This window comes from Humulus lupulus, chromosome 8 (assembly GCF_963169125.1).
Source record: "Humulus lupulus chromosome 8, drHumLupu1.1, whole genome shotgun sequence".
Classification (NCBI taxonomy): domain Eukaryota; kingdom Viridiplantae; phylum Streptophyta; class Magnoliopsida; order Rosales; family Cannabaceae; genus Humulus; species Humulus lupulus.
In genome coordinates, this window is record NC_084800.1 from 24,739,214 (window position 1) to 24,804,610 (window position 65,397).

Sequence of the window (65,397 nt, forward strand, 5' to 3'; positions counted from 1 at the left end):
TACGACAACCTTCAAGAGAATTATAAACGACAACAGACAGTTTTTTATGAACGGAAGTAAATAACACAAGGTTTTTATAGTGGTTCAGCCCCGATGATCGGTAATAGCCTAATCCACTTAGAGATTTTATTACTATATTCACACTCAAGATCAGATGAACCTTGTCAACTGAGTTTCTTCAGTGTGAGATACTCCAGAATACAAAAATGGGTTTTTCTCAAGAACAACACACTTTCTCTCTCTAGAATACAGATTCACTCTCAATTTTGCCCAAAGTCCTTTTACGATCCTCCCAAGTCCCTATTTATAGACCTGGGTTCTCAACTGATATCCCCTTTTGATAGGGATATTCTATTATTTACCTAATATTTATATTACAAAATAAACGTTCAAAATATAACTGATCCCTAATTTCGAGTGAGGATTGAGTGATTCCCGGATGCTTGGACCAATTCTCACTGAAGTAGTTTCGGGCAGTTTGACGTAGCTTCTCATGCATGTTGACTATTCTTCAAGCTTTCAAGCTTTACGTAGGTCAAAGGTGGCATACGCATGGCTATCCTTGGACCAAAGGCCAACTACACTCGAGGTATACTTCTCCATTGTGTCCGATCGGACACAATGGTTGTCTTCTTTGGCTTAAGGTGGTTCAAACCATCTTATTTGACTCCTTCAATCAAGGTCCAATATGACCTTACACTTTGCACCTCGGACCAAGATGGTCCGAGCCATTTTCTTCCTAGCTTATCCTCGGACCAACATGGTCCAAGCGCTCCTGCAGGCGTCTTGCGCGATCGGGGGAGGTCATGTGCGATCGGGGGAGGCCTTGTGCGATCGGGGGAGGCCTTGTGCGATCGGGCATAATGCCCCTTGGACCTAAATGGTCCAAGCTTCCTTTGTTTAACCAAGGTCCGATCGGACCTTGGTCCTCTCTTTTCGGACCTAGGTGGTCCGAGCCACCACCTCTCCTTGGATCAAAATAGTCCAAGGTACCCACAAGACCACGTTCGATCGGGCACACACCCTTCTCCTTGGGCCAACTAGGTTTGAACCCCTTCGCTCAACCAAATGCTCGATCGGGCATTAGGCTTCTCTCCTCGGACCAAGGTGGTCTGAGCCACCATCTACTTATCCTTGACCTGAATGGTCGAAGGTACCTCCTATGTGTATGTTCGATCGACCACTATGTGGCTTTCCCCTTTTGAGTAAAACTTGAGCCTTATTCTTTTTGAACTCATTCGAGCCAAGCTTAACAAGAGGTCCCCTAAGCTTAGGTCCGATCGGACCTACTGTTTTTATATCTTGAACCAAAATTCATACCTCCCCTTCACTTTCTTGGACTTGGCACCAATTTAATTATATGGGTCTTTAAACTGAGGTCTAAGCCAAGCAACCCCCAGTCTAAATACTCTCTTCGATCGGGCGTATTTGGCTTGACTATCTGTCTCATTCCTTAACTGATGTATTGGGCCATCACCAAGCCAGATCACCCTACTAACTCATGCCACGTGTCCATTTCACCGCCACGTCATTCTTTTCAAATTTTTGGGATAACATTTGCCCCCCAAGTTTATTATATGATTTATTCACGTAATAAACTTTTTCTCCGGCTGACGTCATTATAAAAAATAATAACTGTTCATCTTCATGCAGCAGACCCACGATCACTGCAAAAATCCACCCATGATCGTGGAGGAAAGATAATCCCAGAATACCAGAGGTTCAAAAGTAAATGAAAAAGCCACTTTTTTCCCTTTAAATATCCCTACTCTACACTCTCTTCTTCACATATACAAAATCACTCTAAAAACCCTCCATATTCTCTCTTGGCCGAAATTCCCCACCTTGCCGACTTCACAAGCTTCAAAGGGAGTCCTTCATCTTCAAGCACCCTCCAAGCAAACTCAAAGTTCTCCAACCTTGGGTAAGCCTCCTTTCTCCATGCCTCTTAGATTGTTACATTTTTTTTTTTTTTGAAATTCTAAAAAAAATCATGGCCGAAATGCTTGAGTGCCTTGAATGCTCTTGAATATGTTTTGCCCAATGTGTTTGCTTATTGTTTTGATGAGGTTTGTGGCATGGGTGACCCGAATTTTCCCTCAATTTCATAGGAATTTCAAGACATTTTTGCTATTTTGACATGAACATGAACATGGGTTTTGATATTGTAATGGGTTTTTAAGAACATGAAGAAAACCTTTCATTTTCATGTTTTGATCTTGTTTTTTGTTTGTGTAAATGATGGAATGTGTTTTGAGGCTAGGGATTTTTAGGGCTGTCTATTTGGTTAGGATTCGGGGTAGGCAAAGTATGCCATTTAGGGACCATTTTTTACCTAGTTTTGCCCAGAAATTCTGGGCATAAGCGTGTGTGTGGTCCGATCGAACCACACTTTGTCTTCATCGTGAGCCCATGCTCGATCGGGGACGCTGGAGTGTGTTCGAGCTCGAGGTGTTCGTCCCTTCTGAACGAGGCAAGATAACCACCTCCGATCGGGCTCTGAAATACTTCAGATAAGTGTGTGGTCCGATCGGACCACACGCTCTTCCCCTTGCTTTTTAGTGCCCAGATTTTTAATAGTTAAATCCGAACTTCCCTAGACACCAATGCCCAGTCGAACCTAACTTGTTGCTGCTGGCTAGAAGCTTTGGAGGCACGAGGCACACCAGGCGAACTCTCGGGACCAGGGTGCACACCTCTCCTCGGGCACGCTACGCCCGATCGGGCGTTCTGGAGGCTTGCGCGAGGCTCGTGCGGTGGCGAGGCAGGACGTCTCCTGGCTGGAATGTGTCCGATCGGACGTGTCACAGGCGCTTTGGGGTTAGGCTCGCATGGAGGTAAGGTCGAATGCCCTCCCAGCCAAGCTATGTACGATCGAATGCATAGAACCTCCCTCCTGAGCTCAAAATGTGGTCCGATCGGACCATACATACTTTTCTTAGGCTTTGGCCTTTTTTCCTTCCAAACATGCAACCAACCTCTGTATGTTAACTGCGTACATAAGGAACCTAGCCTTATAGGAAAATCCCAAAAATGCCTCCTTCTACAAAGTTTAATAAGTTCAATACTTTAAGTGCCTTTTAGGCACTTTTGGGCATTAAAATTATTTTTTCCACATGCGCTATATTTTTATAACTTAGACAAAATTTTCCAAGTATAAAAATAAATCTTATTTTTGATGAATTTTTTCTGTTTGGTTACTCACCTCCCCATTTTTTATTCATTTTTGTAGATGAATCGCTCTGACTTCAGGGGAGGTGACAATCATACGGACTCTGAATCATCTGCCCCGCAGACAATTGAAACTCCCTTGAATAGCGATTCCTCACCAGGCTCGTCTACCGGTTACACTCCAGAGGATCGTCTTCGCCGCTTCAAACAGATCCTCCCTCGCTCAGCCTTATATCTTCTCCACGAGGAACAGTTCCTTCGACAGACTTCTGAGTCGACGATGAGGGTGAAGCAATCTAACAGGCTCCCTCAGGAACACGATCCGCAGGTCGCCCGCAGAGCAGTACAGAAGGTGGTACAGCGCAATCAAACCCGTACTACCACAGCTTCAAGAAAGCCGTCCCTGAAACTTGCTACCGCGATTCAGGATTTGGCTGTCCAGAAGCCACGTGATGAGGGAGAAGAAGAACCCTCCTGGTTCGTTGCCGAAGCTTCCAAACTTACTCCCGCGCTATTCCAGAAACATCTTGAAGCTTTAGGCTTGAGCGGGGCAAACGTGACATGTCCGGGCTCACATCAAAGAGCCAATAGGCCCGGTGGAAGGTACTGCGCCTGGTCCAGGCACCATGTACAAGCTGGAGCAACACTCCCGCTGCACATCTATTTCCGGTCCGTAGCAGACTACTTCAACATCTCCCCATTTCAGATCACGCCGAATGGGATACAGGCACTCTCTGCGCTGTATATTCTTTATTTTCTGAATGGTTGGGACGAGCCCACCCCTCATGAGGTGCATTACCTGTTTGATCTTCGGACCAACCCTTCTCACAACAACTCAGGTTTCTTCCATTTCTATCACAGGCATAGGGGGGTTACATATCTCAATGGCATCTCCCATAAGTCAAACGCCGGGAAGTATCATAAGGAATACTTCCTCACATTGGATATTGAGGCCAACAACTTGGCCTTTACGCGCTCGGGTCCGTTTGAGCGACCATTGCCTACTGAAGGGATGTTTAGGCGGGCCAAGAAATTGGCTAACATGAGTCTTAAAGAGAAGGATGTAAAAAAGTTGGTCACGCTGGACCTTCTCCAGATGGTGAGTCTGGTGCCATGTGAGCAGGATCTGGTGGTGGAAAGTACCACCGGGGAGAACGACACGCCTGGTCAGTCTACCGAGGGCACAGAGCAAATGACTGATCGGCATTCTCCTGGGCCTTCTCCGCTTTCCCGTAGACCTGGTGACTTAGTCATTAGAGAGCCTGATCCTCAGCGTAGATCTACTATTCCCGCTCAACCTGGGAAAGGAAAAGCTATCCAGGTTGAAGGGGAACTTAGCTCATCCTCGGACGACGAGGATGAGTTCCTTGATCAGATCTTCAACGCAGGTAACACATGCTTAGTGAAAATAGGCATATTTTTTTTATAATTGGTAATTAGAGAGTATCACAATTGTAGTATACACTTGCATATGTTTCATTATGTTTATTTCTCTAACAATCTTGTTTTTTCATCCTTGGCAGATTCAGACATGTTCAGAGATTGCGTTGCTTCAAAGAGGAAAACTGGTGATGGAAGTGGCTCTACGCCTCCACAGAAGATTCAGAAGGTAGTACCGCCAAGTCAAGGGAGGCAACCTGGGGGACCAACTACACTTCCGCCATTGACCCCCTCTTCCCTTCCTCCTTCTGCGAGCCTAACTCCTACTCACCAGGGTAGTTCGAGTGAGCTTTTTCGTGCTGTTAGCGACCTGGGCAAGGGGCTTCTTGAGGATATTGGCCGTGATGCATCGACGCTTCAAAGCCTAGACTCCTACCCTCGACTTAGTGTCGAAGTTGTCTTGAAGAGAGGACTCGCTCAATTGATGAAGGTAAGCATTTTTCCTCGAGATACTTTGTTATTAGTATTTTTACTTGTATTAACTTTTTGTCTTCCATGCAGTCACTTGTCACCATTGGTCATGCTCAGCTTCGAGCCGTAGATTACAAGGAGCTGATCAAGGTGCAGGACGATCAACTGGTGGAGGCCAGGTCCAAGCTGGAGCAAGCAGAGAGAACTATAGCTGAACGGGACGAGTCTCTCAAAAAGCAGGCTCAAAACAATGCTTCCTTGACAACTCAATTGGAGAAGCAATCCCTCGATATTAAAGAGTTAGTTCGAGACAATGAGAGGTTGATTAGCGAGAACGAAGAGCTGAAGCAAGAAAAAGAGCTTGACTTGATTCGCTTTGAGGAGGCCAGTTTTGACTGCTTCTATAAGGTCTGGAAGCTGAACAAGCCTCTTAATCTTGATTGTTTCCCCAAGGAGGCCCAAGCAGAGGATCTTGCCAGATGTGAAGCAAGAGCCGCTGAAGAAGCTGCCAACCCTCCTGCACTCGCCCCAACGTGCTCTGCTATATCATTTCGAGCGAGAGGAGCATCTGATGCAGAGGAGGGAGTCGATCAACCCTCTAGAGGAGCTCGCCTGTGACTCCCTCTCGTAGTTCATCACAGTCTACTTTACTTTGTATTTTGTTGCTCGAACTAGTGAGCTATTTTGACATTTAGCACTTTACTCTTTCCTTGTTGACAATTTCAAACTTCTAAGTTTTTATTGTGCATAGCAAAGTTTTTGGATGCCTTTAATTTCACATGAGAATTTAGTTTTTTAACTTAGAAATTTTTACCATTCCATAAGTTCACACCAAATATACTTCCTCATGCTCTTATTGCTCTAACTTTTTATGAGCGTAAATGTCTTGTTACACGAATATCAGTTTTTAACTTAGAATTTGAAAAATTCTAAGTTACTTAAGCTTTGTAAAACAAGTTAGCTTAAGTCAGCCCAAAAACAAACATATTTGCTCGTGCTCTTATTGCCTGTGTTGAAATACATACCAGTATACCCTATGTGCCCCCCAAGTGATTGAGGGTGGATAAATCCTTGATCACTTACTACTTGATCGGATTTGTTCGAGTAGTTACTACTCGTGAAACACATGAAATACACGAAAATATATCAGTAGTTGACCACTACATAAATATTATCTAAACGTTGGTCCTCCATATTATGATACCGACCAGTTGAACACTGTCCAGTACATTAGTTTTTAAAAGACCTGTTTTGTTTAAATTATTATGACAGTTGAACACTGCCCAACAAAAATAATCAACACATATGCAAAGTTTGTAGCAAGGTACGACCACAATGCGTGTGGTCTCTTTTATTACTCGTAATAATAAATGACAAAACGTGTCTAACAACGAGTTCCAAACAAAATAACATTGTTCAAAATAATGTGACTGGGTAGCAAATAACCAGTTCACAAACAAAAAACTTAAATAACAAGTTAAGCACTTGATACAAAGCTACTACTCTGCAAGTAGTATTTATTGATAATATTTTCTCAAGTGCTCGCCATTCCAGTAGTTTCTGATTAGCTCCCCATTCAATCGAGCAAGCTTGTAAGTGCCGGGCGGTAAGACCTGTTCAAAAGATTTGGTGGTGCTCTGGGTACCTTAGAAAATCTTTGGCATTTGTCACACCTTTTCACATATTCCATAGAGTCTTCGTTCATAGTAGGCCAGAAAAATCCTTGCCTCAAGATCTTTTTAGATAGACTCTGCCCCCCAGCATGATCTCCACAAAACCCCTCATGCACTTCAGCTAATAAGCTCTTTGACTGGTCGGGGGTTATGCACCTGAGGAGAGGTAAGGAGTATCCTCTTCTATATAACACTCCATCCACCATGGTGTACCTAGCAGCTTGCCTCATAACTTTCCTTGCTTCATTACGACCATCTGGGAGCGTCCCATGTTCAAGGTAAGCAATGATGGGAGTCATCCAGGTGTCGACTATCGTAATCGGCATGGCCTCTTCTCTATCAATACTTGGCTCTGCCAAGTACTCTACTGGAACTATATTCAGTGTTTCGGCATCTTTCGCACTTGCAAGCTTTGCCAGAGCATCAGCATTGGAATTCTGCTCCCTTGGTACTAGCTTAATGGTATACTCCTCGAACTGGGCTAGTAAATCTTTAGTTTTGTTTAAGTATGCCACCATGCGTAGGCCCCTCGCCTGGTACTCCCCTAATACTTGATAAACTACCAATTGGGAATCACTGTTTATCTCCACCGACCGGGCACGTACATCTTTAGCCAGTCGCAAGCCTGCTAAGAGGGCCTCATACTCTGCTTCGTTATTAGAAGCATTGAATCCGAACCTCAGTGCACAATGAATTCGGTGCTTCTCTGGTGTGACCAGTATAATCCCAGCTCCTGAATGGTGCTCGTTCGACGATCCATCAACGAAAAGTTGCCAAGCAGGAACTTCTTCTTTTAACCCAGTAATACTCTCCTGTTGGTTAGGGACCTCAACGATTCCGGTACACTCAGCGATGAAATCCGCCAAGGCTTGACCCTTAATAGCAGTCCTTGGTTGGTACTTGATTTCAAACTGGCCTAGCTCGACCGCCCATTTAAGTAGCCGACCAGACGACTCTGGTTTTTGCAAAACTTGGCGAAGAGGCTGGTCAGTGAGGACCTTGATGGGGTGTGCTTGGAAATACGGCCTCAACTTTCGTGATGCAAGTACCAAGCAGTAAGCCAACTTCTCAATCATGGGGTATCGGGACTCTGCTCCTATCAAACGCTTGCTAACGTAATACACTGGGTGCTGCACTTTATCCTCCTCACGTACTAAAGCAGCGCTAACAGCGTGTTCCGTGACTGCTAGATATACAAGTAGGTCCTCTCCATCAACTGGTTTAGAAAGAACAGGAGGTTGAGCCAAATGTTCCTTTATCGCCTGGAAAGCTTGTTCACACTCTGCGGTCCACTCGAACTTCTTGCCTCCTTTAAGCAGGTTAAAAAACGGGACGCACTTGTCCGTTGATTTTGAGACGAACCTGCTTAGAGCCGCAATCCGCCCAGTCAAGCTTTGCACCTCCTTTATTCTTGTGGGAGACTTCATCTCTATGAGAGCCTTGATCTTTTCAGGGTTTGCTTCTATTCCTCGGGAGTTGACAATAAACCCAAGGAATTTCCCAGAACCCACTCCAAACGAACATTTAAGGGGGTTTAATTTCATGTTATACTTCCTCAAGATTGCAAAGCAATCCTCTAAGTCTCCCACGTGCCCCCCAGCTTCTTTCGACTTCACCAGCATATCATCTACGTATACCTCCATGCTTTTGCCGATTAAGTCACGAAACATGCCATTCACCAGGCGCTGGTAGGTAGCTCCTGCATTCTTTAACCCGAAGGGCATCACTCTATAGCAATAGAGCCCTATATCCGTTCGGAAGCTGGTATGTTCTTCATCAGGAGGATGCATGCTGATTTGGTTGTATCCCGAATATGCGTCCATGAAGGACAAGGTCTCGTGACCAGAGGTTGCATCCACCAACTGGTCTATTCTCGGTAAAGGGAAACAATCCTTCGGGCATGCTTTGTTTAGATCAGTAAAATCTACACAAGTCCTCCACTTTCCATTGGGTTTAGGCACCAAGACTGGGTTTGAAACCCAAGCTGGGTAGTATGCCTCTCTAATAAACCCGTTCTCCTTCAACCGCTCTACTTCCTCCTTAAGAGCCTTTGCTCGATCCTTGTCAAGTAACCTCCTCTTCTGCTGCACCGCTGGATACCTTTCATCTACGTTGAGCACATGGCTGATCACAGTTGGTGAGATACCCACCATATCCTTGTGAGACCAGGCGAAGACATCCTGATTCCTTCGCAAGAACTCTATCAGTTGTGCTCTCACCTCAGCTTTCAATTTCTTCCCAATCTTGACCCCTCTTGTCGGGTCATTCTCATCTATAGGGACCTCCTCTAATTCCTCGGACGGTCCCACATCACTCTCATAATCCCCAAAGCGAGGATCAATATCTCTTTCCTCGCTTTGGGCAACGCCCTATTTGGTGACTTCATCACCTGATGGGGTCTTCTGCTCTTTCGAACTGGGAGTGCTCTCCTGGTCACACCCCTTCAACACCTCTTCATCGTTTACTACAACAAGACTCTGGTCTACGTCCATCTCATCCACTTCCCCTCCTTCAACACACACAATCATGTTGTTTTCCTTGGCACCTTTCTTTGCCTTAGCTATGGAGGCATTATAACACTCTCTAGCTTCCCTTTGGTCTCCTTGGACGTAGCCTACGCCAACGCTGGTCGGGAACTTCATAGAGAGGTGCCAAATTGAAACTACCGCATGCAAGTTGGTGAGTAGTGGTCGACCAATAACCACATTGTAGGCAGACGGGCAGTCAACAATCAAAAATTCAGTCATCACGGTTTCATGCTTGGGAGCTTCCCCCGTGGTGACTGGCAACTTTATTGTTCCAGCTGGTGATAGTCCCTCTCCAGTAAACCCGTAAATGACGTGAGAGCATGGTTTCAAGTCATTGATGGATAGCTTCATTTTTTCAAAAGAGGACTTATAAATAATGTTTACGGAACTTCCCGTATCAACCAGACATCTTTTCACCTTCATGTTAGCTATCTGAACTGTCACTACGAGAGGGTCATTGTGAGGATACCTCACGTGTTTGGCATCCTCCTCAGTGAAGGTGAGGGACTCACTTTCATACCTTGGGTTCTTTGATGGTCTCTCCTCCATCGTCATAACCTCGGATGTGGACGCTGCCTCCAACTCATGACGAAGGGTGCGAGCATATCTTTCCCTCGCCTTGCTGCTATCACCCGCAAGATGTGGTCCTCCACATATTGTATCTAGTGTGAAGTCCACAGGTTCAGGTTGCAAAGGTGGGGACCGTTGTCGCTTGAACCCAGGATTATTGTTGCTTCCCTCTCCTTGGGTTTTCTCAGCCTTATATTTTTTTAGTTTCCCCGAACGGAGGAGAAACTCTATCTCATCCTTAAGGTGGTTACACTCGTTCGTGTCATGACCATAGTCTCCATGGAAACGACAGAACTTGTTCTTATCCCTCTTACTCATTTCCTTCTTGATTGGAGGGGGCCTTCGGTAAGGGACCTCCTGATGGCTGGCTAGATAGATCTCCGCTCGGGTTGCCGAAAGAGTAGTGTAGTTGGTGAATCGAGGTTCATACTTCGTAGGTTTGTCATTCGACCCAGACTTAGCTTTCTTCTCACTGCGGTGGTCAGACCCGTTATTCCCACGTTTCTTACTACCGCCTTGATCATTTCCGCTATCCTTTGGAGTATCCCCCGATCCACTTGGGTTGTTCAACCCGTTCTCTCCTTTCTCAATGGCATCGTCCAACTTCATGTACTTATCTGCACGGTCCAAGAACTGTTGTAAAGTTGAAATTGGATGGCGGTGAATGCTGTCCCACAAAGGACTTCGATAAATAATACCCGAGGAGATCGCAACCATCTTCCCTTCATCTCCAACAGCGGTAGCCCGATTGGCTTCTCTCATAAACCTCTGTATGTAGTTCTTGAGAGATTCATCTTTGCCTTGCCTAATATCCACCAAGTGGTTGGCATAAACTGGAGGGGTTCGGGCAGTGCTAAACTGCCTGCAGAACTCCTTCCTAAAGCTCTCCCAAGAGGTGATGGAGTCGGGTTTGAACTTCCAGTACCACTCTTGGGCAGTGTCTGACAAGGTGGTGGGGAAGACTCTACAGCGGTAATCGTCACTCACCCCAAGCAGCTCCATCTGATCTTCGAACTTCCCAACGTGTCTCACCGGGTCTGCCTTTTCTGTATAAACTGGCAATATCGGCGCCTTGTATTTCCTTGGTGGTTGGGCTGCTCTTATTCTAGCACAAAAAGGGCTACCATTTCTGTGGTCTACTGGATCAATAACTGGTTGTTTGGATAGACCTTGTACTGCCGCCGTCAAAGCATCAAGCTGGGCTTGGATGGCTGGGGCCACTGCTGGGGACGCACTTTCGGGACCGCTAGGTCGGGCACTCCTATCCAGCGCATCCACGTCAAGTATTTCTACTCGACTAGTAGGACGGATCGGCTCCTGCCCTTCGAACGGAGCGGTCCTCCTTCTGTCATCAATGATGTCCCTTAGGTCCTTCTGAGCAGTGTTTTTTCCCAACCGGTCGAACACCGTACTCCGAGTCTTTTCGGAGGGTCTATTAGGTGGAGCGTGCTCTTTGCCATTACGCTGGTTGGGATGTCGTGGTGGCTTCCCCGTTTGAGCTGGTTGATTATCTCCCTCTCGTCGGTTATTATTCTTCTCTTTCGACTGGTTGGTGTGGTAACTGTCACCTTCATCACGCCCATGTCCATCTTTGAAGTGTGAAGTTTCCTTGCCACGAGGGGCTTTGTTATGCCCCTGCTCAGAAGGTGTTTTCTTACTGCCAGACTTATGACTTCCTGACCTGGAAGTCTCTGATCTATGGCTCCTTGAGGGGGTCTTAGAATTCCCCCTTTGGGTAGAGGCAGTGCGTGATCGTACTCCTTCCTCCTCATGACCAGGTGGGTTACCACCACCTCTTGCTGGTCTATCAGCTTTCTTTTGACCAGCCTCTATGGTCCTTGCTTTTTGAGTGGGTATCACCCCAGGCATAGCTTGAGCATTGGCTCGGGTCAACTGCGCAGCTGCCTCCAGAGCAAGTGCAGCTTCGCGGTGTCGCCTGTCGGCCTCCTCTTGCTGTCGACGGATCTCCTCGCTCCTAGCGTCCATCTCTTGTCTCTGCTTGGCCATTTCCTCAGCAAAGGCCTCCTGCCTAGCATTGAACTGGGCCAACTCATCCTGGAACGCGCTCATGGTCTCCTGGAGCTCCTCAACTTCAGGAGCTACATCCTCAAGCACGACCCTAGGCTCATTCTCACGATCTTGAACGTTAGGATTTTCCGATCTAGCATGCTCCCTGGAGGTGCTTGCCCTCTTGGAGGCCGCAGTGGTGTTCTTAGGCGCCATATCGCTTTAGGGACTGTCTGTTTTCTCTTCAGGCTCTCAATGAAAGCACCAAAATGTTGACTGTGAATTTAGCCAACGACGTGAGAACGTCAACTACGACAACCTTCAAGAGAATTATAAACGACAACAGACAGTTTTTTATGAACGGAAGTAAATAACACAAGGTTTTTATAGTGGTTCAGCCCCGATGATCGGTAATAGCCTAATCCACTTAGAGATTTTATTACTATATTCACACTCAAGATCAGATGAACCTTGTCAACTGAGTTTCTTCAGTGTGAGATACTCCAGAATACAAAAATGGGTTTTTCTCAAGAACAACACACTTTCTCTCTCTAGAATACAGATTCACTCTCAATTTTGCCCAAAGTCCTTTTACGATCCTCCCAAGTCCCTATTTATAGACCTGGGTTCTCAACTGATATCCCCTTTTGATAGGGATATTCTATTATTTACCTAATATTTATATTACAAAATAAACGTTCAAAATATAACTGATCCCTAATTTCGAGTGAGGATTGAGTGATTCCCGGATGCTTGGACCAATTCTCACTGAAGTAGTTTCGGGCAGTTTGACGTAGCTTCTCATGCATGTTGACTATTCTTCAAGCTTTCAAGCTTTACGTAGGTCAAAGGTGGCATACGCATGGCTATCCTTGGACCAAAGGCCAACTACACTCGAGGTATACTTCTCCATTGTGTCCGATCGGACACAATGGTTGTCTTCTTTGGCTTAAGGTGGTTCAAACCATCTTATTTGACTCCTTCAATCAAGGTCCAATATGACCTTACACTTTGCACCTCGGACCAAGATGGTCCGAGCCATTTTCTTCCTAGCTTATCCTCGGACCAACATGGTCCAAGCGCTCCTGCAGGCGTCTTGCGCGATCGGGGGAGGTCATGTGCGATCGGGGGAGGCCTTGTGCGATCGGGGGAGGCCTTGTGCGATCGGGCATAATGCCCCTTGGACCTAAATGGTCCAAGCTTCCTTTGTTTAACCAAGGTCCGATCGGACCTTGGTCCTCTCTTTTCGGACCTAGGTGGTCCGAGCCACCACCTCTCCTTGGATCAAAATAGTCCAAGGTACCCACAAGACCACGTTCGATCGGGCACACACCCTTCTCCTTGGGCCAACTAGGTTTGAACCCCTTCGCTCAACCAAATGCTCGATCGGGCATTAGGCTTCTCTCCTCGGACCAAGGTGGTCTGAGCCACCATCTACTTATCCTTGACCTGAATGGTCGAAGGTACCTCCTATGTGTATGTTCGATCGACCACTATGTGGCTTTCCCCTTTTGAGTAAAACTTGAGCCTTATTCTTTTTGAACTCATTCGAGCCAAGCTTAACAAGAGGTCCCCTAAGCTTAGGTCCGATCGGACCTACTGTTTTTATATCTTGAACCAAAATTCATACCTCCCCTTCACTTTCTTGGACTTGGCACCAATTTAATTATATGGGTCTTTAAACTGAGGTCTAAGCCAAGCAACCCCCAGTCTAAATACTCTCTTCGATCGGGCGTATTTGGCTTGACTATCTGTCTCATTCCTTAACTGATGTATTGGGCCATCACCAAGCCAGATCACCCTACTAACTCATGCCACGTGTCCATTTCACCGCCACGTCATTCTTTTCAAATTTTTGGGATAACACTGGGCATGAGCGGGTAATGAGATATGATTTGATAATTATTTGAGGAAATTGGGAGTAGCGGGATTTGGAGGACGTTAATTATGATTAACGAGATAGGTGGAAAATGACAATTTTTCCCTTGGGTGGCTTTGAAGGTTTTAGATGGCCCTAGGGGCATTTTGGTCATTTAGGCCATTAGATAAACTCAGCCAAGTAGGTTGTAGAAGGAACCAAGGCAGGAAAACAGGGGGTTCTCTCTTCTCTCTCGATCATACTCTCTCTCTCTTACTTGGTTGATTTTTGAAGTTTGAGGTTGGGAAATTGGAGCTATTAAAGCTACGTTCTTGATTGAGTAAAGCTTAGAGATAATTTTGGGGTTGAGGTAAGGATTTTTAGCTTGAACTTCAAGGTTTTTACTATGTTTTTATGTTGTTTGAAAGCTTGAGAGTTTGGTTGTAGAATTGAGAATTTGATGGTGTTTTGAGTGTTTCCAGGCTTGGGTTTTATAACTAGATTGGTGGTAGTGTTGTTTTAATATTGGGATTGTTTGGTGTAAGTTTTGGCTGAGTTAGGATTGGAGGAAATGCATGGGAGTTGGGTTCGCGGGGTCAAGTCGCGACCGAGTTCATGGGCGCCGCAACTTGAGTGAACCCTAGAGCCTTCACTGGACTCTGTCTGTTTGGCAGGCGCACTGCGACCCTCTAGGGCAAGTCGCGGCCCACCCCTGACAGACAGATTGACGCTCTGTCTGGGAGGCGCGCTGCGGCCCTTGGGGGCAGGGCGCGACCCGCCTGTCTGTGTTTTGGCCAGGCATGTTTTTATTCAATTTTAAGTGCGGGTTTTCGAACCTTTAACTGTTTTAGCAGGATTCAAGGTCCCGGGGGCTAGGTTTTAGTCCATGAGTCTTTTATTGATGGGATTTCATATTTGGTTATGATTAGGTCACCGCTAAGGGCCTAAGGACAGGATTGTTCTTAAGGGGCGTTCTTAATTTATTTTACGCTCATGCAATGCCCAACGTCATTATGGCTGCTTTCTGGAATGACGACTGGCCCTACAAACCAACACGAGTCTTTCCAGCGTGCTTTGTCCTCACTCGCACGCTTCCTGGGAAAACTTCCTAAGAGGTCACCCATCTTGAGATTACTCCAGGTCAAGCACGCTTAACTTTGGAGTTCTCAAGTGATGGGCTACCGAAAAAAAGATGCATCTTGTTGGCATAGGTACTATCCATCAATCCATTTAAGCTCTCTTCAACTGTGTAGTCTCATACCTACATAGTCTTAGAATCATCACATTTGACCTTCCCCAGGCGATGTAGGATTGCACAGTTTTTTACCCGGTCTTTACCCCTGCGGATCACAAGATTCTAACTATCACAATCACCCTCCCTTAGGGGTCCGACGTCCCCGTCGGCCACACTTCCGGCTGGGTCATGGCTCTGATACCATTTGTAACGCCCAACATCACTATGGATGCTTTCTGGAATGACAACTGGCCTTACAAACCAACACGAGTCTTTCCAGCGTGCTTTGTCCTCACTCGCACGCTTCCTGGGAAAACTTCCCAGGAGGTCACCCATCTTGAGATTACTCCAGGTCAAGCACGCTTAACTTTAGAGTTCTTAAGTGATGGGCTACCGAAAAGAAGATGCATCTTGATGGCATAGGTAGTACCCATCAATCCATTTAAGCCATCTTCAATTGTGTAGTCTCATACCTACATAGTCTTAGAATCATCACATTTGACCTTCCCCAAATGATGTGGGATTGCACTGTTTTTTACTTGGTCTTTACCCCTACGGATCACGGGATTCTGACTATCATAGCTCAAGTCTAAGGTAAGAAAACAGCACCCATTATGTGATATACATGAATATTGATGAGGCATGTTGAATGCTCTATGTATGGACATTTGTTGCATTGTGAGTGCCTAGTTGCATTGCTTACTTGGGAGTAGCACTGACTTATTAGTCAGAAACGACAATAATGTTGAGCATTGGTCGTATGGAATTGACTTATAAGTCAATAAAGACAATAACATATTGAACGCTGGTCAATATGATTATATCTAATCAGCAAGAGCATTATATGCTTGTTCGACCTATTGTTCGAAGAAAACTAAAGCGCTTTACTAGTCTATGGCTAGTTACTCAGAGCCAAGGCCAAAAGGCTCAAGTGACTTGATAGTTACATGGCTTAGGGCACAGGACCCCAAGATGTCTTATTAGTCATCTATTCACGACGCAGGACCCCAGAATGACTTAATAATCATTAATCCACGGCACAGGACCCTAGAATGACTTAATAGTCGTTAATCCAGGGCGCAGGATCCCAAAATGACTTAACAGTCATCATCTGATTAGGGCTGCGAGCCCCAAAACAATTTCATGATCGTTATGATTATTTGTATACATGCAGTAATAAGTTTTCTTGCTGAGCCTTGGCCCACGGGTGCTATGTGGTGCAAGTAAAGGGAAATAGAACCTTACCCAGCCTTGAGTGGAGAGCTTAGGTGGCGACGTGTACACATGCTGACGCTTGACCACCACGACCAAGGTGTTTCTCAGGGGAACTAGGGTTTAACCCTATTTTTGCCGCTTAGGTTAGCGGATTGTAACTTTTGAATTGTAATGACCATTTTGGATTGTAAACAACTTTGTAAACATTTTTATGGGATCCCATGCAGAATTTAACATTTTAAATAAAATATATCCATTCATTTTGATCAAGATTTTAACCTTGCCCATTAATAATACTTAGATGCACGTTTTTGACCTAATGACTTGTTTAGCGAGATAAGCATTATTTAAAGTACACAGTGTGACAGTCCTAGCTAATTATGGCGTTACACTAAATTTTAAACTAATAAACAACATCAAATAATTTACTTTAAAACTAGAATGCATCATATTTTCATATGTAAAAAGTGTGTCTCTAGCGAATTCTTAATTTAACGGTTTTTTTTTAAATATATATATCATATTATTATTTTACAAAACTATAAACAATGTTTTTGACTTAATTTTTTATAATATATTTATGTCATTTTTTTTATAATATATGACATTGTTTATTTATTTAAAATTTAAATAACAATTAAAAAATACAATAAAAATAAATTAATATATTTTCTAAATAAAATTAAACAAACGTGCATCAGACATTATTTATAACTAGTATATATATATTTTTTAGACTTCTAGTATGAGCCCTTTGAATTATTTGCAGTTTAATGAATGAGTTATAAATTATAGTAATTTAATTTTAAATCTCATTAAACAATAATAATTAAGTCCATATATGTAATTTTTTTATTAATTATTAATAAAAAAATATTGTATAGTATTACAAAAGTGGGAGATTTCAAATTTATTATTTTATTTAGAACGCCTTTGATATACACAAATTTTTATTTTATTTTTCATTGTTTACTTTATAGAGAAAGAGAGAATAGGATGTTGATTTTATTTTATTACACAAGGGTGTGGGGAGGGATTGAACTCTTGACTTCCTCCTCAATAAATGTAGAGGTGTGGAACTAATTAAGCCTAAGACCACAATAGGATGCTAATTAATGGAGACAAATTATTTATATTCAAAAAAAAATTTAATGGTTAATGTTTGATGAGATTAGAGTTAATTGCCTTAAAAGAGACGGAGGATAGGATCATTTGTCTTGAGGAGAAAGAGGAGATGTACTGGAGACAAAGAAGCAGGCCCTGTGGTTGAAAAATGGTGATCGAAACTCTAAGTACTTCCACTATAAAGATTCTGCTAGAAGAAAGAAAAACACTATCTTAGGGTTGCAAGATGCCATGGGAGTTTGGCAAGATGAGGAGATTATTGTGGAAAAGGTGATATGTGACTACTTTAGAAATTTATTCTCTTCGTCGGAGGTTTCTTTTGAGGAGATGGCAAGGGTGATTTCTGGGATGGAAAAGAAGATCTCGGATAGTATGAATAGTTTTCTTGAGACGGACTTCACTGAAGAGGAGGTTATTACGGCAATAAAAAATATGAATCCGACCAAAGCTCCTGGTACTGATGGCCTTCCTGCTTTGTTTTATCAGAAATTCTGGAATGAAGTTAATAAGGATGTGGTTGGGGTGTGCCTTAGTGTCCTTAATGGAGGAGGTTCCATTGATTGCTTGAATGACACATTGATTGCACTGATTCCTAAAGTGGAGAAACCGGAACGAATTGAGCAGTTTAGGCCCATTAGTCTGTGCAATGTGATTTATAAGATAATCTCAAAGTGTATGGCGGACCGTATGAGGATTTCGATGGGGGATGCGATCTTTGAAGCTCAGAGTGCTTTTGTCCCTGGTAGAGTGATTCAGGATAATGCGATTATCGGTTTCGAGGCACTTCATTGCTTGAGGAAAAATTACTATGGAAATGGTACGAAGTTGGCTCTCAAACTGGATATGGCAAAAGCTTATGATAGAGTTGAATGGAACTTTGCGGAGGCGGTTATGCTAAAGTTGGGTTATTGCAGAAGTTGGGTTGAAAAAGTTATGCGATGTGTGAGATCTGTAACTTTTTCTATTTTACTCAATGGCAATATCAAAGGGAATATAAAGCCTTCGAGAGGTCTAAGGCAGGGGGGACCCTTTGTCACCATTCCTCTTCCTTTTTTGTGCCGAAGCCTTCTCTTTTCAAATCAGAAGTGCAGAGGAAAATGGTCTTATTAAAGGGGTCACCTTTGGGAGGGATCGTGTATCGGTTTCCCACTTGTTTTTTGCTGATGACAATCTGGTTTTCTTGGAAGCTGCTGAGAGGAACTGTTTGGAGTTTAAGAGGATTTTGGAGTCGTACTCAAAGGTATCGGGGCAAGTTATTAATTTCGATAAATCGGATGTTAGCTTTGGAAAATCTGTTGGTCTGGAGGATAAGAAAAGGATGGCTGAGTTACTTAATGTAAATCTGGTGAATATGCATGGGAAGTATCTGGGTCTTCCTTCTTTTGTTGGGAGGAATAAAAAAGAGGTTTTTGATTGTATTAGAGATCGAGTGTGGAAGAGACTAAAAGGTTGGAAAAGGCCTCTTTTTTCAAGTGGAGGGAAAGAGGTGCTGATTAAAGCTATTATTCAGGCCATTCCTACTTACGTTATGAGTTGTTTCAAGATTCCTAAGAAGATTATTGATAGTCTCCATGGAATGGCTGCTAGATTTTGGTGGGGGTCTACTGACAAAAAAAGGAAGATTCACTGGTGTAAGTGGGACGTTCTATGTTTACCTAAGGATAAGGGTGGGCTGGGGTTCAGGAATCTTCATCTTTTCAATCAAGCAATGTTAGCTAAGCAGGTGTGGCGTTTTCTGCGAAACCCTAGTTCGTTATGTGCCCGTGTTCTGAAAGCTTGTTACTTTCCTAATGGTTCGATTTTAGATGCAAATTGTGGGTCCAAGGCCTCCTGTGTTTGGCGCAGTCTGGTGTGGGGTAAATAAATTATAAACCAGGGGTCCAGATGGAGAATTGGGAATGGTAATAGTGTAAATGTGCTGAAAGACCCTTGGATCCCTAGACCCAAAACTTTTCGGATTTTTGATCAAACTTTTGTTCCTGAGGATCTTCATGTTATTTATCTTAAGCATGAGAATGGTGATTGGGATGAGGTGATGGTCAAGTGCCTGTTTAATGAAGAGGATGCCAATCTGATTCTTAGTTTGCCCTGTTCCGATACAAATCTGGAGGATAATTTAAGGTGGCATTATACAAAAGATGGCGATTACAGTGTTAAAAGTGGCTACCAAGTTGCTGTTAGTTGTTGTGATATACCTGAAAATTCAGACACTATGAAATCGAGGTCACTTTGGAAAATTATTTGGGAGTTGAGAGTAGCACAAAAAATAAAACATTTTCTATGGAAGCTTTGCCATGCTTGGCTTCCCACTAACTTTGCTCTTTTTTGCAGGAAATTAGATTGTGACAAAATCAGTTCTCGTTGTTCAGGTGGCTCATGCGTTATGGAGATGTAAGGAGAGTACCAAAATTTGGAAGGCTTCTTGCTTTTGGCAAAAAATCAAAAGCTGCAGTGAAATTGATCCTAGTCTTTTTATTATGCATATGAACTCTGTTCTGAACAAAGGAGAGTTTGAGCTATTTGTCATCATTTCTTGGCAAATCTGGATTTTGAGAAGCAGGGCTCGGCTGGGAGAGAGGGGTCTGAAACCCAGTGATGTGGTTGAGTGGTGTTCCTCTTTTTGGGTTAATTTTGGGGCTGTGAATGGGAAATCTAGGAAGTGTTCGGTGCAGAGGGAGAACATCAAGTGGAAGCCTCCTGACATGGAGTGGCTCAAGGTGAATGTGGATGCTGGAGTTCAGAAGGAAGATGGATATTGGAAACTTGCTACTGTTGCTAGGAACTGGCGTGGGCAGGTCCAGAGAGTCCGGTTGAAGTTGCTTCGAAGTCGGGTGGAGCCGATGGTGGCTGAATTGTGGGCGATTTTTGAAGGGATGAAGCTCGGTGGGGATCTGAACGGGGCGTGTTTTGGAGTGGAGTCTGATTGTTTGGGGGTTGTTGGTGCAATCTCTAAACTGTCCCCTGGGATTTTTGACTGGGATGGTGTTCTTGATTCCATCTCCTCGCTGGCCCTTGTTTCAAATCTCAGGGGGGTTTCTTTTGTCTGTCGTGAAGCTAATCGTTTGGCTCACTGTTTGGCCAAGTCGACCCAAGTGCTGGGTTCTAGTGCCGATTGGAATGAGGCTCTGCCTCTTGATGCATCTGCTGTGGCCATTGCAGAGATGCCTATTCCGTGATTGTTGTTTTTTCTGGCTTTTGTTCCTGTAGTTTTCTGGTTTGCTGTTTCTGGTTTGCCTGTATCTTTGTTTTCAAAAAAAAAAAAAAAAAATTATCTTATATAATTCAAGGGACTCTTTTGCTAAAAGTTTTTTATTTTAATTTATTTTTAATACCTATTATTCCTCGTTGAATGTCTACTCTTTACCTACCGAGTCACATTATCACATATGTCTCTATTTCTCTCTCTATTTTAATGCTACCATTATTATTTTAGGACAATTCTTTTATAGGGGCTTCACTTTAAGTCTTACCGGTAGGGCTTTCAGTCTTTCTCGACCTGTGAACAGTTTTCGGCGCGACTGTTTTTATGATCGTGTATATTGTAGCTATTTAGAGCATCTTGCAAATTTTCAAAAAATTTCGAATAGTTTACAGTACTGAAAACTAGGTTCAAACATGTTGTTTTCCACGCACATAAAAAAAAATTAGTTACACGTGCAACACATGTTTAAACCTAGTTTTTTGTACTGTAAACTATTTAGAATTTTCTGAAAATTTGAAGGATGCTCTAAATAGCTACGATATACACGACCATGAAAAAAATCGCGCCAAAAACTATTCACGAGTTGTAAACACTAAGAGCTCTACTGGTAGGGCTTAAAATGAAGGCCCTATAGGAGAATTTCCCTATTATTTTATATCCATACTTGTAAACTAATATTGTATATTACTTTTCTCCTCATTTTACATTTTGATTTCATTCTGTTGGTTCAATGAGTTAGTTATTATTTTTGTAAGGGTTTATATTTTTTTAGACTTTGTGTTTTGTCTCATTATTTGTTTGGATATTGTGTTTTAACAAATTATTTTTTTGACCATGTGTTTTGTAAATGATTCAAATAGACCCCTAAATCCAATTTCGATGAAAACAAAATTGAATATAACAACATAGTTATTAGGCAAAATAATTTTGTTTTTGTTTTAAATCGTTAATTTAGTGAATTATTTGTAATTTTAATTCTGAAAACTTTGACCAAACTCGAGTTTAGGATTATATTTGAACCACTTTATAAAACACAGGGTCTAAAAAGTCAATTGTCAAAACACAAAGTCCAAACCAGTAATTTAACAAAACAAATGGTCCAAAAAAATATAATCTATTTTTTTAATCCTTTGTGTATTTCATCTCATATTTATCCCGCGTTACTCTTTTTCTTTCATAAAAAAAATCCAACGTTACTTGGAAACATCTTTATAAAAGTGTATATTAAGTGTTTGTAAATTTTTTACAGAACTGCGTGTAAAACATCTTTTCGAAAAGTATTATAGTCTGTAACTCAATCCAAATTAATTGACGTATTATGGGTAAATTAATTGGTAATTTCTCGTACAATTCTATTAAAAAAAATAGCATTATTTGAGATGCTAAAAATGAATCTTAACATCATATTCGAAAGTAGAGTTTTTAATTATTTTTTATAACTTACTAATAATCATTATAAAGTTGGTATAAACCAAATTGAAAAGTATAATTCAACAGGACTTATTGGGCCTATTTCTTTTTTTTTTGTGGGGATATTGGGCCTATTTCTTAAACCAAGTGAAACAGAAGAAAGCCCAAGTTTGGTATGTTTACTAGTTTTCTTAGTTGAGAATATTTGGTGATCGGTATGGGCCTACTAAACTTGTGTTCTTCAAAGTGGGTAACTCGACAAGAAGTTTGGTATGTTTACTAGTTTTATTAGTTGAGAATATTTGGTGATCGGTATGGTTGTTTATTATAGCACTATTAATAGTGCATTAATTAATCAATTTTATTTTAAATTTATTATATCTTTAATGTTAAAGTGGTTGCAATATTTATTCCAATATGAAAAGATAGACCAAAGACTTTTTTTTTTCAGAGATAGTTTCTTTATTAAAAAAAAAGGCTTTTAGCATTCAAGTTTTTTAAATGTAGAGTAGGCTCGAGTAACATGTGTATATGAGAGTATTTGATAGGAAAAATTACATAAAATATTAATTTTCGCTAAAAAATTATGTTTTTACGGTTTTTTTTTTATAAATTTTATGATTTTTTTATTTTTTTTCTTATTTTCATGTTGTTTTTAGGTTTTTTTTTTTGTGTTTTCATGTTTTTTTTAAGTTTTTTTTGTTAATGTTTAATTAGTCAAATGAGTTATTTTCAATTTGCTTTTTAGTTGTTTTTTTTAAAAAATCTATTTTCGTAATTATGAAACTTTAAAAATTTTGAGTGCGTAATTTAAAAAATATATATAATAACCATAAAAAAGTTATAAAAAAAATGTGTATTTAAGAAAAAACGACCATTTTATATACATATTTCACCCTTATTTTTTTAAATAATAATAAATATACTAAATTTTATAGCTATGATATAAAATCACTCTCAATTTTATTTATTTATTTATTCGTTAGAGAATGATTTCGGTGTTATAGCTATGTTATACCATTCGGCACAGTCGATGAAATAAAATTTAGAACATTTCACTTTTGATTTTTAATAATTAATAAAATAATAATAATAATATACGTTCAACCAAATGCATTTTTATATAGCTGTTGGCTGAAACATTTAATTACTTACTGAAATACACATATAAAAAAATAATTACCAAAATATATATAAAATAGAATTTTTTTTAATTTAAATAAATTCATGCTGAATTTCATAAACTATTTTTGCTTATTGTTCTCGTAGCGGGTTGCAGTCTCACTTTAAATTTCCCAAGTGAACCTAACCTATCAACTTAGAAAAAGTCAAGAATATTAGAATATAAGTAGTCAATCGAAAACGAGAATATCGGTGACTCATTTAATTCTAGTAAAGAAATTTTAGAGGCCTGAATTATCTAAAACTAGAAAACATAACCGCGCTTCGCGCAGTCTTTTGTAATTATTAACAAATATACATATTTTAAAATATTTTTAAGAAAATGCTACGACATGGATTCTTTTTCACTCTATTCGTACAACATGTTCTTTATATGGACACATGAGGACGTATTGAATACAATTTTTTTTTCATAATAGTGTCCATTGTATATCAAATCTCTTGCAAGATTTTGAAAAATTCTGAATAATTAAATTACCAAAAACAAAGTTCAAAAAATTTGTTGTACGTGTGCATTTATTTATTTTTTATTATTATTATCATTATTATACACTTTGTATGATTTTTTTTTATAAAAAATCTAAATTATGTATATGGAAATTTATGTTTTGTGTAAGATTTATTTTAGGCGATTACCCCTTTGAACCTTTTATTTTTAAAAATTAACTTTTAGAACTCGTGTTTTGTTAAAAGGTTAAATATAGGATTGGATAGATCGATTATTTGAACATTGTACTTTGGCCGATTATCCGTTTTGACCCTTTATTTTTATAAATTAACATTTGGACCATATATTTATTCAAAAAGTTAAAAATTCTTTATAAAAATTAAATTATATATAATTTATGTTTTTTTGTAAGGGTTCACATCATTTTGAACATTGTATTTTAGCCGATTACTCGTTGAGGTCTTTATTTTTAAAAATTATTTTGTGGACCTCAAGTTTTGTCAAGATGTTAAAAATAGGAATAGATAGATTGGTTATCTGAACACTGTAGTTTGGCCGATTACTTATTTTGACTCTTTATTTTTAAAAATTAACCTTTGGACTATGTATTTATTCAAAGTGTTAAAAATTCTTTAAAGAAAGTAAGTAAATTATATAAATATATATAATTTATGTTTTACTTAAGGGTTCACACCATTTTGAACTTTGTGTTTTAGCCGATTACCCGTTTGGATAATCTTTTATATACCGCTTCAAAAATGTTATTTTATTAGTATATTATGTAGTATATATTTGTAGTTTTTTTTTATTATTTTATTTTTTTGTTAGTTCATTAGGTATTTAATTCAAATAATATCTTATTTAAATATGTAAAAAAAAATAACGTTTAATGTAGTTTTTGTTTTATTTTATTTTTTGTTAGTTTATTAGGTATTGAATTAAAAAAAATATCTTATTTAAATATCTAAAAAACTAAAATTTAAATAATTATTAATAAAAAAAATAAAAAAATTAGATTAAAGGAGAAAATAGAAAAAATAGTTTGGAGTAATTTTAGAATGACACATCATCTCCTTATTAATAAAAATGAATAAAAAAATTAGATTAAAGGAGAAAATAGAAAAAATAGTTTTGAGTAATTTTAGAGTGCCACATCATCTCCTTGAAGCTCTCCTTTATATATATACTATAAAACATAACCGCGCTTCGCGCAGTATTTTGTAATTAATAAAAAATATACATATTTTAAAATACTTTTAGGAGAATGCTACGACATGAATTATTTTTCACCCTACTCATACAACATGTTCCTTATATGGACACGTGATGGCATATTGAATACAATTTTTTTTTCCATAATGGTGTCCATTGTATATCAAATCTCTTGCAAGTTTTTGAAAAATTCTGAATAATTAAAGTACCGAAAACAAAGTTTAAAAAATTTGTTGTACGTGTGCATTTATTTTTTATTATTATACGCTTTGCGTGATTTTTTTTATAAAAAATCTAAATTATGTATATAGAAATTTATGTTTTGTGGAAGACTTATTTTGGGCGATTACTCGTTTGAACATTTTATTTTTAAAAATTAACTTTTAGAACTCGTGTTTTGTCAAAAGGTTGAATATAGGATTGGATAGATTGATTATTTGAACATTGTATTTTGGCCGATTACCCGTTTTGACCATTTATTTTTATAAATTAACATTTGGACCATATATTTATTCAAAAGGTTAAAAATTCTTTATAAAAATTAAATTATATATAATTTATGTTTTTTTGTAAGGGTTCACATCATTTTGAACATTGTATTTTAGCCGATTACTCGTTGGGGTCTTTATTTTTAAAAATTAACTTGTGGACCTCAAGTTTTGTCAAGATGTTAAAAATATGAATAGATAGATTGATTATTTGAACACTATACTTTGGCTGATTACTTGTTTTGACTCTTTATTTTTAAAAATTAACCTTTGGACTATGTATTTATTCAAAGTGTTAAAAAATTCTTTATAGAAAGTAAATTATATATACACACCATTTTGAACTTTGTATTTTAGTCGATTACCCGTTTGGACCCGCTTCAAAGATGTTATTTTATTAGTATATTATGTAGTATATATTTGTAGTTTTTTTTATTATTTCATTTTTTGTTAGTTCATTAGGTATTTAATTCAAAAAATATCTTATTTAAATAGCTAAAAAAAATAACGTTTAATGTAGTTTTTGTTTTATTTTATTTTTTGTTAGTTTATTAGGTATTTAATTAAAAAAACATCTTGTTTAAATATCTAAAAAAATTAAGTTTAAATAATTAGTAATAAAAAAATTAGATTAAAGGAGAAAATAGAAAAAATAGTTTGGAATAATTTTAGAATGACACATCATCTCCTTATTAATAAAAATGAATAAAAAAATTAGATTAAAGGAGAAAATAGAAAAAATAGTTTCGAGTAATTTTAGAGTGCCACATCATCTCCTTGAAGCTCTCATTTATATATATACTAGAAAACATAAACGCGCTTCGCGTAGTCTTTTGTAATTATTAAAAAATATATATATTTTAAAATACTTTTAGGAGAATGCTACGACATGGATTTTTTTTCACCCTACTCGTACAACATGTTCCTTATATGGACACGTAAGAGCGTATTGAATACAATTTTTTTTCATAATGGTGTCTATTGTATATCAAATCTCTTGCAAGTTTTTGAAAAATTATGAATAATTAAAGTACCGAAAACAAAGTTCAAAAAATTTGTTGTACATGTGCATTTATTTATTATTATTATTATTATTATACGCTTTGTGTGATTTTTTTTTATAAAAAAATCTAAATTATGTATATGGAAATTTATGTTTTCTGCAAGACTTATTTTGGGCGATTACCCGTTTTAACCTTTTATTTTTAAAAATTAACTTTTAGAACTCGTGTTTTGTTAAAAGATTAAATATAGGATTGAATAGATCGATTATTTGAACATTGTATGTTGGCCGATTACCCGTTTTGACCATTTATTTTTATAAATTAACATTTGGACCATATATTTATTCAAAAAGTTAAAAATTCTTTATAAAAATTAAATTATATATAATTTATGTTTTTTTGTAAGGGTTCACATCATTTTGAACATTGTATTTTAGCCGATTACTCGTTGGGGTCTTTATTTTTAAAAATTAACTTGTGGACCTCAAGTTTTGTCAAGATGTTAAAAATAGGAATAGATAGATTGGTTATCTGAACACTGTACTTTGGCCGATTACTTATTTTGACTCTTTATTTTTAAAAATTAACCTTTGGACTATGTATTTATTCAAAGTGTTAAAAATTCTTTAAAGAAAGTAAATTATATAAATATATATAATTTATGTTTTACTTAAGGGTTCACACCATTTTGAACTTTGTGTTTTAGCCGATTACCCGTTTGGATAATCTTTTATATACCGCTTCAAAGATGTTATTTTATTAGTATATATTTGTAGTTTTTTTTATTATTTTATTTTTTGTTAGTTTATTAGATATTTAATTCAAAAAATATCTTATTTAAATATCTAAAAAAATAAGTTTAAATAATTAGATTATTAGGTATTTAATTAAAAAAATATTTTATTTAAATATCTAAAAAAATAAAGTTTAAATAATTATTAATAAAAAAATAAAAAATTAGATTAAATGAGAAAATAGAAAAAAAAATTTAGAGTAATTTTAGAATGATACATTATCTCCTTATTAATAAAAATGAATAATAAAATTAGATTAGAGGAGAAAATAGAAAAAATAATTTGGAGTAATTTTAGAGTGCCACATCATCTTCTTGAAGCTCTCCTTTATATATATATATAGATAGGATAAGCCAAAAGTCAACTTATTGCAATATTCCTTATCCCAACCTCAATTGTTTGATCTTATCCTAACCGTTTAATAATTTGTTGATTAGTAATATTAATTTTATTTTTCTTTTTATGGAATTGGTAATACTTTTTTGTGTGGAGGAATTGGTAATATTATTAGATTGTAGCTAAATTAGAAATTGGCTAGAGCAAAATTAGATGGATGGAAAAAATTTCTCTAATTTTTATGTTATACTTTTCACTTTCTATCATAATAATTACGATACAATCTATTACAAAAAAAAAAAAAAAAAAATTGAGATACACACAAACCCAATAAGGGTCTCTGTAACACCCTGGTTAGTCAAGATCGACACACTGTGTGTTTTAAATAGTGCTTAACTCGCTAAATGAGTCATTATGCCATAAACGTGCATCTAAGTGTTATTAATGGGCCATGTGGAAAATCTCGGTCAAAAGAAATTGATATATTTTACTAAAAACATTAAACTGTACATGAGATCTCATAAAAGTGTTTACATTGTTTATAATCCAAAATGGTCATTATAGTTCAAAAGTTATAATCCGCCGACCTAAGCAACAAAAATAGGGTTAAATCCTAGTTCCCCTAAGAAACACCTTGGTCGTGGTGGTCAAGTAGTCGCATATATACACGTCGCCACCTAAGCTCTCCACTCAAGGTTGGGTAAGCTTTTCTTTCTCTTTACCCACACCACATAGCACCCGTGAGCCAAGACTCAGCAATAAAACTTATTAGTGCATGTATACAATATAAATAAATGATCATGAAATCATTATGGGGTCCTACAACCTAGATAGATGACTATTAAGCCTTTCTGGGGTCCCATGCCCGGAAAAGATGACTAATGAGACACCCCGGGGTCCTGCGCCCTGAATAGATGACTAATAAGTATTTATGGGGGTCTTGCGCCTTAAGCCATGTGACAATCAAGTCACCTGAGCCTTTTAGACCTGACTCTGAGTAACTAGCCAAACGCTTTAGTTTTTTTCGACCAATAGGTCGGTCAAGCATTTAATGCTCATGCTGATTAGATCTAATCATTTCGGCCCGTGTTCAATACGCTATTGCCACTCTTGACTCATAAGTCAATTCCATATGACCAATGCTCAGTATAAACACCATTGCCGCTTCTGGCAAATAAGTCAGTGTCATTCACAAGTAAGCAATGCTGTCAGGCATTTACAATGCAACCAATGTCCATATATAGAGCACTCAACATGCCTCGTCAATAATCATGTATGTCACATACTGGATGCATTTTTCTTACCTCAGACTTGAGCGTAAAATAAATAAAGAACGACCATTGAGAACGATCCTATCCTTAGGCCTTTAGCGGTCACCTAATCATAACCAAATATGAAATCCCATTAATACAATAAGTAATAAAAGGTTCATGGACTACAACTTAGCCTATGAAATCCCATTAATAAAATGAGTAATAAAAGGTTCATGGACTAAAACCATGTCTGATCCAAAAGAGACAGGTGGGCCGTGGCGCGTCCCCTAGACAGACAACCCCCTGTCTGGGTGCCAAGGGCAGGGCGCGACTTGCCCTCGAAAGTCGCAGTGCGCCTGCCAGACAGAGCCCATGAAGGCTCTGGGGTTCACTCAAGTCGCGACTTGCATGAACTCGGTCGCGACTTGACCCCGCAAACCCATCTCCCCTGCATATTCCTCAATCCAAACTCAGCCAAAACTCATCAAACAAATCCCAATATCAAAACTAATCATTAATACACATGATCATCAATCTAACAACAAAACCCAAGCTCAGAAACACTCAAAACACCATCAAATACCCAATCCTAAGATCAAAATATCATGCTTTCAAACCACCTAAAAACAGAGTAAAAACATTGAAGTTTAAGCTGATAATCCTTACCTCAATCCCAGAATTAACACCTTCAGTTGTTGGAATACAATCCTAAACTCTTAAGCCTTAAATCCTAAAGTTTAATCTTCTAACTTGCCTCAACACCAAACTGAGAGAGAGAAAAAAGTGATCGAGAGATATGAGAGAACAACTCTGTTTTTGCCTATGTAATCTACACCCTTCTTCCCTTGGTCAAGCATATCTAATGGCTTAAATGACCAAATTGCCCCTAGGGCCATCTAAAACTTTCAAAGCTAAGCAAGGGCAAAATTGTCATTTCTACCGACCTCGTTAATCATAATTAACGTCATCCAATTCCCATTACTCCCAATATCCTCAAATAATTATCAAATCATATTTCATTTCCGGCTCATCCCCGGTAATGTATTAAACACCAATTTACCCCTAGGCTTACCCCGAGCCCAATAATTGACCCCGTTATGATCAAACCGCTAACTTGCTTCCTAGGATTGTCTCATGCCAAATAGTTAAAACATATCCACATAACATGTGGTCTCACCCATGTATCACATACATGCACATAAACATACAAATATGCCATCAATGGGCTAAAATACGAAAATGTCATTTATTAAGAAACATGCCCACGGTTATGCAAATACCATCGTATAATAATGCAACTCACATAATTATGCATATAATCACATAATCACATATTAAATCAATTATGAACCTCTTAGTTCCTAATCCAGACATTAAACCATATTAAGGAATTTGTGACATTCCAGTCCCATTCCAATCTTGACCTTGATCATTTCTTTGTCATTGTCGGATCCTCGCTAAATGGATCCTGAAAAAATATTAAAATAAAATTGAGATGTACCCAAAGAAAAGGAGGGCAACACTCTAATCTCATTCTCGATCATTTCCTCGTCACTATTAGGATCCTCGTTAAATGAATCCTGACAAAATAAGAAAAAAAATTAGTCAATGAACACCATTATTTACAATAATAATATATATAATTAAAGTGGTGAGGAATTCCCATCCCATTAGGAGTTGGACATGGCCAGACAATTCTACAACACAAAAATGACAATGTTGTGAATTATTAAACTCATTATAAATTAAGACTTTTTTTCCCGAAAAACAATAATCAAAATTATTTAACAAGATTTAAATAAAAAAAATTAACCAATAAATATTCATGTATTATTATAGTTTATCAAATATTATAACACTAAAATAATTATAGTCTACCCTAAGATGTTTCTATAAGTAATAGGAGGTGGCCTTGCCTCTCCATAAATTTTGAAAATAAAAATTAAATAATAGTTTATTTTAATATTTTTCCCTAGTTTTTCTTTTCCCAAATATATATATATTTTCCCCTGTTTTTTTTAATAAAATCTTCTGGTTCTCCTAAAATAATTCTTTGTCTTTGTCTATAGAATAATATTTGTTATTAGGTAATTTCACCTTAATATATTATATCATTTTATATAATATAATGTTTAGATTAAATAATATAACAAATGAGTTTTTCACATATTGTAAGGTAATATTGAGTTACAAAAATTGAACAAAAGTGTATGTCCAATTATGTAACATGTTTTGAACTAATTTGTAACTTCAAAATCTTCATTTTAATTCCATACACACACAATTAAACATTGGCAATAGCCAAGAGGTTGGTGGAATTTGAAATTTAAAGAGTGTTTCAAAACTCTATAAATAAGAGTCTAATGCGCACTTGTAAGACACATTATTTCTATCTACTAGAGTACTTTGCTAGAAATTCAACAAAGTCTTGATAATTCCATAAAGCTATTTCCACCTAAGAGTTCCCTTAGTGCTTAGAGAACAAGAGGATATAAGCTTTTGGACAAAGGTCTTGAACCTTGTTTAAGTTGGTGATCCCTATTACTCTACACTTAAGTTTTTGTGAATGTAAGAGTTTCCATCTTTCTTCTTTGTTTTTTTTTTTGTCATGTTGTACTCTTTATTTACCTATATTATTTTGTTCTTGAGTTGTATCTTTCTTTCTATACATCATCTTCTATTTCTATTTACTTGTATTGTTTTGTAATAGAGTTTGTATCCATCTTTCTATTCATCATCATCTTTCTCTATTTACTTGTATTTCTGCAATAAAGTTGTAACTTTTATTTTTTCTATCACCTTATCTATTACAACTTGTCTAGAGTTGTCTTTGGTTTTATTATTTCGATTGGAACAATTTATATTTCTCTAACATAACATATATGTGAGAATAACCTTATGGGAAAAGGAGGGTGAGCTTGCATTGTCAGCTCGCCCAACATTCCTCATATGCAAAAACAACCTCGCATATCTCAAAAAGATAAGCTAGCAATGTCAAAACGACTATTTTATGGGAAAGGTGAAACCTAGGGGTGTGCATAATATATCAAATCCAATTACAACTGACCGCCAAAAATTGGATATCCAATTACTATTGGTTCAGATCGGATGTAATTTCTAAAAATCCAAATTGATTGGTCGATTGTTGGAAGGGGTCCAACATCCAATAAAAAGTGACCGAAACGATCCAATAATCATCCAATTACATATATGCTTCTAATTTAGAAGAATTTGTGTTGTATGCTTCTAAATTATTATAACTAAATAGTATTTTCATTTGGATGAGTAATTTGTGTGTTTTATAATTGAAATATACAAGAAAATTAGATTTAAAAAGACTCTAAATGATTAGATGGATCTGATCTGATCTAGTAAATAACCAGGGGATGCATCCAATGGATGAAACCGATCCAATCAAATTATTCATTGAATCGAATCAGATCGGTTGTAAAAATCCAACATTCAATGAATAATTTGATTGGATTGGGTGGGCTTAAATTCATTGGATGTGATCCAATGAATACCCATAGTGCAACCCACCCCAACTTGTGAGTAGGTAACACATAAATTATGACAAGACCTAAACAATTATTTAGTTGAAACAAAAAGTTGGAAATGCTTTAACATTTAAAATGTAGTTAAGTAGGTGTTTCATTAATATTGTAACCAGTGTATTTATTGTGCTTATTGGTTAATTAATATTTATAACAATTATTTTAACGATCGAACTCTTTGTAATGTTTACCTAGAGACTCAGGGACGGAGGCAGTAAGGCCAATGTGAAGGCTTAAGCCCCACCTCAATTTTTTTTTATTTGAAATTTTAATAAAACTTTAATTAAATATTTTAACATAACTAAAAAAATAACATAAAAACGCTCACTAAAACTCTAAATTTATTGAAAGCCCCACTTCTTGCCAAAGTCTGACTTCGTCGCTGTAGAATCTTATACTTGGTGGACACAAACTAGAGGAAATATTAATATCATTTTAATAGTATTTTCATTATTATAACTAAATAGTATTTTCATTTGGATGAGTAATTTGTGTGTTTTATAATTGAAATATACATGAAAATTATATTTAAAAAGACTCTAAATGATTAGATGGATCTGATCTGATCTAGTAAATAACCAGGGGATGCATCCAATGGATGAAACCGATCTAATCCAATTATTCATTTAATCGAATCAGATCGGTTGAAAAAATCCAACATCGAATGAATAATTTGATTGGATTGGGTGGGCTTAAATTCATTGGATGTGATCCAATGAATACCCATAGTGCAACCCACCCCAACTTGTGAGTAGGTAACACATAAATTGTGACAAGACCTAACCAATTATTTAGTTGAAACAAAAAGTTGGAAATGCTCTAACATTTAAAATGTAGTTCAGTAGGTGTTTCATTAATATTGTAACCAGTGTATTTATTGTGCTTATTGGTTAATTAATATTTATAACAATTATTTTAACGATCGAACTCTTTGTAATGTTTACCTAGAGACTCAGGGACGGAGGCAGTAAGGCCAATGTGAAGGCTTAAGCCCCACCTCAATTTTTTTTTATTTGAAATTTTAATAAAACTTTAATTAAATATTTTAACATAACTAAAAAAATAACATAAAAACGCTCACTAAAACTCTAAATTTATTGAAAGCCCCACTTCTTGCCAAAGTCTGACTTCGTCGCTGTAGAATCTTATACTTGGTGGACACAAACTAGAGGAAATATTAATATCATTTTAATAGTATTTTCATTATTATAACTAAATAGTATTTTCATTTGGATGAGTAATTTGTGTGTTTTATAATTGAAATATACATGAAAATTATATTTAAAAAGACTCTAAATGATTAGATGGATCTGATCTGATCTAGTAAATAACCAGGGGATGCATCCAATGGATGAAACCGATCTAATCCAATTATTCATTTAATCGAATCAGATCGGTTGAAAAAATCCAACATCGAATGAATAATTTGATTGGATTGGGTGGGCTTAAATTCATTGGATGTGATCCAATGAATACCCATAGTGCAACCCACCCCAACTTGTGAGTAGGTAACACATAAATTGTGACAAGACCTAACCAATTATTTAGTTGAAACAAAAAGTTGGAAATGCTCTAACATTTAAAATGTAGTTCAGTAGGTGTTTCATTAATATTGTAACCAGTGTATTTATTGTGCTTATTGGTTAATTAATATTTATAACAATTATTTTAACGATCGAACTCTTTGTAATGTTTACCTAGAGACTCAGGGACGGAGGCAGTAAGGCCAATGTGAAGGCTTAAGCCCCACCTCAATTTTTTTTTATTTGAAATTTTAATAAAACTTTAATTAAATATTTTAACATAACTAAAAAAATAACATAAAAACGCTCACTAAAACTCTAAATTTATTGAAAGCCCCACTTCTTGCCAAAGTCTGACTTCGTCGCTGTAGAATCTTATACTTGGTGGACACAAACTAGAGGAAATATTAATATCATTTTAATAGTATTTTAATTATTATAACTAAATAGTATTTTCATTTGGATGAGTAATTTGTGTGTTTTATAATTGAAATATACATGAAAATTAGATTTAAAAAGACTCTAAATGATTAGATGGATCTGATCTGATCTAGTAAATAACCAGGGGATGCATCCAATGGATGAAACCGATCTAATCCAATTATTCATTTAATCGAATCAGATCGGTTGTAAAAATCCAACATCGAATGAATAATTTGATTGGATTGGGTGGGCTTAAATTCATTGGATGTGATCCAATGAATACCCATAGTGCAACCCACCCCAACTTGTGAGTAGGTAACACATAAATTGTGACAAGACCTAACCAATTATTTAGTTGAAACAAAAAGTTGGAAATGCTCTAACATTTAAAATGTAGTTCAGTAGGTGTTTTATTAATATTGTAACCAGTGTATTTATTGTGCTTATTGGTTAATTAATATTTATAACAATTATTTTAACGAATGAACTCTTTGTAATGTTTACCTAGAGACTCAGGGACGGAGGCAGTAAGGCCAATGTGAAGGCTTAAGCCCCACCTCAATTTTTTTTTTATTTGAAATTTTAATAAAATTTTAATTAAATATTTTAACATAACTAAAAAAATAACATAAAAACTCTCACTAAAACTCTAAATTTATTGAAAGTCCCACTTCTTGCCAAAGTCTAATTTCGTCGCTGTAGAATCTTATACTTGGTGGACACAAACTAGAGGAAATATTAATATCATTTTAATAGTATTTTCATTATTATAACTAAATAGTATTTTCATTTGGATGAGTAATTTGTGTGTTTCATAATTGAAATATACATGAAAATTAGATTTAAAAAGACTCTAAATGATTAGATGGATCTGATCTGATGTAGTAAATAACCAGGGGATGCATCTAATGGATGAAACCGATTCAATCCAATTATTCATTGAATCGAATCAGATCGGTTGTAAAAATAAAACATTCAATGAATAATTTGATTGGATTGGGTGGGCTTAAATTCATTGGATGTGATCCAATGAATACCCATAGTGCAACCCACCCCAACTTGTGAGTAGGTAACACATAAATTGTGACAAGACCTAAACAATTATTTAGTTGAAACTAAAAGTTGGAAATGCTCTAACATTTAAAATGTAGTTAAGTAGGTGTTTCATTAATATTGTAACCAGTGTATTTATTGTGCTTATTGATTAATTAATATTTATAACAATTATTTTAACGATCGAACTCTTTGTAATGTTTACCTAGAGACACAGGGACGGAGGCAATAAGGCCAATGTGAAGGCTCAAGCCCCACTTCAATTTTTTTTTTTATTTGAAATTTTAATAAGATTTTAATTAAATATTTTAACATAACTAAAAAAATAACAAAAAAACTCTCACTAAAACTATAAATTTATTGAAAGTCCTACTTCTTGTCGTCTAACTTCATCGCTGTAGAATCTTATACTTAGTGGACACAAACTAGAGGAAATATTAATATTATTTTAAACTCTCAAGTGGATATAAGCAAAATTGTTGAACCACACAAATTTCTAATTTTTTTCCCACCTTATTTTGCAATTTTTTTTGAAGTTTTTTGTTACATATTTTGAGTGTTGGTATTATTTGTATTGTTACCAAAATCTTCCAACAACAATATTCTTAACAGTTTATTTAATTTTTTTCTAAAAAACAAATCTCAACTATCAAAATGTATATCTATCTACATTTGTAAAACGAACGCAACTTCATCTCGGAACTAATTTTGTTACAGTGTTAAAATCCTCTCATAAGGAATAGTAATCATGATTAACCGTGACAAAGTGAATTGATTATTTTTAATGAAAATAACATTACTTAGTACCCTAAATTCTTGGAATATTTCCTTGTAAAAAAAGCGAACATTTCTTTGTATACTACTGACGTACTTTGGTCCGTGAAGTCCAATAACGTAATTGTATACAATAGTCAATACTACTAACGTACTTTGGTGTGGTCCGTGAAGTCGCACGAGCAAACCATTAAGTCAAACCAAATCCACCAATAAACAAACGCCACGTTTACAAATGACGCGGCTGCCACGTGGCATTTCACCCGTTTAGAAAACCAAAAAGTACGGAGACATGACGTCACTGTTACTCTTAGACCCGAATACTAATTTGTCCATTCTTTCTATAACTAATGGCACCAAATGAAAACAGTTTAAATTGTTTTTTATTTAATGATTTAGACGGATAATACGACGATGCGTTTTGATAATTAGGTAATTATTATTACCAGATAATGATTAATTAATAACTCTCCATTTCAAAGACCTTGAAAAAGTCTTCGTTTGGTTTTGCCATTTTAGTATTGGCTTCGTTCTCATCTCCTAAACCAATTTTTCCAATATAAAATCCTCTGTTTTCCTCTGCTTTTCATATCTTAACAAATCTCAAACAAAGAGAAAAAAAGAGAGAAAAGGAAAGCAGAGATGTCGAGTTACGTTGGGTCACTTGATCAGGGAACCACCAGTACGAGGTTCATAATCTACGACAAACTCGCTCGCCCTGTCGGATCTCACCAGGTCGAGTTCACTCAGTATTATCCTCATGCCGGGTAATTATAGTTCAAATACATCTCACTTTTTTTTTTGCTTATTATTATTATTGATTTTTTTTTGGGGATTTGGGTAGATGGGTCGAGCACGATCCAATGGAGATTTTGGAGAGTGCGAGAGTTTGTATTGCGAAAGCTGTGGACAAGGCCAAGGAGGATGGTCACGACGTTAGCAATGGTCTCAAGGCAATTGGGTTGACCAACCAGAGGGAGACCACTCTCGTTTGGAGCAAATCCACAGGTGCTCCTCTCCACCATGCCATTGTTTGGATGGACGTCCGTACAAGCTCCATTTGCAGGTATTCATTATCTCTCTATCTCTTTCTTGGTTTTGACGAAAAGCTTGTAATCTGGATTGAATTATGCACTGGCTTGTTGTGATTCTGAAATCGGTAATCATAGTTTATCTCCAATTTGATTTTGTAAATTTTATTTGTCAGAAAATTGGAAAATGAATTGTCTGGTGGAAGGACTCATTTCGTTGAAACATGTGGTTTGCCCATAAGCACATATTTCAGTGCTGTGAAGTTGCTTTGGTTGATTGAAAATGTTGAGTCTGTTAAGAAAGCTGTGGAGAATGGAGACGCTCTCTTTGGAACCATAGATTCATGGCTTATCTGGAATTTGACTGGTGGAGTCAATGGAGGTGTACACGTGACCGATGTCTCAAATGCTTCTAGGACCATGCTCATGAACCTCAAAACTCTCCAATGGGACAAGCCCACATTGGAAACTCTGGGAATCCCAGCTGGGATTTTGCCTAAGATTGTTAGTAACTCCGAGGTCATTGGCAACATCGCAGACAACTGGGGTATCACTGGTGTCCCAATATCAGGATGTTTGGGTGACCAACATGCTGCCATGTTGGGTCAAGCTTGTAGAAAAGGAGAAGCTAAAAGTACTTATGGAACTGGTGCTTTCATTCTTCTCAACACTGGTGAAGAGGTAATCCACTCAAAGAATGGCCTTTTGAGCACTTTGGCATACAAGCTAGGCCCTAACTCTACAGCTAATTATGCTCTTGAGGGCTCCATTGCGATCGCTGGAGCTGCAGTTCAGTGGCTGAGAGATAGCCTTGGAGTTATTAGTAGTGCTAGTGAGATTGAGGCTTTGGCGTCAAATGTTGAGTCCACTGGAGGTGTCTACTTTGTGCCAGCTTTTAATGGGTTGTTTGCTCCATGGTGGAGAGACGACGCTCGCGGGGTTTGCATTGGAATTACAAGGTTTACCACCAAGGCTCACATTGCTAGAGCCGTGCTTGAGAGTATGTGCTTTCAAGTGAGAGATGTATTGCAGTCAATGCATAAGGATGCTGGGGAAAAGGGCGAGACCAAGAATGAGAAAGGAGAGTTTCTGCTTAGAGTTGATGGAGGTGCTGCTGTTAACAATCTTCTGATGCAGATTCAGGTTTGGCTCATTGACCTTTTTCATTGCTTTTTTTATTTTATTGAGTATTTTGGGTCTGTTTTAGGAAGTGGAACTGGACTCGTTCTAATAATATTTAGAATAAAGGAACAAAACAGTACTAATCAGTACATTTTTAGTATAGGTAAACTTGTTTTAAATGTTGCAAAATGGCTAAGATTTATGGTGTTACTACAGGAACAGATAGATCTGTTGTCTTTATTCAAATTTAAAGTAATAAAGCCTATTGTGACTAATGACTTTTGAAATTGGGACCCCTTTTTAATTACTCTATTTGTTGGCTCTCTAGTCTGTTATAAATGCAGTATCTTTTGGATAATGTTTTTGTTTTTATCAACAAAATCTTTGGATTCACTGTAACAAAATCAGGATTAAGAAATTTTGTTTTATTGTTGGATTTGTAGGCTGACTTGTTGGGGAGCCCTGTAGTGAGACCCGCTGACATAGAGACCACAGCACTGGGTGCAGCCTATGCAGCTGGATTAGCTGTTGGGGTTTGGAGTGAAGAGGAAATCTTTGGTTCCGGAGAAAAGTCCAAGACTGACACCACTTTCAATCCCAAATTAGACGGAGAAATCAGGAAGAAGAAGGTGGAGTCTTGGTGTAAAGCTGTTACAAGGACCTTTGACTTGGCTGATCTCTCTCTTTAAAACCTTTTTCTGTTTATTGATTCTCTGTTGTTTTATAACTTCTATGCTATTCTTGGTTACAAGTGCTCTTAATGATAGACACACACATTGACTTGTACCTTTGATTTATAAATATTAAATAAATGCCCTTTTCATGCTACACTTAGATGTTGTTAATGATATATCTTTTCATTGCAGCCTTCTCTTCTTGTACGACATATTTCAGCTGTCGTTTTTGTCCGAGAGCATCAATGTGTATTTATATGATACGATATTGATAGACACTCAAATTTGTATATGTTAGCAAATAAAGCTCTCCAGAAATGAATTTTTATATGATATTGCTTGCTGGGCTTATTGTTAAGACATGGCCTTTTCATTCTTCCTTTTCACAAGTCCAATAGCTCTTCTTGGGCCATATGAGAAATAAGTACTCCTTTTTTTTGTGGTATGGACTATATTTTAAGATAGTGATTATTGTAACATTTTAAATGTCATAATAATAATAATAAGAGATTTTTACATAAAATATTAATTTTTGCTAAAAAATTATGTTTTTATGGTCAAATAATATTTTTTTTTTAATTTTACATTTTTAAGAATTTTTTTTTACATTTTTACCATTTTTTTTTATTTTCAAGTTGTTTTTAGGTTTCTTTTTATGTTTATTTGTTCTGATATATATATTATTTTTGTTATTTTTAGTTTTTTTTGTTGGTCGAGTTATTTTTAAGTTGCTTTTTAACTGTTTTTTTTAACAACAGTATTTTTGTAATTAAAAAACTTTGAAAATCTTATTTTTTAAAACTTAAGTGTGTATTTTTTAAGAAAAAAAAATAAAAACAGTAAAAATGTTTTAAAAAACAAAAAAAAAAAGTGTATTTAAACAAAAATCTTAATAATAATAATAATAAAAAATGAATACTTCCATGTCAGATGTTGAATGGGGTATTAGATTATCAGGTTCTTGGTCCCCTTGATATGGTTTTTAAGTAGCGGATTTTTGTCCATTAAAAAATGCTTATTATTAATAAATTTTTTTATGTTTTTTATAACTTTTATACTGTTCTGAAAGGTTTTTTTTTCTTTTCAAAAATACAATTTTTTTATTACAAAAATAGGATTCCTAATTAATATCCCACATATACATAAAAATGTAATAAATAAACGTAAATTTTTTTTGTTTTTTTGTTTTGTACACTTGTATGATATATTGTGTTTTATGTACTTAACTTACGATTTAATAGACTCTGGTTTTTTTTATTTAGTTTTTTTTGTTGTAAATTTATTTATATACTCGGTATATTGTTTTATATATTTAGATTAAGATTTAATATACACTGACTTTATTTAATTTAGTTTATTTTTATTGGATTGATTTGAAATAAACAAAATGCATCTCCTCACATGACAAAATCGAGTCCCTATATTTTTAAGAGCATTTATAAAAAAAATATGACTTTTATGTTGTTACTGTGCAAAAATATGAGAATTGTACTTTTCTTAATTTGTATGAGAAAATTTATTAAAAAAAAAATTAAAGTGTGAGAAACATAATTACTAACTAACTAAAACATGGAAACTAAATTTAAAACCAAAGTACATCAGCCAAACAAATGTATTATTGTAGCATTCAATTATTCTCTCTCTCAAACCTCAGCCACATAAACCATTTATCTCTCCAAACCCAACCGCACAATTCTCTCTTTCTCTCATATCTCTCTTTCTCTCATATCTCTCTTATCTATCCTTTTGCCCAAGCCGCCACCTCACTTGTCTTCTACTTGCCTGCCTCACCATCTTCACATCATCTCCGGACACCCACCCTCACCACCTACGATTCACCTTAGGTGCGCATCTTCGTGAAACCCATCCCAAAATACCAGCCCAGCTTCAACCGTTCGGGACCCTAGCTTCGCCTGAGCCCCATCTGTCTGAGACCCCAGCTCCGTTTGAGAGCCCCATCTGAGCGTGGGCCCAAGCGTGACACCACCATCTCCACGACGAACCACCTCCAGCTCTGGGCAGGGTGTCGATGCGCGCTCGCGTGCAGGGGATAAGGGGCTTTGGCGGTGGTCGGAGGTGAGGGAGAAAGGTGGTTCGTGGTTGGAGTTGATGCAGGGAGGTGGCCTAGACACGAACCTAGGCAGCAGAAAGGCAGGTGACAACTAGGGTTCTTGGTGAGAGAAGAAAAGAAGATGAGAGAGAGAGAGAGAGAGAGAAAGAAAGGGGGTGGATTTGATTTGTTTTTTCTATCTTTAGGTATGTGGTAACTGGTTACATTCCCGTTCTTTATGTGTATATATTTATGGGGTAACTAGTTACCTTCCCGTTCTTTGTGTGTATATTTTTAGGGGTAGTTGGTTACCTTCCTGTTCTTTGTGTGTATATTTCTGGGGGTAATTGATTACCTTCACATTCTGATGTGTGTATATATTTTTGGGTTCTTTATGGTAATTGGTTACCTATATTACTAAAATAATAGTTACTTTTTTTTAATGAAGTGTTCTTTATCTTTTTCCTTCAAATTTGATGTTTTTTTTCATATTTAATATGAGTAACCGTCACCCCTCTTATTGTCACTGGTTACCCCTTTTATGGCAGAAGATTACTCCTCTCAGGGTAACTGGTTATCCCTCTTGGTACATGTTATTTAACCTAGCTCTATGATTTTCTTTTACATAATTGTCAAATATTAATCAAGTAACTGATTACCTTACACATGATTTGAAAAAAGAAACGTACAATCTAAAAAAAAGAAAAAAAAATGTTTATAATAAATAAATAATAATAATAAACACAATTCATATTAAAAAAAAAAAAGAAAAAAAATTGCAAAACAACCAAAGAAAAAATTAATTTAAAATTAGCTGTATAAAAAACAAATTAGCTAAAAAAAATAATAATCAAATTTCAAGCATACCCTTCCAAATTAATAAAACTTGATTAAGAGTAAAACTATGACATAAACCAAATTTGATACAAAAATAAAGAAAAATAATCACATAAAAGTGAAAATTCTTAAAAAAAAATCATAGAATAACTTACTCTATTAAAAATCTCAGATAAAATGTAATTTCCTCAATTTCAATCTTTCTCTTTTTTATTTGTGGTTCCTTCTAACCTTTAATTATGTTTCTCTTTTTTCACGTAACAATTTAGTTTCTTTGCTCAAATTGTCTTCGGTTTATATTTGGTCTTACCTACTACTTTTATTATTTCGTTACATATCATATCAAATAATTCCTTTAGGGCTTGTTTGGAATGTAGGACTGGACTGAATTATTAGTTAGGTTTGGACTGTATTGGACTAGACTAAATTATCTTAGTACTACATTGTGTTTGGTGTAGTGCAAGACTAAATAAAAAATAAAATAATTTTTTAATAAATTTATAATTTTATTAAAATAAGTAGTATAAAATATTTAATAAAATAAATAAATTAAATAATTTTCAATAAACAGAATAATTCATAAAATTAAATACTATTTAAGAAAAATGTTAATAGTATATATAATTTAAAATTTAAAATTTCGATTTAAATGTTATAAAAAAACAATTATAATAAATAAGATTTTTTTTTAAATATTTCAAAATAACGGTAGATAAAATTATTATTATTAATTTTTTTAAAACAAAAATTATTATTATTAAGATTATCTTTTTGATCATTTATTATATATATTAAAAAAAACTAGTTGTAAACAAAATAATTCTATGGTGTGGGACTAAACTATCCTACTAAAAAGATGGGTTAATATAATCCCTCGTACAAGGGACTAAGGGAAAGGGTAGGACAAGGGACTAAGGGAAAGTATATGACATAATTATCCTGTTCAACATTACCTCAGAAATTGTACAAACATAGGATTAGACAAATTTGTCCAATTCCTTGGTCTAGACCAACGGTCCAAATGGGCCCTTAGAGTTAATTATTTTTTAGCTTTCATTACAAGATAAGATATTCCTTCTCCAAGTAAAAATCTTACTTCGATATATACACTTTTTGCTGATCACTAAACACCTCGGTATACCCTAAAGCCTAAATATCTACTCTATCATATGGTTAGTAATTAATACCATAATCAATTTAATTAATGTCTCTTTCTCACGTTCCATGTTACTTGACTATATTTCCCTCCAACAACTATTCATTAAAGTTCACAAAATATCACTTTTCTTCATTGCTCTTCGAAGAAAAAAATAATGAAAATCCACAAAATTTCCTTCGAGGGAAAAACAAAAAAGTCAACAATTAATCCTTCACGAATGGATTCAAATCTTTTTTGTTTTGCCTCTTTCTAATAAAATCATTCTAGAAGGGGTTAAAATGTCATTTGAGTCTAAAGAAACTCATATAGAGGCAATTTCCCACACTTTTTCAAGAAAATATGAGATAAAATCCTCTTTGGCTCATCAACTTTTCCACTTGGTTTTTTACTTAAAAATCATTTAAAAGGAGAAAAAATTTCAAGTACAATAAGTAAACTTTGTTGGCTTATTCTTAAAAGTCAAGCTTTCATTTTCAACAATCCCTCTAAGTTTCAGACAACTATGATGTTTTTTCATCTATTAGTAAAGACCCATAACTAATAACTTGTCCCCATGACTCTAAAAAAAGTAGTCATCCACTAAGGGACTTGTTGAAACCTCACAATCTCATCTCATCTCATCTCATCTATTGAGTACATTAATAAATAATTAATGTTGTAAACATGCAAGAACTTTAATTAATTAAGTGGGTTAGTTTGGTAGTTTAAAACATAATAAATTAATCTTAGTTTGTTAAAGCTCAACCCTAGTTAGTTAAAGCTCAACTCAGCTTTTGGTAATGATATTGTTCTCCACATAAAACAGTGACATGATTGAGTGTTCCCTTGGCATCTTCCATTGCTTTCAAGGTATCCAAAACACTTAACACATGACATTCTTGTAAGTTATCTTTTTTGACTATTCCAAATTTAAAATATTTTTTTTAAAAAAAGGTATACAAAAAATTGTTGGATGCTGAGAATGATGACATAAGAGTGGACCATTCTTTACTCTCAACCATCAAATGGTGATCACTTTGTACAAGTTAGGCATGTGATTGGTGAGTGCTTAATGACTTAGGTTAAGAGGCTGACTCCTTATATTATTCTTAGTGGAGAAAACTCTCTAAGGGGAATTTTAGGCTACAAAAGACAGCATATATTATTCTTGTTTAAAATAAATAAAAAACTTTTGGTTTGGGCATCAGTACTGAATTTAGTAAAAAGTAAAAGCAATATATATAATGCACCTTTCCTAACTCTTGAAATATTAGATGGGCAACTGTTATTCTTCTTAGTCTTATTTTTTAACCCTTTTGCACTATCTATTTGTATTTTCTTTTCTCTTCTTTCTCCACCCTTTTTACAAATATAATAGAATTTAATGATGAAAGAAAAGTTACACCTTTGACATGTATGCATTAGTAATAAAAGCTTCTTACAAGTCAAAGTCTTATATTCATGATGTAGAGGTGTATTTTGGCTTTGTTAGGCAATTCACTATAGATTTCTGTATCTATAATTGGAAAAGAGAAAGAAGATATAGTAAAGGTCAAATTTTTACTAAGCTTCTCCACTAGGCAAGAAGTGAAGGAAAAATTCTATATGCCACCAAAACTAGATTAGGTTAGGCATTGATTTTTGGTATCATATGGTGTAAAATAATAATCATAAATCAAAATTAGTGTGTCAATTTGAAGAAAATAGATTGAGTAAGACTTAGTTACCCTTTTGGCTTTTATTTCGTGAAAGAGAAATTGGTAGAAGGGAGGGAAAGATGGTGGAAATAGCAAAGAAAGAGTACCAAAAAGTAAAAGGAAAAAAAGGGCTGAAAATGGGGGTACGAGGGCATAACTAAAGAACACAAGAAGTAATTTACTCACACAAAATGTCAAAAAGGAGAGAGAGAGAGAGTAACCAAATAATACAAGAAGTAATTTACTTACACAAAATGTCAAAAAGGAGAGAGAAACAAAACCAACACATTAAAGCAATCCAAAACTCCTCAAAAAGAAAGAAAGAAAAAAAGAAAAAGAAGAGTAAAGCAAACAAACTAGTGTACAAAGCAAAGCAAGAAGCAGCCAAAAAGTGCATTATTTCAGCTCAAGAGAGAGACTGTGCAAGCAAACACTGTAACACTGAACACTTTCTTTAGCTAATGTCAAAGTGCAATCCCTTCACGCAAACAAACAAAACAAAAGAAAAAAAAACAATAAAAAGAATAAATGTGAGAGAGGAGTCTGACCAAAACAGACTATAGTCAGTATAATAGGACAGTGTCTCGTTTCTTGTTTCAATAACCCCTCATCGCATCGCATGACTCATCATTCATTGCCGTAGTAGCATGTATTAGTCATTGCCAGCCAGCCAGCCCATCTATCAATCTATCTCTATTCTATTCTTTACCTCAAATCTTCTTCATTTACCAATCATCACTACTCTTTTCTTTCTTTTTTTTTTCTTTCGAATTTTCAATCCCATTTTTCATCATTATTTACCCTTGGGTAAAACTCTCCTTTTCCACTCCCACTAATTATTACATAACCAAAAATCACCCGTGACTTTAGAGAAACAAGTAACAACTAATGACTCATAATTTTGGATATGATTTGTAATTGTGAGTATCTCTAATCTTTACTTTTATAAAATAAATTGTAAAATTAATTAAGTTGAGAGAATAAAGGAAAGAGACAATGTTTGACTATTATGTTAAAATTTTAACGCGTAAAGTTTTGAGAATCAAATGAACAAAGCAAGTGTGTTTGAAACGGCACTCATCAATTTCTATCACCTTTCCCTCTCTCTTTATTTTATTTATTTATTTACTTTACTCTCTTCCGCCGTATATCTGACAAGTCCACACCCACACACATGACTCAATAAAGTACCAAAACACTCCAAGAAAACTCATATAAATATCAATAATAATAATTTATTATTTTTTTAAAAAATAAATGCATAATCCATAATTGCAACAATAAAAAGGTCTCATTTCCCGCTTATGTTGTGGTTCCTCTCTCATTACCTCAGTTCAGTTCTCTCTCTCTGTTATTATCATCTTCATCAACATGAACTCGCCCACATATGGATCCGACCCGGTTTCACCCAACACCACCTTCGTCCAAGCCGATCCATCAACGTTCCGAGCGGTGGTTCAAAAGCTAACCGGAGCTCCAGACGACCCATCGGCTCAAAAACTCCCACTCAGCCTCCCTTCCCGTTTCACCAACCCCAAACCCGCAGTCCCGTCCGATATGGGGCCCCGAAGACCCGCTTTCAAGCTCCACGAACGGAGACAGACCACTAAGAAGCTAGAGCTCAACCTCACCTCCACCACCACCACCGGCGTTTCGCTTTCACCCTCTTCTTGTTATACTGGCTCTTTGGGCCGACACAGAAGTGGGGCCCTTTCTGGGCTCGGCGGCGATCATATGGTGATGGTTTCGCCGGTTTCTCCTTTTGAATTCTTGGCGCGTGGGAGTCCGAGAACGCCGGTTTCGCCGTCGTGCATGGAGGAGGAGGAGGAGGAGAGAGCGATCTCCGGAAAAGGGTTTTATTTACACCGGAGCCCGTTGAGTACGCCGAGAGGATCCGACCCCCCTGAGCTCTTGACTTTGTTTCCTCTCTCTTCTCCTAGAGATAATCACACTAATTCATCTTCTACTTCTTAGTTAGATTACTCTCTAAACAATTGTTAATTTTTTTTAATTATCTATTTTAATTTAATTTTATAATGTGAATGAATTAATGCCAGTTGGGTTAGAGATTTTTCTTTTTTTTTATTTACTTTTTATTATTCATAGTTGGGCATTTCACTTTACTTATGAAAGATATGAAAAGGGTGAAAATGCTTTTTTTTTTTTTAATTATGTAAATGGGTGTTTTTGAAAAAATATATATTTACTAATAGAAAGTTGTTGTCGTTTTGGGAAACTACACAAACAAAAGAGGTGTTATTGAAGGACTGTTATATCACCAAGTTTTTTTTTTAATAAGTTATATTACCAAGTTTAAGCTATATGTTTATTCTAAAAAAAAAAGTTTAAGCTATATGTTGTTACATTGATATAAAAAGCCAACTTTATATTTATAGCTCATTAATTTTATCAATGACAGTAATTAATTTGTGGAAAACTGATTTTCATTTATTTATTTCAATAGTATGTACATACGTACACATAACTTAAGTCTAAACTAACTTCTACATTCAATCCTATAAACAAGGAATACCAAATTAACATACATATTCAAATAAATTCAAAATACAAAGACTAGATTTCATAAAAATAGATAGGTAGATTACACTAGAATCGGTCATCTGCCAATAAGATATTCCATCAAAAAAAGAGTATACAAGAGCAGAGAAAGAGAATTACTCATGGAAAATCATAGCATTTTATTATAAAAAAAAAGTCTCCAAACAAAATAAAAGAAGATGAAGACCAAATTTATTATGACCCAAACCAAATCAATGGAATGCAAAAGACTGGAGACTTGAAAATTCCTCTATTGTCAGACTTTTTACATTGTCAAAAAGTGAGAACTTACATGCCGAAAGCTTTATTGGTAAAAAAAAGAAGAGAAAAAACTCTCATTACTCGCTATTATCTATATTTTCAACGAACAGAAGCACATATCGATGTTTGATTGTACAAACCATTCACCCCATTTGGGAACTGTTGCTTGTTTTTCCTTCTCTTTGTCACTACTATAAATCCTTCACCATCCCCGTTTTTCTTACTTACATCAACTACTTTCTGAGCCTCAGAAGAATCACTTGATTCATAAATCATGTCGTTTGACTTCTTCTCTTCATTTCCATACTGAATCTTTATAATGGCACTGTCGTTTTCTATGGCATCTGAGTGCTGCTGAAATTTTTTCTTCCCACTGTTTCCAGACTCACCTGGAGAGTCCATATTATGTTGGACAGACTTCACAATGAAGCTAAGCAGAATCTGCCTGGCAAGCTCTGACTTTTCAGACTCAGAGATTGTCTTCTTACCACTCTCTTTAGTAGTATCACCATTGGATTTCACAGCCTCTTGCACAGTAATTTCTAATGAATCTGAATCAGTTGGGACCCCTCCATTTGCAATAACAGGGTCAATTTGCCATGATGTCCTTCTGGGAACAAACTCAGGTGCATTAGGGTTCATGATTCTTTGAGGCCCTGATCCATTTCTTTCCAATGTGGGATTTGGAAACTTAAGAAAATCTCTTCTCATGTGGAAAGAATAGTTGGTTCTGTAATACAATGGTGACCTCGGTCCGCAAGGAACTCTAGCAGCCACAGGGGAAACTACCGGCTCTGCAAGCATTTCTTGACTGGCTCTCACGTCATAAACACTTGTGGCAGCTACTGAACTTAAAGGGTGAGACATGGTTATTGGTCCTGGCTTGAATGGCTCTGCTGATGCAGAAAGTTTGCTTCCATTTTTATCTTTAGATTTTTCATCTTCAAGTTCTTGTCCAGTATTATCCCTATGAGTCTCACTCGCAATAGTTTCTTCTGCTTCACTCTTTGTGATTTCTTCAACTACAGAGTTGCTTTTACTTTCTTCAATCTGTGGCGTCTCTGGTGGAAGAACACTAGGTGTTTTGATTTCTGGTTTCTCAACAATCATCTCTTCTTCTTTATCAAGTACTGGCTTTAGAACCGTGCCAGGTGGTGCCAAAGCTACTTCCTTATAAGATAGAGATTTTGAAGCCATGGTACTATGAGTGGTTGGTGAGGGGGAAACTTTAGAAACAGAAGCTCTTACCTGCTGTTTAACTGAGTCATCCCCAGTAAAACTCAAGCTACGAACCCTAGTCTGTTTCTGTGAAGGAAACTCAGTAGGAATAGTAGGCTTGGGAGTCAAATTCTGTGACGGTGAATTGATGACCCTCCCATTTCTATTTTCTCTAGAGTTTGAATGTTCATTCTGTAACTTAAGCTTTGAAAGAACTGGTTTTTTACGTCCAAACTTTCGACCGGTAGAAGTGTTCCCTGAACGGCTCTTTGAACTTGCTTCTTGCCACCCTTCATCTGAAGTTGTTTCTTCCACAACTTCGCTAGTCACTGTCAACCCGTATCTAGAAGTATCTTCATTTTCTTCTTGTTCTTGAGGAGGAGGCGTGCTAACTGAGCTTACTTTTATATCATCCTCTCTCTCTAGGCTATTATCCACTACATCATTTGGTGTGTCATCGTTTGCTATTGGCACTTGAAGTTCTTCGCTGACTTTATCACCAACCTGCAGTACCTGAAAATTTATAGAAGACCAGAACTGAATCATACCTCATACCAAACTTTAACAAATAAATTGTGTTCTCAGGTGAAGCAATGTACCTTTGCTCTTCTTTGCCTCTTCTGTGCGTCACTTCCTTTAGAATCTTGATCAGGACTTATGTAATCCAGCAGATCTGATACACTGCAAAAATAGGTTAAAAGGTTAAGGTTTCAGGGCAAGTTAAGAATTACTTGGAAAGCAAGTTAATATGGGAATACCATATTTACTACCTAAGATGACCCTTGCTTGCAATTAAGGCATCTGGCTTTGGGGTTCCATTTCTAGCTGCCTCTTGTTGCTCTAAAGCTTTCGATTCAAAATACTCAAGCCACGCAGCTGCATCCTGCAAAAACAACAAAATAAAGGGTCAAAACATTACTACTTTGGATTAAAAAACACAATAAAACAACTGAATAGATAATAGTACAGAGACATTGAACTACCTGAGTACGAAGATCTTCAGGCCCAAGTTTGGCTTGAAGTATTTTAAGTGTAGTTTGCTCATGTTGGACACTGAGGGAATATGCTTCCATCAATGAAAGAGCTATAGCTATGGCATGATAACTAGCTGCAGTCTGCAAGGTGAAAACAAAAAGTAAGATATAAATATTTAGAGAACCAATAAAACTTGGATTTTGAGAGAGAGGAAGAGAGAGAAATACCTGTATGTGGTCTGCTCCTAATAGTCTTTGGTTGCACTTGAGAGCTTCATGGAGGTATCTCAGAGCAACATGAACGTTCCCCATGCCCTCTTCCATCATAGCCACATTAATGTATGTTGCTGCAGTGTTTGGGTGAGATAGTCCACATGTGAAATGGAGGAGGAATAAAGCTCGATTCACATACCTACAAATAATGCACAGTTTAATCAAGAGAATAAAGGAAAAAGGTAATACAACTAAAACAATGTACGTGAGTTATGCTACCAAAACATGAGAAAGAAAATGGTTGAGAAAACTAAAATATAAGAAGATAAAGAACTAGACAACTAGATATTCCTACTTACTTCAAAGCCAATTCAATATGTTGAAGGCGATAATAGAAAACTGAAAGATCCCCATAGCTTTTCATTGTATCTGGGTGGTCTAGTCCAAGTTCCCTCTCATTAATATCTAAAGCCTTTTGCTGATATACAGTTGCCTGAATGGTAAAACAAAAGGAGAAAAAGCACATCAAACAATAGTAATCAGAAAAGAGCTATCGTCTTTGTTGAGAACCACTGGTATTGTACTAGACCACTATTGTATGTTACCTGATTAAAATCCCCAGTGTGGTAAAGAACCACTGCTAGCAGACTGTAAGCACTAGCAGTAGCACGATGATTGGGACCACAAACTGCTATCATCTTCGTCAGAGCCTTCAAAGTTAGAAGAGAGTAAAACAGTTAATTTCTGGGGTCAAAAATAGCTTCTATGTACAAGACAGTTGAGTTGGTACCTTTGTTCCATAATTAACAGCATCCTCAAGCTTTCCTTTATCGAGAGCAACTTTTGACGACTCTAGAAAATTTCGACCATCAGCTGAAGAGCATGCTACGTGCTGTTTATCAAATAACAAAGGGAAAAATAAATGGTTATATTATAATACAATCTAATCAAATTTAGCTCTATCAGAGAAACAAACTCTCACCTTACACACGGGAACCAAGCTAACAATGTCATATTTTCTGAAGGGGTTTGGGCTTTCCATGTCATATTCCCTAGGGACCAACTCCAACCCAGCCTGGGAAAATATTGCACATCTAAGATCATTACTATGTTCTCATTAAAACCTGTAATAACAGTAACAAATAAGATGATTTACCTTATGGCAAAGACCTCGAAGAATCGAGTACTTCCTCAAGTAGGGAAGTTCTTCCTTTAGTTTCCAACCAAATTTTTTGGAAAGATATGCTTCCAACCACTGCAACTTGAGTGAATGATCATCATTCAGGTTTTGATCATTTTCTTGTGACTCGGAATGTCCAAGCAGAAAATTTAAAGAGGAGGCTATTGCTTCAGATAAGTCTGATTGGTTGTGAACAGAAGCAATAACTGCTTTAAGTACATGCTTGAATGCTCGAGTCACCATCTCATGAATGCAAAGTGACTGTATATGAGGAAGCTGGTCTGCAAGTTCCACCTGTTATATACTGTGGTGTTAAACAACAAACTTTTAAAAAAAATTGAACTTTTGAACGTAAATCTCAAGTTACTAACCACACGACCCAATGACCGCATCTGCAGTCCCCTCAAATGCATGAAGTCAGTCAGTGTACGACCATCAACTGGAGAAAGCTCAAGTGACCCGAAGTCTGTTACCTAATATAGTAAAAGATTAAGTTCATAAAACTTGCAGAGAGCATTATAAACTTATGTCAAGTAGAAAATCTCACTAATAACATAAGATTACCAGCTTTGGTAAAGCAACTTCATCATAATATTTGTGTGCCATCTTGATAAGTTCATCTATTGACTGTTGCAAGAAGCAAAGTGGAACGGTTAATTCATCTAAACATACAAGTAAAGATTTATTTTATAAAAAAAGTACAGTAACAAGAAGCTGCATAAACCTTTTGATGAAGATCAGTTCCAGATTCTTCCAGACGCAAGTAAGCACCCTCTGAAACTAGTTTCTTCAATGCTTCTTCACTGCTCAACTCCCCATTCATTACCTCTCCCGCTTCCAGACTGCTAGTGCAAGAATCAGAGTCTTCCTTATTAGTTGTGTCACTTGGTTTCTTATCTCTCTTCTTCAACAACTTAAACTGCTTTCCAAGACCTTTAACAGCTGGCTCAACCCCAGAACTTTTTGAATCGTTGTCCGTTTGATTTTCCTGCTTTTGTAGATGTTGCACCCAACAAGAACCTAATTCCCATCTAATAGGTCTTTCAGAAATTTCATGCTCTTCCTGTGATCTTTTCAAGCTCTCTTTGATTACAGTTCTAACCAGAGTCATGGAAATTTCTGAATTATCCAAATCAGACTGGCTACTTCCCAAAGATTCAGCTGTAGGTTTTTGAAGCAGAGCTCTCAGGCTGTAAATTATACGAAAACTCGAACATAAATGACTTTGAATAAGTGTTCCAATGCAACTGATATAAGTAGTGCGTTGTCATGAAATCTTTACCACTATTTTTTAATAGCTTTCCTGAGACTAACAATTGAAAACACACACACACATACAAAATGGATAACAAAGGGGCATAGTTTTAACCTGTTGATATTAAGAGCATTTGCTCCTCCGTCTGGTTGGTCATCAACTTCAATTTCTTGAGCCTCAAACCTCCTCTTATTCACATTACCAACAGCTTTAACTGTTGCACTGTATCCACAATGTCTGACAGTGACAATGCCCAAGGAAGAAGTATCCTGAAAAAAGTCCCAATCATAATGTATCATCACTATAGAAATAAAACTTCAAAGCTTCACACAATTTATTTGGACTTAAGCTATATCGAAAATCATAAATAGTGAGCACAAGTGCTTACATGAACTACTACGCTCTCATCTGCTGTTAGTCCCTTCAGTAAACTCCTCTGAGCAAACTCCTTGGCAGACAAACCAGATACTTCATCATTCACTTTCACTTGAAAATTTGAGCTCACTTCTGTTGTGTCACGTTTCACAGTAATGGACAAGTCCCCTATACGATTCTCATACACAATTGAAGACTCATTCGATCTCATATCGGATTCTAACAAATTGCGTATTGCTTCAGTAGCTTTCAAGATTGAGACATCGACAAATTTACTATGTAGCAGAAAGGTTTTGCGATCTCGGACCACCCTCTCATCCTCAGTCTTGCAAGGAAGTTTAGCCAATATGGCAAAATCAGTTGCCCATGGTTGATGATCATATTCACCATTTCTTCCCTGACCACCCCCATTTCCACCCCAATTATCATCTTCTGTTGGTAAGGCTTGGAAGGTTGATGATGGAGAGTCAGCAAATGATGGTGGAACAAGCCATGTGTTAGCTCGAAATCCATATGGAATATTACCAAACTGAAGTGAAACAAAAACACACAAACAGTTAATCTCCCAAAGCGAACAAAACTAGAATTAGACAAGTAAAACAAACTCATTTGTGCCAAATTGTCACCTTGTTATGTTCAACAAAAGCCTTCATCAAGGATTCATATGACTGCAATATGACCATCCATACCCCATTAATTAGTAGAGAAGAAAACAGATTCATATGTCCATAAAGAACCTAAGTAGAGTACACAAATGATATGATAATTTTGAATCAAAGTACACACGTTGAGAAAAGCTTGGCTAAGTTGTTGGAGAAGATCAACCAAAGAATGGCTTTGTAGGAATTGCTTTCCCACTGCATAAAACCCTTTGACTGATGCCACCACTTGTATCTGCTTACCGTTGCATATTTTAATCTGAAAATTCCATAACAGAAGTCAGTTCCTGTAAAGCCAAATCAATGATTATTTTGTTATTGGTAACAAATTATATAAGTGGGTCACGTGCAAATTCGAACACATTTAATACATTTATAAAACTATGATCACTTCACTGATTGTCAATTAGTTTTTAAATAAAACTCAATAAATCTTAACACATTATCAGAGCTAAAGATCTATTTCAAGATTGGCTATCAACTTATGCATGTCGTATATTTCTCTTAGGTAGAGAAAATGTGACAATTAACACGAACCACTCACTTATATAAAAACACTAACGGACCCTGTGTGTGTGTTTTTTTTTCTTCTTAATATTATATGTATATATTTTACATAGTTGATCTTACTATTTATGAATGCCAAATTGAAATTTGTATATATATTTTCTTCTTTAAATACATATTTAACAGATTTTCATCAAAAAAATAAATAAATTAAAGTGCAATAATATAAGATCACCTGAATTTGAAAATAGTCACCATCGCGCCTTTCTTCTATAGTCTCACATCTTCTCAAATCTACACAACAATATCTTTATTTATTAATTTATTTATTCAGACATTTTTTATTCAAAAATAAAAAAATAATGAAGAGAACTCACGCAGTATGGGAGGAGAGAGGTGAGAGAAAGAGAAGAAATCATAAAATTCGGAGAGCTTCGGCGTTGGGTGTATGGCTGCCATCCCATACCTCTCCGAGATCGCTGGAACCGACGGCTCCGAGGGTGGCGATCTAGGTGGGCCCGAGCTCTTGTTGTTGGGCCTACTGACGCTTTTTCTGGACTTCGAATCTGGGCTTGAAGGAGACCTCTTGGGCTTAGTGAACCTTGTGGTGCAGGCTACAAGGTCCAATAGCCGTCGAATATGGGCCACAGCTTGGGCTTCTTCCGTATAGTCCTCTATCAAAAAAAACAAAAAAACAAAACGAAACGAAGAAATTAGACTAAGTGCCCACTTTTAAATAATCATTTTAATTTTTACCCATTTATTAATCCTCTTACTTTTATACCCAAATTTATAATGAATATTCTCATTATACCATTTCTATACACAATAATACATTACAACAATACTTAGAACCATATACTCAAATAAGGATAATTTGGGAAGTCTCATGATAATAATAGGTAAAATTCAACTAAATATATTTAGTGTCTAATTTTAGTTAACTACTACTAAAAGTAGTAGTTTTCAACTTTTCCCAAAACAAAACAGTGGCATAGTTGTAATTCCGAAAGTTAAATGGAAAAGTATTAAAGCAGAAAAAGGCCAAACTGTGGTGATAATGGCTCAATGATTTCCAAGCGCGAAAAATCTATCTACTTTTCTTTGCCACAATCAAGGGGGACAAGAATTATTATTATTGTTATAATTTACCTAAAATAATAATAAAACGATTCACAATCAAATATATTTGCATTCAAATCGATTATTAAAGCCAACTAATAATATCATTTAAAATACATAAGAAAATATATCAGTGTCTATTTGTAGTGATTAAAAAAAATAAAACATCAAATCAATTTTAAAAATAGAAGGAAAAAAAAAGATTGTAGGTGGCACACGTGTGCCATAAATATGACGAGGCAGCACCAGCAGGCATATGTCATGAGATTCTAAAGAGGTATCTCTCTAAGCCTGTATGTACGGCACCGCTAACTACGAATAATATGGGGTCTGATGTGCTGTCTCACGCGCGGCGATTATAACAGTGTGAGAGAGTGTGCTTAAATGGCAACTACCACTAGTACCATTTTTTCCCCTATAAGTGAGAGCCCAAAAATACATATATATTTTTATTGCTGAGAAGAAGAACCATATAATATCCAATATTATTTCATTCAGCAATATGTAAATGGTTAAATTTATTATCGAAATTAAATGAGGTTGGACACCCTATAGAACTGAACATGTGTAATGTAATGTAAATTATGTACTATAATCTTCTTTACTTTAACGATTAAAATAAAGGAAATTGAAGGCATTTTTCATGTGTAAATAGTAAAATAATGAAGGGAGGAATCAAATTTCAAATCTTTGATCAAGTTACAAAAAAGGGTTTTGTCCTACTCCAAGATATGTCATTAATTGTTTAATATATAGATAATTAAAGTTCGTGTGTTTGATTTGTTGGATTTTTCTCATGAGAAACATTGATTTTGTTTAAAAATTGAATAGTATATTTTTTTTAACTTTATTAGGCATATTCCCAAAATAAAATAGAAATATACAAAGGAGCATCACCTACCTTCAACCAGTCTAATCAGACAGGGCTTGAGAGTAACAACTTCTACTTTGTCATTCAACTTATGGCCTTTAACCTGTAAATATTTGCTTTAATCAAATTTAATTGATACACAAACCAAGAAATTTGGAGTAAAAAAAATAGTTTTAAGCTAATAATTAATTACCTCATGAGAGAGGGAATAGTTGGTGAGGTGGCATGTCTCTACATTCACAGCCAATAGCCTTCTTACATCAAGTATCTTGTCAGTAGAGATACCCTTCACATAATTTCATGATGACCAACCAAAATATCTCAATATTTCTTCATTCATATTTATTAAAAAAATGTTTATTTTCCCAAATGAAATATTATTTAGTTTGTTGGGAAGAAGAATAAGAAAGAAAGTATATAATAGTAGTAGTACCTTAAGAACAACTTGATTGTCATAAGGGGTTATCACTGTAATGTCAAGGACAGTAGGAACAACTGACCCCAATACACAAAAAAGAAAAAAATTAGCATGAAAAATATAAATTAACTAACAATAATAAGTCTTAATTAATTCTATATATAGAAAAATCATTAGGAAGATGATGACATGAAAAGTTTCTAACCTTTTTCTTCTTTTTTCTTCTTATCTGCTTTTGATTTGCTGGTCTTACCTCTACCTGACCTTGGAGCCATTTTCTTCCACTTTTGATTCCCTCTTCTTGGAGTAAAGGGGGTTTTTCTTTTTTTGCTTTTTTTATTATTTAAAGAATATAAGGAATATGAATTATCTGAGGAATAATATGGGATAAAAGAAAAGGTGGGTATCCAAGAGAAGAGAGTAATACTTAATTTGCAGAGAGAATAAGATACTAAGCATAGAAGAAGTAGAAGTGAGGAGAGAAAGTGAATGAGAAAATCTTTGACGAAAGGAAAAATAGGCCCTCTCAAGAAGATAGGATAAGGGTGTGTTTGGGGGGTTGTTTGCCCTCTTTTTAGATTTGTGATCAATCCTGGCCTCTCCTTCTTGCTAAAACACCTTAGCTACCGATATGCCTTCTCTCCTCTCCTCTCCTCTCTCTCTCTTGTGAGTGAATACGACGTTATAAGAGCGCACAGAGGCCCCATGCACTGAGACAAAAAAAAAATGGTGGGGCAGAGTTGGTAGAAGGACCGTTAAATTTTTTGCCACGTGTCAGCTGATGGTGTGGCCGTTTCCTTTTTGTTTTTTCACATGTTTTAACTTGATTTTCCCACCACAAAGAAAGGAGAGATTGTGGAGGGGTTGATTTGGTTTGGCTTGGTCTGGGCTTTATTGATATTAAGGCTACAATATTAGGTTTTTATTATGGTTGTTACTTACTTTCATTTATGTTTTTTTCTTTCCAAGTTCTATGTTGTAACAAGCTAAAAGAAATTTAGGTAGTGAATTTGCTGTTGCGACCTAGTGTCTATGTTGCCATTAATTCTTTCTCTTCTTTAATTTGAGCATTAATTCAAACAGATTGTAAGCATTACCAAAAAACCAAGTCCGGGCCCAGTGACCACTAGAACTACTACTACGGACTCTCGCTCGGATCCAAATTAATACATTATTAAAATAATAAATAAAAAAATTAATACATTTCCATATTGAAAGAATTAAAAAATTTATTTTATTTCCTTAAGCTCAAAATAAGATTAAATTATATTAAAATTGAAAAAAACTTAACCTATAATTTTTTTTTAGTAAATTACAATATGTAACTTTTAACAATTATACTTTATTTCATACTTATTGCTTAGTTTGTGCGTAAGGGTATGTGTGAAAAAGATCATTTTATCATTAAATAAGTAATAAAGATATTCATGTAAATCTATTAAAATTATATATTTGATAATAATTAATTAATAAAAAGAGGTGAATTTTTTAAAAAAAAAATAGCCAGTTATCGTTATTATTTTGGAAGAAGGCAATTATAGTCTGGGGACCGATTTTAATAAGCATTTTAGTCTAAGGGATGATTTAAAAAAATATATATATATTAGTCTAAGGGATTTAAATACTTGATGTTTTAACATTTGAAATTAGTATTAAATACAATGAAACTAAGCTTACCGCAACCACCAAAATACAAACTCGTAAATATTCAAGTTGACCAATTAAGTTGTTCAATTCGCCTAACGAAAATTTGAGATTATTTTGAAATTTGCAATCTGTACAAAATAAATAAATAAATAAATAAATGAAATTATCTAATTATATGGATCGAATTGAGTGTGTCAAATATAAATACATATTTTTTCCGCAGATAAAATATTAAGTATGTAATTTATATTTTTTTATTATACAAATGCTATTATTTAATTAAAAATATAATTATATATAAGTAAAAAAGAAAATCCTTAAATAGAAGAGTTGGGTCAAGTTTGATTGGAATTGTTATATAACTCACTCCAATTTGATTAGAAAAATAAATAATAAATTGGTAATGCATTAATAATAATGTGGTAAAAAGAATGAGACAGGTGATAGGAGAAAAATTCATTGCACCGAATTTATAGTTACCAAATTAAGCCATAACTATTTAATGTCTTACAATAAATTAATTTACTCAAAGGACTCCTATTTCATGTTAACAAAATTTTCCAACAACAACATTGAAACTCAATGATCTCTACTTTAAAATCATGGTTACAAAATTAGAGTAAAAACACTTTTAAATGTAAAATATATATGGATATTAAATCATTAATAATTCTCATTTTTTTAAGTCATTAATGATGATGAAATTATTTAAATTTCAAGTAAATCATATTTCGTACTTATAAAATATGTCAAGTTTTTCCAAGAGTCCTTATTGGATTTCTTATTTGGTCTTAAAATTCTCATGTCAATTGTATTGTTTTTCGCCATCTATGAATTCGTTTTATACGATAATCTTTTTCAAATTTTTATATGATTCAATTATTATTTTATATATATATATAGGAGACAAAAATTCCAACTGTGAATTGAATTTTTTTTAAGAAAAGAATTGAATGTTACTCCTTACTTCCATATGATATGAATATAAATATATATATATATATATATATTTATGTAAAATCACTTTTAATCGATCGGAGAAATAAATGTATTTATCTGTCTCTGCACTAATCACAACACAAAGTACCTGTACCAGCTCATCATGCTAGCTTTCTCTAAAGACGGCCGATTCTTTCTAATAATCGGCAAATACTTTTATTTATATAAATATGTTTCAATTCAGAATGAGTGCATGTGCTGTTTTTATCTTTCAGAAATCACATAATTTTTTTTTAATAAAATTATCCTTGTCTTATTTTGGCCATTATAAATTTTAAGTTAGACTTTCAGTCATATCGATAAAAAATTATACAAGAAAATGGCTGAAATAAATTATTAGTTTTGAATAAATTAGGTAATTCTGATGTGAATTTCCTCTCACGTCCAATGAGTGAACAATAATAAAATGATTGAATCCGGAAATATTTGAATTTAAAAATCAAAGATCATATTAGGAAAACATAAGAGTTAGGGGCCAAAAATAACTTCAACCCAATACCAAAACTGTTATAAATAAATACATATATTTGGTGGTAGAAAATAGAAATAAAAGGTGGAAAATGTTGTGTGATTTATCAAGGTGTTCGGATTTTGGAAAAACTAAGAAAAAGTAAAATCATTGAAAATCAATTAATTTTATGGTGTCCTAAAGTAATATTAGCGTTTAGGTTTAGGCTATGTTTGGTATAAGAGTTAAAAACTTTAGAAAAACGTGGGTAGATAGATAGCTAGGCAGCCTGAATATTTGTGTTTGGTTGGAACTTTCAATTCAAGAATTAATAAGAGAAAAGAAAGATGGTCTCTGTTGACGCGGTTCTTCGCCAACATGTAATTAAGAAAATAAGAGAAAGAGATTAGTGCTTAATAATGAACCGAAATAGATGAATGATCTTTTTATGGACTGATGACACAACTACGTTTTTAGGTGGTTCAAAGGTTAAAATCATTCTACTCCACCAGCCAATATTATTGCTATATTTCTGGTATTCTTTACAGGATACTTTTTTACATAATAGGATCCAACCCCTTGCAACTCCCAGGGTCTCCATATTTATAGGAGAGGGCACCTGGAAGTTGGTAAGGGGGTCATCCCGTGACCTTCTTACCCATCATGTCAATTCTGTGACATTCATGATTAATTCCTAAACTCTGACAAATGAAGTGTGGTCTAATCAACAGGTAAGGGGGATAATGGGCCGCACGGCCCAACCCAGTCGTGGGTGTCTGAATATGCACGTTCACGCTGCGTGTCCGATAATTCAGGGATATATCAAACACGTGATGTCTGATATATGCACGTTTACATTACGTGGTTGACTTTATAAAAGGTCATAGCTTCCAACTCCAGTTCGTACCCCGAGCTGGATGCCTTCTCGACCTGCGGCCTTCATAGTCCTGACTCGGCCCTTGAGTAATCTTGACGAACCTTTTGATTACCTCGAGCTAAAGAGGCAGGACCTGACGACGGAAGCTCCGGTCATGGGGTATCCACGTGGCTGATATAATTAGGCCATATCTCAGCTCGCTAATAGCCCGCTGGAAAATCAGGGCGTACATCTGCCCCCCAAGCCCCTGCTCGTGGTACACGACGTCGTGTAGGGCCACAGTAGGGGCTTTTAGGCTTCTCCATGGACTCTCCATATTCCACCTTTTACGCAGGCGCCGAATACGTGGAACATCATGGTTGGTGACGGTACGTCTTCCGAGAACCGCATTAAATGGCCTAGCCTATACTCAGCCGTCGTTTCGCCTTCCGAGTGGAGAGCCTCGGATCCCACATCAGGGAAATCCAACGACCCTCCTCACGTGGCCTTTCACGTATATAAAAGGGGTGGCCACCTTACGCATGGGCTACCCGTTTATTTGAAAATTTTCCAAATCTCCCATATTCTTCTCTCTTCTCACCCTCAAGAAACCCTCTTTGTCTTCCGGTTACCATTCCCAGTGTTCCAGAAGTTCAGGTGCAAGGGCTCCCTTGAGGCTTTGGAATCAGCTTCTCCGACGAGGCCCCAACCCAGACGACCCCTTCTCAACCAGAATACTCCGTAAGTCTCCTGACTGTGCACGTTTTGAATTTCTTTTTCACTGTAGCCTAGGTAAATAATTCATGTAGTTGCATGCAAGGTTTTGTTGGTTTTTTGTGGGTATGAAGGGAGAAAGCTTTTAGGTTAGGGTATCGCTTGTAGAAGAAAACCATTTAAGAGCATGGTTTATAGGGTGCATTTTCTGGGGAAATCTTCTGGGTAGGATTTTTGGTAAATATCCAGTACTTTGGGTGCAAAACCGGGTAGCTTAGGGGACACGCTTCACATGCGGTTTTGCACCTTTTGCCTACTGAAACTTTCCCCCCAAGGCAAATTTCTATCCTGACCCTCCTGACACACGAATTCTGAGTAATCGGGGATCTGTTGGGAGCACAGGCGCGTGTTCACAGAACAGCGTGGTCTCACTCTACTCTCCACGGGCTGAGATTACCTCAGCCCGTGCAAAGGAAACACCTCTTTATATTCTTCCTTATGCTTAGGTCGCTTTTTCTGAAATTTCTCCTGTTGTTCGCTAGGCAACCAGATGGGACCCAAGAATAACGCTCCTAAGAGGATCGCAAGCAGCTCGTCCTCCCAACAATTCAAAGGAAAGGAGGTGATGACAGACTCCTCAATCCCCGTCTTTGGGCCGGCCATTGAGCAGGAGCTCGAGGTGGCGCCCGATGCTTTCTTCGAGGCCGAGAGGATCATCTCGAAGATCACTGACCAGGGGAAAGTGAATAGAATATTCCTTTCCCACAACATCGAGCTGGGGAGGGGCGCCCTGATCGCCCGACTTCCCGCGGAAGGTGAGCGGAGCTGTGCGCCGCTCGACGAGGAGTTCGTGGCCTGGAGTGACGAGCACTTCAAGGCTGGGGCCTTCCTCCCGGTGGACCAATACTTCGTCGACTTCCTCAACTACGTGAGGTTGGCTCCTTTCCAGCTCCCCCCCAACTCCTACCGTTTGTTAGCGGGGTTGAGATATCTGTTCTTGAAACAGGAGTGGGAGGTCCCTACTCCGGCAAATATCCTATATTTTTTCTGCCTCAAGGCCAGCTCGGAGCAACGGGGGCGAGGCGACGGGTTCTATTACTTGACCCGATTTCTGAATACGGCTGCGGTCATCGAGCTGCCCAGCCACCCCAACGACTTCAAAGACCAGTTCTTTATGTCCAAGGGGTTTCGCAACTGCGAACTGCACTACTTCAACCGTCCTCGTAAGTACCTCTTACTCTTAGCTCGTAAGTTAAGTATCGATTAGCTTTCTTTTATTAGCTTCTGACTTGGACAATTCTGCAACCATTTTCGCGAGGACAGATAAGTCTGTGATCCTTGGGAGTCAGTATGAGACACTGGCGGGCTTGCCCCCCAGTGAAAAGGACTATCGCTAGCTTGTGATAGACGAGACGATGCTGGCATGCAAGCTGATCTCTCCAGGCCAGACTTTGGCCCTTAGGAGGCCCCAGGGGCTTCCCCCAGCTCGCGAGATGAGGCCCATCCCCTAGGAGGAGGCCGTGGGGGAAGGAGAGGACGAGGACGAGGAGGACGAGGTGCCCCTCGTAAGGAGGGGGAGGAAGCGGGCGTTGGAGGTCGCCCAAAGAACGGACGAGGAGAGGATCTGGCCCGGAGCAACCGCAGGTCCCTCTGGACAAGGTAATCCTTACATGTTCAGGGGCTTAGATAGGGCCACCGCCGATCCTCGGCTAGCTAGGTTTAATCCCAATCAGCCCGTCCAACGCCATCGAAACAACCTCGACCTCGACGTAACCCTACTCAGTGTGTCGACCGGCTCGGGCTGGATTACGAGAGTAGTCGTCCTAGGGGTACTGTAGTCATAGACAACACTTTAGCCTTTAGGTCGGCCTTATTTGAGGAGTATGGGACCAATCTTCGGTCATGGCCCTCGCTCCGGGAGGGTATCGTAGCTCCGGGTCTTAGGCAGTACGTACAAGATTCTAGTCCCGAGCCAGTTTCGGACCTAGAACCCATACCAACCTGCGAAGTCATTGTCTTAGATTCCCCCGCATAAGCTCCGGGGCCGATGGTCGTGACCATAGATTCCTCTTCTAGCTCGGGGGGTAGGATCCCTTTCAATATATATATATATACTTGAGTTTCGCTTTTTCCCCCTTATTTTTCTTCTTGCGTGAATGCTTACTTGTATATTAATGTTGTCTTTGTTTTGCCAGAAGAAATGTCTCAGCTCGGGAATAGAGACCTGCGAGCTATGTTTTCCGGAGGGAACTCCTCTGATGGGGCCTCTGGGCCCAAAATGAAGAAGCTCCGGGTGGCGAAGAAGGCCACTGGGACCCCAACCAAGTCCCCTGCAGAGGGGAGAGACCAGACCCCAGCTGCCCAGGCCAAGGTGCCTCCACCTCCTGCCGTAGTGGAGAAGATGCCCCCGCCCCCTCCACGAGCTCCGGCCTTTGTTCGGGATACGGGGGCGGAGCCCAGGATTTCGGCAATCGCAGCCCCCGAGGTGCGCATTCCGGTGGACCCCCAGGCCCTGGAGAAAATTCCCGACGTCTTTCAGGGGACGGTGTACGAGACGACGACCTACACCGTCGATCACTACTATGGCGCCACTGAAAGGGACCTGCGGGCGATCGAAACAAGGAGCCCGGAGAGCGTGATGGAGTCTTCATTGGGAATGGCTCTAACGGTAAGGCGGTTTTACACTTTGTACCCTTTGGTTTCCATGCATCGTATGTTCCTTCTTTTTTCTTTTCTAAGGCAATTGCCTCTTTGCTTTGCAAGGTGCCTTGGCTCTTCACCGGAGCATATCCAGGTCCAAGGCTCGCCTCGAGGAAATGAGGGGCGAGCATCAGGCTGTTTTGGCCGCCCAGCAAACTACTTTGGCCGCCCTGAAGACTACTCAAAAGCAGGAACAGGAGGCCAGGGATGCCTTGGCAGCCGCGCGGGCCGAGCTGGAAGCGTCCCGCCCCAAGCTGAAAGAGGCCGAGGCTAACAAGGCCGCCCTAGCCGCTGCAACGGCTGAACTCGAGGAGGCCAGGAATGCCCGGGCCATGTTGGATACCGCAAAAGCTGAGGCCGAGGAGGCTAAGGTCGCCCTTGAAAAAGAGAAGGCGGCCTCCAGCTCCGCCTTGGAGGACATGCTATATCATAGCTGGGTCTTCAACCCTGATGGTGATTTTTCCTTCCTGGGAGCGGAAGTCTGGGAGCCCTTCCTAGAGGGGTTCAAAGCTCGTCTTCAGCGAGAGGCGCCCTCTGAGACCGGGGAGACCTCCGCAACGGCCGAGCAGGAGGGCGAGACGGCGACCTCAATAGAGCAGCCCGGTGGAGCCTAGGGCCTTTCTTTTTCGCGCCCGCATTATTATTATCATCATCATCATTTTTTTTTTGTAACTTTTGTATGAGGTTTTTTCACCTCGAGACAATTGGTTTTATCAAATTTTGCTTTTAATTGGTTTATTTCCTTTTGCCTCTACGCATTTTGGTCATTGCTTTGAAAAACTTAGTTCGTGTTAATTCTTGACTAATATTTTGTGCTTTTTAGGAAAAACACCGATTAATCAATTTGAATTAACTTCTAAGTTTTATGCCCTGGTTATGTCCAGGACGCTAGTTTGAAAACTTAGTTCGCGTTAATTTTTATCAATATCTCGTGCTTTTTGAGAAAGGCAACGATCAATCAATTTGAATTAACTTCTAAGTTTTTAGGACCTGGTTATATCCAGGACGTTAATTTAAAAAACTTAGTTCGCGTTAATTCTTGACTAATATCTTGTGCTTTTAAAGAAAAACACCGATTACTCAATTTGAATTAACTTCTAAGTTTTTAGTCGACCTGGTTATATCCAGGATAAGACTTAGTTCGCGTTAACCCTTTATCAATATCTCGTGTTTTTTAAGAAAAACAACGATCAATCAATTTGAATTAACTTCTAAGTCTTTAAGGCGACCTGGTTATATCCAGGTACCATATGCCCCCCAAGTAACTAGGAAATGGTCTTTCGTGGTTACTTGAGATTACACCCACAAATATGCACAATAATAAACAAAGATTTAATTTTCATTGCTTAACAAAAAGTGGCCTTTAAGCCTCACAAGGGTGCTACTGATAATATTTCTTCAAATGAATGGCGTTCCAAGTTCGTGGGACTACCCCTCCATTGAGACGAGCTAATTTGTAAGTTCCTTCCTTAATGAACTCGGTGATTTGATATGGCCCTTCCCAGTTCGGTCCCAACACTCCATCTTTGGGATCCTTACCGGCCAAGAAGACTTTCCTAAGGACCAGGTCGCCAATGCTAAAGGCGCGTTTTTTGACCTTTGAGTTGAAATAATGAGTGATTTTTTGCTGGTAATGCGCGAGTTGAAGCTGTGAATCTTCTCGTATTTCATCAATCAGGTCGAGGGAGGCGCCAAGAAGTTCGTGGTTGCGGTCCTGGTCATATGCCTGGACTCGATGCGACGATACATTAATCTTGACAGGGAGGACTGCCTCACTCCCAAAAGTCAGAGAGAAAGGAGTATGACTCGTAGGAGTTCGATGCGAGGTCCGGTATGCCCACAGAACCTGGGGGAGCTGTTCTGGCCAGACCCCCTTGGCTTCGTCTAGTCTTTTCTTAAGGCTCGCCTTTAGCGTCTTATTGACAGCTTCGACCTGGCCGTTCGCCTGAGGATAGGCCACGGAGGAGAAACTTTTCACGATTCC

General features: G+C 37.0%; 4 protein-coding genes across 4 annotated transcripts; 3 read left to right on the top strand and 1 right to left on the bottom strand.

The window, feature by feature from the left end:
• Positions 1–4,274: 4,274 nt before the first annotated feature.
• LOC133793599 (uncharacterized) lies at positions 4,275–5,754 on the top strand. The gene is made up of 3 exons (XM_062230913.1): positions 4,275–4,559; positions 4,695–5,041; positions 5,113–5,754. The coding sequence occupies exons 1-3, from the start codon at positions 4,364–4,366 to the stop codon at positions 5,638–5,640; spliced, it is 1,071 nt and encodes a 356-aa protein (XP_062086897.1). The 5' UTR covers positions 4,275–4,363; the 3' UTR covers positions 5,641–5,754.
• Positions 5,755–36,403: 30,649 nt separating this feature from the next.
• Positions 36,404–38,869, top strand: LOC133796423 (glycerol kinase). Its single transcript, XM_062233921.1, has 4 exons — positions 36,404–36,655; positions 36,733–36,954; positions 37,096–38,062; positions 38,485–38,869. The coding sequence occupies exons 1-4, from the start codon at positions 36,531–36,533 to the stop codon at positions 38,728–38,730; spliced, it is 1,560 nt and encodes a 519-aa protein (XP_062089905.1). The 5' UTR covers positions 36,404–36,530; the 3' UTR covers positions 38,731–38,869.
• A 6,860-nt stretch (positions 38,870–45,729) lies between these two features.
• On the top strand, positions 45,730–46,502 carry LOC133796424 (VQ motif-containing protein 11). The gene has a single exon (XM_062233922.1). It carries the CDS (start codon positions 45,809–45,811, stop codon positions 46,409–46,411), a length of 603 nt encoding a protein of 200 aa, XP_062089906.1. The 5' UTR covers positions 45,730–45,808; the 3' UTR covers positions 46,412–46,502.
• A 664-nt stretch (positions 46,503–47,166) lies between these two features.
• LOC133796425 (protein REDUCED CHLOROPLAST COVERAGE 3) lies at positions 47,167–56,836 on the bottom strand. Its single transcript, XM_062233923.1, has 23 exons — positions 56,255–56,836; positions 56,065–56,126; positions 55,825–55,917; positions 55,662–55,734; positions 54,016–54,312; positions 53,874–53,932; positions 53,259–53,390; positions 53,099–53,140; positions 52,486–53,001; positions 52,212–52,366; positions 51,567–52,032; positions 51,407–51,469; positions 51,214–51,315; positions 50,819–51,136; positions 50,645–50,737; positions 50,453–50,554; positions 50,268–50,372; positions 50,022–50,155; positions 49,678–49,861; positions 49,459–49,590; positions 49,246–49,358; positions 49,075–49,156; positions 47,167–48,988 (listed from the first exon to the last, which is right to left on the bottom strand). The coding sequence occupies exons 1-23, from the start codon at positions 56,322–56,324 to the stop codon at positions 47,357–47,359; spliced, it is 5,025 nt and encodes a 1,674-aa protein (XP_062089907.1). The 5' UTR covers positions 56,325–56,836; the 3' UTR covers positions 47,167–47,356.
• Positions 56,837–65,397: the final 8,561 nt, after the last annotated feature.

What these genes read in the sequence shown, in the direction of transcription:
- LOC133796424 (XM_062233922.1), top strand. Translation starts at nt 45,809, where the DNA reads ATGAACTCGCCCACATATGGATCCGACCCGGTTTCACCCAACACCACC.
- LOC133793599 (XM_062230913.1), top strand. Translation starts at nt 4,364, where the DNA reads ATGACTGATCGGCATTCTCCTGGGCCTTCTCCGCTTTCCCGTAGACCT. An exon ending in TGATCAGATCTTCAACGCAG is followed by an intron (nt 4,560 to 4,694) that starts GTAACACATGCT and finishes CATCCTTGGCAG; the next exon opens with ATTCAGACATGTTCAGAGAT. An exon ending in GACTCGCTCAATTGATGAAG is followed by an intron (nt 5,042 to 5,112) that starts GTAAGCATTTTT and finishes TCTTCCATGCAG; the next exon opens with TCACTTGTCACCATTGGTCA.
- LOC133796423 (XM_062233921.1), top strand. Translation starts at nt 36,531, where the DNA reads ATGTCGAGTTACGTTGGGTCACTTGATCAGGGAACCACCAGTACGAGG. An exon ending in CAGTATTATCCTCATGCCGG is followed by an intron (nt 36,656 to 36,732) that starts GTAATTATAGTT and finishes GGATTTGGGTAG; the next exon opens with ATGGGTCGAGCACGATCCAA. An exon ending in ATCTTCTGATGCAGATTCAG is followed by an intron (nt 38,063 to 38,484) that starts GTTTGGCTCATT and finishes TTGGATTTGTAG; the next exon opens with GCTGACTTGTTGGGGAGCCC.
- LOC133796425 (XM_062233923.1), bottom strand. Translation starts at nt 56,324, where the DNA reads ATGGCTCCAAGGTCAGGTAGAGGTAAGACCAGCAAATCAAAAGCAGAT. An exon ending in TTCGAGGTCTTTGCCATAAG is followed by an intron (nt 50,738 to 50,818) that starts GTAAATCATCTT and finishes ATATTTTCCCAG; the next exon opens with GCTGGGTTGGAGTTGGTCCC. An exon ending in AGAGGCAAAGAAGAGCAAAG is followed by an intron (nt 48,989 to 49,074) that starts GTACATTGCTTC and finishes ATAAATTTTCAG; the next exon opens with GTACTGCAGGTTGGTGATAA.